This window comes from Ptychodera flava (assembly GCF_041260155.1).
Source record: "Ptychodera flava strain L36383 chromosome 3 unlocalized genomic scaffold, AS_Pfla_20210202 Scaffold_25__1_contigs__length_14229661_pilon, whole genome shotgun sequence".
Lineage (NCBI taxonomy): Eukaryota > Metazoa > Hemichordata > Enteropneusta > Ptychoderidae > Ptychodera > Ptychodera flava.
The window spans coordinates 6808728-6880816 of NW_027248279.1; the positions used below are offsets into that span (position 1 = coordinate 6808728).

Genomic DNA, 72089 nt, shown 5'->3' on the forward strand with positions numbered 1-72089 from the left:
CATGCTATTACTGTTCTAAAATTATCTCCCTTACACAACTAATCAACTTTCCAGAACATTCCAAACATGACTATTGAATTCAAGGTTGTGAGGTCATCAAGGGCAGTGACCTTGAGAATGTTCTAGACTAATTGAACTCAGGTCATGATGAGTGTGGGGGGAATGACCTACATAACATCAGTCTTGTTTTAAAGTACTCCAATCAATCAATCAGTCCATCTACCAATACTTACAAATATATTCATACATACATACATACATACATACATACATACATACATACGTACGTACGTACATACATACATACATACATACATACACATATACATACATACATACATACATGCATACATACATACATACATACATACATACATACATGCATACATACATACATACATATATACAAATATTGACCAGCTTTTGTCGACGCTGTTGAACGTTTCACAATGCAGCTAAAATATCATTTTATGATCTTGACATTGCGTGCTTCAAACCGTCATCTCTGTATCTTCCTCGCCATCCTTATGTCTCCTCCTCTCTCACTAATGTAGTATTTCATATCTTGTGTCTCTCTGTCTGTCTATATCTGGTTCTCTCGGACAACCATGCATCAAATCTTTATTGCATACAACAAGGAGTTTCCTCGGTTATAGGAAAATTTTGGTTTCGCAGGCCACATCTTTAGTCAAGGATACACAGAAAACTTTGTAGTTCTTTATAAGTTTTTTATTGCAGGAAAAAATAATTTTTAAAGAGTTCAAAGGTTATAAGAGTCAATACAGTAAACATTAAATTTTAAAATTGTGTACTCTGTCCTCAAAAAACACAGACACACAATACGTAGCAGACCGCTGGGGAAATATCTATACTTTCTTTTAAAAAAAGAACAACAAAAAATTTCTTCTCCGATTTCATTTACATAGATAATTATAAACCAAAAGTCAGCAGACTTTCAGTCATAGAACTACTGATTTACAATACGAGCTCAGCTCGATCTCGCGATATCTCGCGATGGTTCATAGCTTAAAAATAACGATAATAGATTTTTTTTCAAAAAATGGATCATTAAATAGATGATTTTTGCAAGAATAGTCAATGAAGTGGCAAAACGTATGCGTTAAGATACAGCCAGGTTTTTGCAGCAACTGAAACAGTTTTCCTGGCAAAGCAATCCTTCATCCGGGCACTTCGTTTCGATTGTAATATCACATATTGGAATCTACATGCTAAGTTCACTATTATGGAATGATTAATTCATTTACATTCTTTGAAGAGACCCGATGAAGAAAGGAACGCGGTGAACAAGGCACTTCATATGCAATGGAATCTTGCTGGCAGACAAGTCGACACTGAAGGCCTACTGATAATAACGAAAAAGCTACAATTTTCAAAAACACTTAAAATTCTATTCTGCCCACGTAGAAAAATAAAATTAAACATTTAATTGGCAACCAACGAAATAAAACTTAATCTATAAATATTGCTTGACCTTTGTGATGACGTTCTCACTTACGTCACTAACAATGGTGGACCCGATGTCATGTTTGGCATTGATACTTAATTACACGTTACGTTTTATTAGGTTTAAAACTGTCCACAATTTATAGCATTCTTCACATACAGACGGTCACTCGAGATCCCTGGGCTGGGGAGCCGGGCTTAGCATTCGAGCGCTCGCGCACACGTGGAATTACGAGAAGCAAAACCCTGAATAATAAAGAGTTCAAAGGTCGGAGCTGAAAAGTCAACTGTAATATGATCCCAGGTGGCTGCCAGCATGTGGTACATGTCCAGTTTGGTAGATGCTTGCTGTTCCAGTCGGTGACCAGTATGACGTCGGAGATGGGAAAAGACCAGTTGAAGTAGCGGGCATGCGTGGTCCAACGAAGTTGAGCTTATGAGCATGCGCGTAGCCCGGAAGATATGACAGATCTGATTGGTATTTGTAGGCTGTGGGATCTGACTGCATCTGGCACTGCTGCGCAAGTCCTCCGAAATCAAACTTATAGGCGTATCGTTTTCCGTGTACTTTGGTCATAATGTTCTTGTCGTAGTAATATCGCAGAGCGCGGCTGAGTTTGTCGTAATTCATGTTTGGTTTGCTTTTGCGTTCTCCCCATCTCCTAGCAACTTCATCCGGGTCAGTCAACTTGAATTCTCCGTTGGTGCCCTCCCACGTGATGCAGTGAGCGTTACTGCTGTCCGACAGCAACTCCAGCAGAAATTGCCACAACTGAATCTGTCCACTACCTGTGTAGAACAAAAGAAATAATAATAGATAATTGCATTTGTCCCAACCAGGGGATCTCATTTTTCGTCGTATTCGCATTTGATGAGTAGGTTTCAACTTATCGCCCTATTGACATTTGTGTCGTTTAAATATATCACCAAAGCAACTCCATTTTATTAACAAATACAAAATCGTTAAGCTATCAATTAAAGTTGGCGTGTGTCCATCACTAATCGTGCTGTCTATCCCTGCTTTTCGATAAGCAGAGTCTACTTCCTCATTTAGATGGGGCTTCACGGACCAAACGCGCATGTTTTGTCCGACTCGACTTCATAATGGATTGAAAACCTGAAGTGACGACAAAAAGGGGGTAATGAGCGGACCTATAAATCAATATTGAACATAGTGCTCTTATTTGAGCTGTAATTCTGTCCTGTTGTGAGCCAAGTGGGTTGAATCCATCTCTCCTTCAATGGAAACATCAATTTCTGACTGCTATAGTAATTAAAAGATCGTATTTATCAAAACCCGTGCATTGCGACCCCCTCGATGCCTTAATGGAGCCTATAGGTGCGGACACGGCAATGCTGTATCAGGACGCCAAACCCCATGGCTAGAATCACAGGTCAAACTGTAATCTAACTTAATTCGTTGAAAATATTTTACTGACTGTAAATCGTCTAGACATAAAAGACATTTCTAGCGAATCATCACAGTGCGTCTACAATCTAATGAAGTGCTACATTTTCAGTGAGGTCATATTTTCTGTTTTTAATTTTTATTGTATAAATCGTAGGCTCTCAACCCCTATCAAGGTCACGTCTTCAATCAAATTTTCACGTGTCAAACAACAATTTTTGCAAATATTGGAATCTCTAGCTGCTCAAATTTTAGCACTCATTCTAAACAAGTCGCAAGAAATTCGCGTCGCATTTTCTCATTTTATTGTCAGATTGAAATAAAAGGGTCTGTTTTTTTGAGGTTCTGGTCAATTTTAGCTTGAGTAATCCCGCGAGTGGTTTGCTACAGCAGCGTCGCTGGCACCGTCGGAGAGGTAATTGGAATATTGCCCCCGGGCACCGCTCGGAAAAGACTGCACAACACGGGATGTTAGCACAGTAATTACCGCGTTCTATTGCCAACAAAAAACTACCTACGGAAACTCGTTTTGATTTTAAAGACCAAACCGAATCCACAGCATCGGTTTTCAAAGGCGTTGTATTTGTTTTGATTAGGAGGACGGACCGCTATATCTCTCAAATTTCGCCATAACACGTGACTTTCAGGACATTTACATAGGTGAAGCAGTTACTGAATTCTAAGTCTGACCGTTGAAACGCTGTAATTATTAAACAGCGAAGACCACTTCAATAACTCTATATATTTGGTTTTAAAAGTGTTCCGAACAAAACTACTCCGTTTTCTCCCCTTGCGTAACTTTAGTTTCCATGGAGCAGCGGCGATAAAATGAAAACTTCAGAGCGCAGCTTATAATTTAAAAAAAAATCTGGAGGTGACAAACTTGGGGAAATGCGTAGCATTCTGTCCGGTTGCCAAGCGACCAGAGAAATGGTAATAAGGCCGTCGGTGGGTTATGAGAAAAACAAACGTCGATTGGTTGAAGATAGGTTGCTTTATGGGAGTATCGACAGCCAACCGTCCGTCGCTCATCCCCTCTTGGCGGAAAACACTTGTTGAGCGCGCGCGTCCAGTCGCCTTGACATCGACAACACAAATAGAAATAATAGACTGGGAACAATAGAGGAGGCCATACACTGATCTAACGACCGAATACAGTTGATGGCTTCAATGCAAAATTATGAAAGTGAAAAAAGGCGGGAAAGATACGTCCGCAGCTCTGTCAAACGACCAATAATGGTTGACGTGGATGATTTGACAAACGGATGGTAGGGTTACTGTGGATGCGTTTTAACAGTAACCTTGTGCGAACGTCTCTAACGAACGTTACGCGCGTCAGATAAAAAGTCAGAGTTGTGATCGGCAATTATAATTATTATCATCGTGCACTCCCATTCCCGTGGCAATCTCCACAATTCTCACGTCGCACAGGTCCAGAAAGTCTGCACGTTTCTCGTGAAAACATTCAATGATTTTATCACCTACGATTTTTGTGAATATCTTGCAGTACAAATGGTGTGTCACTCAATTTCTACATCGACAACTCTATCGTTGCAATTCCTATGTTGACGAAATGTTGATCAGTCAGTGTTCATCTTTTTTACTATGGAACTTTTTCGTAAAACATAAAACATGAAACATGAAAACATGAAAAATCCGTGACCAAGAAAGGTGTTCGCTTGAAAATCATCGAGTTGGTAAGAACGCGTAAAATAAGTGATAAAATTTCTCTTCAAACGCAGTCCCTAATTTTCGGCGTAAGCATCGTAATGCAAAGCGGAACAGTAATTCATGCCCCTAAAATCATCGCTGAAGCCGAGGCGCCCGCCGGCAAGTTCGTTTTGTCAGTTATGAATATTTTCTCATAAAAATTTATCACCTTAAAGAGCTCGTGACAAAATTCGTTTTTTGGTTTCTATATACTACTAGTGATGCGTAAACTCCCTTTAAAGACCAAACGGAAACCCCTTTCCCCGACATCCATGAGAACACTTAGCGCGACGAAACTGCGCATGTGCTGATCGATTGGAAACTTGTCTACGCATGCGCCGATCAATAGGCAGTATTTAAACGCTAATAAAAATGAACAGACTCAAAAGAATTAAAATGAAACGTTAAAATCGATAATATCTTGGTAAGTCAATCAGTTATTCGCAAATTTACGTCCTAGATGCACTCAGCGCCGATTCGTTTGCCATCACACCGCCGTGGACGGGCAAACAGTGCCCAGGCTACACAAACAAAAGACCGGTCTCTGTCAAAATTATCGTTAAAGAACGCACAAGGGGGTAGTCATTAGCGAGAACTGGATTGGGAAAACAATAATATTAATGTAATATTAATATTTGGGACCAACTATTGATCGACGGAAATTGAGAATCTGAGCAGAGTATACACACTCGATTTGTGAAGAGAGCTCGATTCAACAAGTCTTGCGCTTTCTCAATTTTGGCGGTCAACAAAGAAAAGCTGCTGACCGATTTGCAGATTTTGTAGTGCATCATTCTATTCAACTTGGTCCGTTACAAGTTTCATTTTTCGAAACGTCGCCTTTTTTTCACTTCGCTTTTTCGACCTTGAATGCATTTCTTTTCGTTTTAATTCTGATACATCTAGCCATTTGATTTGGATTTGATTTGACTTTTTAGGCATGTTTCTGGCCCGGGAATGACGTCATTCTTGCGATAAAGAAAGAAATAAAAAGCGCGCTAACACTTTTTTGCATTTCGACTGTTGGGTGTAGAACGTTGGTCGAAATCTGCAACGTTGTGCGGGGGAGTGAACCTCCGATCAGATATTTTTGACAGACAATGCATTTTCTGTGTCCAACTTCTGTCCCACGGTACAGAATAAAGGGGAACCCTCCTGAAAATTAGCCCTATTGTTATTCGGCGCTATTGAACAAAGGCGGGTTTAATAAACACGACACGAGAACGTAAGTCAAGTTTATCCAGGCGTACACAGCTCACAATGAGGTCATTTAAATGTATGATTGTAACGTTAACGTCGAAATTAAGGGACAGTCCATGAAACTCAATCAAACCAACCATGTCATTTATACCGCTAATATCAAATTTTGCTCTTATGTAAATCCGTCGAAATTTAGGGCATGGTGTAACTTTTATGAGAATTCTCACAAAAAATGAGAATATCGGAGGAAAGTTCTACGCGTCAAACAGCACTCTTGTCACTCTGGAAACTGCGCCGGGTTGCGTTTGTATACAGCAAAATTTCGTCTGAATATTTATTGAATCGTGACGTATATAAATGTCCGGGGACAGCTCAGTCGAAGTAAAGCTTTCGCTTCGGGATTTGAACAGTCCTCGGTAGGAGGTGCAAAAGTTTAGTTGTAGCTTCTCTCTGCGGAAGCAATAACGGCTCCCAATCAAAATTATCATCTTAAATACAGCAAGAAACTTTGAATGGGCTGCATTGTTGCCGCGGTGTCATCGACGTACTTTTTGTAAAGTTGGCCTGCGGGCAGGGAGAACAGCTTTGGTCCACCTATGGTTCTGTTAAGGTGGCCATTGTGTGGACGCCAATTATACGCTCGGCCTGCTCACCTATCATTACGCGGGGCTTTCAGTAACGATTCCCGCCTGCGGGGACTTCAGATTGACGATCCCTACCGCGGTTGTCGTTTCCCCCTCCTATATACGAGGTCTAAACCCGGTGGGAAATGCTTGCTCGTGCGTCAAGGAGCGTTCGCTTTCAACCGACGTTCGAAACAATGCACCGCTCTGGGAAAGTGTCCCGGCGTTCCCTGAATTCGCTCACGTCAGTCCTGTGTCAGCGGGGAAAAAAACTCTTTTTGTTTTTTCTTCAAGTCGTCTTCATGAGCCCTTTCTCGTTACAAGTAATGACAGTTTCTCATATACACTGATGCCCATGACTTTCAGATGAAAACAAATTAAGCAATATTTTTCTTGACCTGTGGTTGTTTTTTGGCTTCTGTTTAAAGAAGAAACGGATAATGGAAGAAACTGCATACTTTTTAGTGTCATGGCAACGACTTCACGGTGTTATGTGTGACTGTCAAATTCGGCCTATACAAAGGAACGGTTGTGACGAGTTTTGACGGCAGTCGATAAAAATCTATATGACGCGGTAATATTGATGGCAATATAAGTATTAATAGGTGCCAACGATACATCAACACTGTACTCGGAGAATAAAAAGTTTTTTCCGATGTAGGGTGGGGCTTTGTATGAAGTCAATTAAGTATTTTATATGCACTGATAAAATGATGGACAGATTAAAATTACGCTAAACTATGGTCTTCGGAGATTCGGAGAGTTTTTTTCTGAGTGTTCTTTTTATACCACAAAAAGTCAAAGGGCTTGAAAGCTTTGAATGACACCGTTAGTCGGCCTAAATTTTTGTTCGTAATGTCGGCTGAGCAAACGTGAAATCGGAGGATGCTTTCATCAGTGCTGTACACTAAGGTGACTCTCCAGAATCCTGAGTGCTGCATTGTGCCAGGGTCGCTGCACAAAACAATGACTCACCTGCGTTGGCTAATCGACTGCTGGCTGGCCCAAATATCTGGTAGGGTCTGTAAAACACGAGAAAAGAAGTAACGAAAGATCAGAACAAACATACCAACCTTTGAGAAAGATTTTAGGCACTTGCTAAGTCCCACAGTAAAGCGTCGGCTATACAAGATACAATAATCTGACTTCAAGTTGTCACACATTTTCGAATATATTCATTGAGGCGGGAGGTTATTTGATCTGAGAAATAATGTGAGCGCATATAAAATATCAACTGGGCAAAAACCGTATCAGTTACGCCGTTATTTCAAAACATTAATAAGATCATTATGTTGAGTTAATTACACAAAGCTATTGTTATCAGTTGAGCAGTTTGACCCATTCTGAATTGTCGTTTCAACTTTCAATCATCATATCGATTTTTTCTGTCAAATCAGCTACCATGATTGATGGACTGTAATCTTTTATGCGTTTGATATTGTGTTTCTTCATTTTTATTAAAACAAGGAAATTCCTCGTAACTTTTTGCAAGTACCGGTGAAAAGGATGAAGAAAAACCTAGCTCATAATAAAGATCAGATGGGGATTTTTATGATAGTTTGCGCGCAAGTATTCGCGAGAAATCGTGCGAACACACCGAAGACATTTGGCGGGGAAAAGTCGCAGGCGACAGGAAAGGAGAAATAGCGCGCTTACCGGGTTTGATGTGAGTATGGGCATCCACCGCCGGTCTTGGAACTGCCGGGAATGATGGCGAGTAACCTGTAGTATTGAGAGAAAAAAAGGATATTAATTCATCTGGCCTGTTCATTTTGCTTTTGAATTGACACTGACAGTGTTAAGGATCAATCTTCTTTTTATTTCAACAAAAGGCACGAGGCTTGCCGACTAGATAAATGATTTAATTCGCAGGGCTGAAGTTCAGTGCGTATACAAAAAGCGGATCATGACTGCTTGCGATCATGCTGCTTGTCGTCTGCGTACTGTTGCCGTTTCAATATTCTTCAATATTTTGCCGCTCTTTCAGCGCCTAAGTTGTTGATAATTAGGGGACTCAAACCAAAGTACGGATTTTCAGAGTCTTCTCGCTGTCAAGATCATACTTAATAGATTAATCTTTGCCCTCCAGATTATACAGTTAACACAGAGTTGACCATGACAACAGGACTAGACAGGTTTAATTTTCTGGTAACGTGTTTCTCCATTATTCCGTCGCGTAAACGCGGCACCAAGCCGTGAGCGGATTTTTACTTCCCGCTGAATGTTCCTTGGAAACAACCAATCCTTCCTACTCCTCCCTAACCCTGCGGAGACAAAGCCTGACGCTTTCTTTTCCATGGAAACTTAAAAGTAGTATCCTACACGTCTGCTGCCGGCAAAACATGCTGTATTCTGACAGATAAAGTTTATGAGTAACAGAGTTCATCCATGTAAGCGTCGAGAATTCGCTCATACCCTACTACCGACCGACCGGACTCGGTTCAAAGACTTCGCTTTTCAACATATCTACAATTGCAAAAAACCCCAAGATTTTGGAAAATTCCCGGGAGAAAGATGTGATGCCGACTTCCCCAGTGTCACGTAGGGTCTTAAAACAAACAGGGTTTTAATATCCGCACCTTAATCCGAATAAACTACAAAACCTATTTTTCTCTATCCCAAATGTGATCTTCATTTTGCTATTAATAAAATGAATCGTTCACAAAAGAGTGGGGCCTATACATCTGTTTTTCAGTAAATCTAATTTGATTCTCCTTATCAATGAAAGAATATATCTAATCTCTCTGATATTTTGGGATCCGAATACTGGAAAAACCAGATTGCTAAGAATTAGAATGCAAAGCCGTCTCCCGAGATAGCTAATTACCGTGTTGTGAAAACACATGTGATGTCAATGCCGGGGCGACCGAATCGTACCGAATCTGAAATTAATAATTCCCGACACCAGGTTTTTTTCCTTTTTGATACCCAGCTTCCTTTATGTTCCTTGAGAACCGTTTTATGTCATCGCATGAAATCCCTAAATCTTCTTTTAAGGGCTGTTTTTCCGTTTGCAGTGATGTCTTTGTGAGGAACGCCAATTTGTGACGACGCTATTGTACAGCAAATCTGTCTGCGTGTCTGTGCGATTCGCCACTCTGCCCATATCAAAGATGTCGCCTATAAAAGGACGACTTTCCGCCGCACCCAATCAGCCTCCAATAGCCCCTTTATCCTCACCGAAAATTATTGTTGATTTCCAGCGATACACATGTGAACCGTCACCATGAATGCAAGCCGATTTCTTTAAACGCAGGAGATCCTAGCCGAACGCATCTGTGTGTTGTGCGCGGCGAATCAGAAGTCTAACTCCCGACTGAAAAATATCGGCGCTTTTTCACCAAATAAAGTCGACTGCTTAGCAACGCAAAAATCGATGGACGTCGGCGTGGTCCGGACGGATCACAGATACGATTTCTGGTCGATACAGGTGTTTTGACACGCTGATAGTAAAACTAGAGTGACTAACAAAAAAACCCTCTATCGCTAATGAGATGTCGATGGGACACGATAGATTCAATTTAGCGCCATCATATCGAAACATCTGTGTCCAGCTCATCGCTTGCAACACAAGTCATTGTTAAGCCGGACCTCTTTACAAAACAAGCATATGCTTTTGATGGGATCTTTCGCCTCGAATTTTGAAACCTTTTTTCTGTTGAAAAAGAAACAATTTGACTGATGGACGGATAGTCATTTCGGCGATACACTAATACACATTCACAACAGCACACTTTGGAGTGCACTGATTGTACAATTTTTCACTGTTCTGGGTAAATGAGGAACGGGGATTGTTACAAAAGTCTCTGTTAATTCAAATTATCGAATATTAGTTCTGTTATAATTGACGTGATAAGTGATGCAGCTTAACGCGTAAATTCCTCTCTTAGCAACGCTGTGGTCCGAGACGAAATGTTGTACTTGCAGAAGAGCCCCCCCCCCCCCAACACCTCTCTCTCTCTCTCTCTCCTCTCTCTCTCTCTCTCTCTCTCTCTCTCTCTCTCTCTCTCTCTCTCTCTCTCTCTCTCTCTCTCTCTCTCTCTCTCTCTCTCTCTCTCTCTCTCTCTCTCTCTCTCATAGCCACTTCTTACCTTTATTTTGAGAAGCTTGTGCCGTGCTCCATGCATTTTGTCTGTCTCGCATGATGGCGTCGTATGACGGTTCTGCAAATGAAGAAAAAACGACAAGTTTGAAATTGCGATCTTGTGTCAAGTGCGTTTCAAACTGGCAAACTGCATCATCTGATGTCGATTTCTGATCGATCTCAATGCGTTAGAGTTAAAGTCGATTTTATTTATCGTGATTGTGAGAAAAGGACAAAAAAATCACCAAGTACGCCTAGATGGTCAATCGAAAGGGCTTCATTAAGTGTTGTTAATCATGGATGACCATGTCGTGGATTTTTTTTGAAAACCTCACGGCGTGTACACACAGTATGAACGCGCCACTACGCATCTGTGATATTGGTGTTCTATATTGAAATTAGCCACATGTCGACCAGATTCATTCACCCCGATGACAACGGCAAATTTGTCGCTATTACGGAGTCAAATTATGTCGACGCCCCGTCACAATGCCCGTCAAGTCCAACTGTCCTCAATCGACGACGAGCGGTTTGGTTGCCAGTCACTAAGAAAGAGATTATAAACAAGCGACTGGATATTAAAACTGCGCTTAGTGACAGAAAACAGACAGATGAAAACTTACGACCTATTCTATGCACTCAGCCAATCGAATTAAACACCATTCATCGCCTTAGTCAAGTTACGAAATCAGATTTTAGAAGCACATATGCTACCGTCTAAACCCTCTTCATCCCTTTCCTGGATATCCTAAAGGATCCAAGCCATGGAATGGTGAGAACATTCTGCAGTCGAAGATGTCCGTTGCACAGGTAACCAGATAATTACACTAGCTTTGACTTCAAGATATTTTTGCACCGATATTCGTTGCAAACCCTTCGACGTAACAGACGGCAATGAGCGGAACAAGACGACTGGCGAACAAGACTACCTGGGTTTACAAACGTCCGCTCATCATTGTATTCCTTGGCATTTTTAATACGGTTCTCAAAATGAAGGCGCACGTAGTGAGCTTTATGTGGTGGAAAATTTAATTAACTAATTGATAATAAGTTCCACTTTGTACGTAGAAATGAGACGCAGTTTTTTAATATGTGATTTTTAATAAATGACAGATACAATTTTAAAATTAATTATATCGACGCATTTAAATATGATTTGTATACACACAGGCGTACGGTATCAAAAGCTGGGACTCGCTGTGGTGGCAACGGCAATGCTGATAGGAATGCTTGTTGCATCGGTAAGAAAATTTCGGGGAGGGGGTGATTCAAACTGTGTATCTACTGGAAACGTTACAGCTTTTGATACTGGGAATGGTGTAGGAGAAGCTGTGCCATTTCTATCAAACACAGGCACAGAATTAAGAGAAGAAACACGTAAAGTTTAAACTCACAGCAATCAAGAACAAACGAAAAGTTGGCGATTTAAATTTGTCTAAATTTCACAAGACTGAAAGATATCAAAATATTGGGTCAGTTTTATTTTTGTACAGCGCGAATTGATATTCTCTGAGATTGCAAAGCCAGTGTGCTCTAAAGCATCGTCAACAGTAAAGTACATTGTTCGGGCATGTGCCGATTGTGACCGAGTGAATGAACTGACAGGGACTTATTACGCAGGCCTGAGACAAATAAGGGAGTTGTACATGGGCGGATTAACAGTGCTATGCCGATATTCACGACTTCTCATTGTTGTCCCGTGACCATATCAGAATGGTCATACTACAGGAGTGGTCATGACTCCAGGGTCGGATTATAGGGCGCGTGGCCCTACTGTTACGACACGCTCCAGGAATTACACTCGGGACGGCGACAAGAACGAAAGATGATCATGATGTACACCGTGTCTGTGCCTGACCAGTTTTTTTAACTCGTGTTGTCTTCGTCGCGTTTAAGACTCTCACACCGCGTTCGATTTTTTTATATGCTCTGCTGCCTTGATAGCGCTTCCTCGGCACGGCTCTACCCAACATACCGGCAATGTGGACCTCTGTGACGGGAAATGCGACATCTTGGCGGCGGAAAGAGCCAATTGGTGACAAAAATTTCCACGGTCGGAAGTTCCTTAAGTAAATGCGGAGCGCAAAAAGCTTTGCAAGATTGTGTGAAAATGCCGCAAACCTGAATTGTATCACGCAAAAACTCCAGAAAAGTAATTTCAAAACAGGTGACAGTAATATTTGGTGACAAGAATAATTATTTAAAGTACAATGTGCATTTCAATAACAATTTCGGTGAAATTTGATGACGATTCATAACTTTTTTTTCAAAGTTCATGTTGGTTCAACATAATTACTTATACTTATTAATATCATTTCTACAGTTTACACTAGAAAATTAACATAAATATGACGCGTACCGGTCGCTGCCAGAAACATTGAACAAGAATGTTTGCAGTCGGTCGGGCTGGCTGAAGATGGATGCGCAATGCGGTGCATTTTTTGAAGAGCTGTGATGTCCGCTGTGATGTTTGCCAGGATGCTCAGCTAAAACAGAAATCCTTTTTTTCTGAAAGAAGCTTCCGATTTGGTGTCGCTCTGTTCCGAGATCGATGCCGATCGTCAACAAGAGTCCTGGAAATATATCACTGCTTCCGTCAGGAGGTGACGACGATGAAGGGGATTTTCCCGCTCGTTGAAGAAACGTCAATTTGTCTTCCTATTCGGTATGACTTGGGAATAGGACAACCTGACTGTTCAATCCGCAATGACTCTTCGGGCTCCCCTTCAAGTAATTATGTATCGTACGTAAAACCGGAACTCGCCTTTTCAACCCGCTACCTTTGTGTTGCTGATGTGGGCGTGGACTTGACTCAAGGGGGATCGAAGCCGTGGACCAATCGAATCCCGTGGCACTTGCCCCAACCGATGTAAGCACTGCGCTCATTGGACGTCGCTCGGAGGACGCGTGCGATTCGCGTGTCCTCGTTGAATTTCGTTGGCCAAACTTTAACGGGAAAAAACAAACTAACGACCGGAAGATCTATCGAGAAAATCCCCTTTCAAGATGAAACCTTCCACTTATCTTCATGATCAAATTCCCTGTACATGATCTAGGCCTAAGGTTCGCTTCAGAGGAGCAAGCAAAAAGAATAGTGGGGCTTTTGCAAAACTACAAGGTAGCCCAAGAAAAAGTTATAAAATTGTCAAAGTATCAATTTTTGAGTATTTGACAATAGAGCAAGCAACGAACAAGCTAAAACATTCAAACATATGTTTCCTCTTCTCTTTACAGGCTGACAACTTTAGAGACTGTTTACACGGTTTTGGTTTACACGGTTTTGGTTACCAGGCGACACTCAACGCGCGGAGGTCGAGCCAACACTTGTAGATTCAAGCTCCTTGACTGCGACCAACACTTGAAACAAATTTGCAGCTCTAACGCAGACGACAGGCACACACTGAACGCGGCAAAAACCAACGCAAGAACATGTATTCGAAATATGACGATTTGTGAAAATATCAGTGATTCGCTTGTTTATTCCTTGTTTGATTTGAGCAATCCAATAAGAGTAGATTTAATATGTGAATCAAAAGTCGCCGTGTTTGCACCATTTGGACATGTCGAAAAGCTGAATAAGAACGGAATTTCAAAGGGACGGTCAAGAAATCATTGACAGACTACGAAGAGCATAAGGTGTCGCAACTCTCACACTTCGCAGCGACATTACATTTGGCATATTTCCGCTACAGTGTTTGTTAGGGTGTATGTCTACGTGTGTGTCTCTATGAACATAACATTTGCAGCAAAACCTCCAAGACTTTACAACTGCTGGTATTTATAGAGCGGTACAACTTTCATGAAAACCAGGTGATGTACATCAGGCATTCTAAAAGTGCCCATGAAAAAATGTCCTTTGTTTGAATCTTCGGAAGATCCGGATACTTCAGTATTAGCAGAGCGGTTAGAAAACTAATTAAGTTGGAGCAGGACATTAAACTATTCCCGTACCCTTGTCGAGGAACGCTTTCTTGTTGATTTGGTTTCAATATGTTCATTTTTTGGGGGATTTTAAAATTAACAAACGGTATACCTTCTGCCGAACTCTTCCTATCCATCAATGGTGTACCATTCCCCTCGTCGCTGATCCAGGATAAAAGCGTGCGTTTCATTTGAAATGAGATAAATTTATGCATTACCTCAGCGGAAGTTGTTTCTCATGATTTTTGACAGAAATCGTCTGGTTGGGAAAGCGTTAAGTATATGCCTGAACGTAACTTGAACTCCTGGAGTGATATGCTTTAATTCATTCGTGACCGCAGGGTATTTTTTCAGGCGCGCTGGCAAACGCGGTGCTCCAGGGGATAGTATCTCTTAAAAAGTATAACGTGACGTGAAATGAACTCAAAGGTTATTGCAGTTCCACTGCAAGTGTGTCGAATCAAGGGCTGAATTTTTCAGAGGAGAATGACAAATGATCGATACGACCTCAAATCAACGGCGGACGCACGCGCTAACCCCGCATCAACACCGGCAACGACGCGAAGTGGCTTCGGTCAAATGCAGTGTAAAAAGGCGAGTCGTCAAGATGCGTGAAAGTCGATAGCACTTTCCGAACTCCATTTTAAAAAAAAACCTCGCTTTCGAAATCATTCTGCGTCCTTTTATTTTTCTTTCAAAAAGCAAATTCCCTAGCAACCATTACTTTATTAATTTCGATATCTGCTGTTTAAAGTTTTTAGAAGCTTGCTAATATCCATCCAACAAATCAAAGTATCCCCTTTTTGCAGGGATTAAGCATCCTATTAAACTAATTTCAATGAACTCATTACAATGGGAAGGGTCAAGATTAGAGTCAGGAAATGAAGTTTAATTTGGTTCAAAGTTTGAAAAGGATAATATACGTCCACTATTTGTAAGGCTTAATACCACACTTTCCTCTCTGAAGATAAACGAACACATTATCTGCCGTTTGGCGCGAACACCGGTCGGTTTAAAAGTTAACGTCTGTGTCACCGAACAAAACAACATTACCACTTTGAAACGATCTCTTTCTTCACAGTTTTGGCGGCAAAATGTTTCTTCGGTTCATATTGGTTGCTCGCATCCATTGGGTACTCGGGGAAAAACTAAGATAACGTGCTATGTTCTGGTACAAATCTTTCAATTGTCTTTTGCTTTCAATGTGTACGCCGTTGACGGCCAGCATTCCGAGTCTGCTATGGTTCTGCATCGTACACTGGATTACAAACTACAAAAAATGTATGGGTTGCAAAATTTGCTGATGTCACTTCTGTAATACTTTTCTTGTTTCTGATATTTTTGTGTCCGGGGAGGTTGTCAGTAAAGTTAAAAGTTGGATCAGAATTGATGAAGGCAATGTGAGAATGACCTTCGCCATTGGTTGTAAAGTCTTTCTGGATTTTATTTTTCTGTGTATTTTTCAAATCATGTCATTTTTTTATTTGATCGGAAATTTCAGCATCTATGATTGTCATGTGGCCATGACATCTAGTTTGATGACGTCATCATAGGAGTGCCTATGATTTTCTTTCAGCGCGCGTTTTACCAGGGGATATTACACCCACAGCGTTAGCGACCAATTTTCCCTGACAGAATGTATAACATTGGTGGCTAAGAATAGGGAATCGTTGACTTTTATGAATGAATTTGTTCAGAAACATTGGCACCCTCGGAGAATCTCAGAACTGTAGCTATTTCACGGAGGGTTACTACACCGGGAGTCACAAGTTTGATTTTTCGTCCGCACAACAACTTGACGGATTGGCGACATTCTAACACGCTTTCTGTAAACACCAAATCATTAAATTACAGAGAGGGCACACCGTATTGTCCATTAGGCAAATAAATCATCTCTGAGTTTTTCGAAAATTGGAGTGAAGCGTGAAATGATACGACCTAGGGGGTCCTAAACGTCACGCGCGATACTCTCTCACTATATTTAATTGTTATTGTAATCACCGCTATGTATTTGCCTCCATTCATAATAGAGATAACGGTAAACAGGGCTGTGAAATAGCCAATCAACGCCACTTTTATTATCAACTGTTCCTTGGTCATAAACATTGTTACACTGCATTAAAAGAATACTTATTTAAAGATTAAAAGGAGAAGGCTGTACACATTTAACCCCTTTACTACTATAAATCACAATTGACGTCGACTTTCATGAGTACATTTTAAATATTCATACCCTGTGTCTGTTTTATGATTGTGATTCGTGGGTGGATGCGTAAAGCTACAATACTGACAACATTTTTCCTTACGAGCTTACGATCTGTCCGAAAACGAAAAAGAAAAGTCATAGTTTTGTATCCGATGGAAATCGTGACCCTGTGAAAGTCATAGTTTTGTATCCCATGGAAATCGTGACCCTGTCATTGCATGGTGACATAGTCACCAACAGCGCCGCTCGAGAGGAATTGTCATACAGTGCAAGATGGTAGGTACGTGATTATTCCACATTGAGAAGGAATCCTTACGATAGAATTTTAAACACAATACAATACCCACCTTGCACTATGCTAAGAGGGAATCCGGTGCAGTGTCACCAGTGATGTTTACGGAAACAGGAGCGGTTGCCGGTCTGGCTTTTTAAACACGTGTTTCTTTTAGGAATACGATCCTTCGACTTATGTCAAACCAGGAAGTATTTAGACAAATGTAGTAATCACTATTGGAAAATAGCCCTCTTGTAAACATGTTGACGTCATCTAAGAACATATATGGGATGTAAATACGTCTTTTACTACAGCTCCATTAAATGTTGACGCATTTTCCAATATTTTCGATCTATCTGCAAAATAGTTTATTTGTTTACACCGAAAACCATGTGGACTTAATACAGCCTCTATGCCCGTAATCATTATCAGTAGATCAGTATCTACCTTAAATTCCTTCATAAACGGCCATATTGCATAGTTAACGAAAAGCATTCTGTCACGTATATTGACAAAACTGTCTTTCAGCATTCTTGCGGGACAAAAACAGGCTTCACTATTGGAGATTATGAAAATATCATAGGCTACTAGCTTAAAAAATATCCCGCCAATCCTGATTGCTCTTTCCGCCAGTGATTACACAAATAACGTACTGTGACAGGAAACCGATGGTACATCTAGCTGATCGCACAGCGGTTCTTGTGAAAGAATCATATAGCTGTTATTTTGGGGACATTTTTTCCAGGGATTTTATTCCGATTGAAAAATACTTGTTCTTATCCTTCATTTCATGTTAAAATACACAGTATTCGACTCTACACAGCCTGTATATGTGTTATGCCAAATGCTACTGTTGACAACAAGATGACAATTCTAGGAAAAAAATATACGAATTCAAATTGTTGTAATGGCAAGGCTGACAGTTTGTTCTTCAGCATGAACAATGTGATTTTCTTCAAGACTTAGGTACGATGGACAAACTGTATGTAAGCTGTCAATGTTACACCTAGACGAATTTCTAAATGCGCGCAGTCTTTGAGAGCCGTCAACAAACAAAACCTAGTAGTATACTGACTAGCTGTAAGAGTGAATTCAAACATAAATTTTCTTGAGAGATAAATATCACTACATCTGCCAACATAATTCTGTGATGTCTTTAGATGACTATTCTTGGAAACCCTTGTACTGAGTTACATAAGATGAGACAACCTCTAGCAAGCCGCATGCTAGACTTAGTCTTTTGTTGGCCAAGCAAATCACACTCTTGCTTGTAAAGTACGGAAGTAATGCATCCGGTGTTGCTATTCGAGGTGGACATCCGGGGCTTCATTTGAGTCGGCACGGTTTGACAACAATAGAACGACAAAGGAAAATCGTCTGTTGATGTTTTGTGGACCTGTTGAACAATGACTATTTTAGAAAAAAAAGGCGTCACAAACAGAATGTGTTCGAATGAAATCAAAATAAACTCTCGTAACAACAACGCAAATCGACAATTCTGCTGTAATGAACCCTTGGTTCTGCCTCTTCCTAATTCCCGCCAAATAGATTTTTAATCCAAACTATCGTCACCAGGTATCTCTGGACGAGATACCTACAATTCAAACTGTAACTTTGTTGCAATAGCGATCATCTCCAAATGTTGCCAAATTGTGGCAAGCATGCAAGTCCCTCGCCTGATCTGTGTTTGACCGCTTTAGAAACAGTTTCTTTCCAGGAACCGATCCTTCAATGATTTCCTTGGGAATTGCTATCTTCAGTCCAAACGATTTGTTGTGGGAAATACAATCAGCCTAAAGGCACATTATTGTTTAATCAAAGTTGCTTTGTTCACCTCTCTTAGCTAAGGTTGCGTCATCCAAAATATCCAAATAATTTGAAGAGAGAACACGCGCTGAACATCGATACCTCAGTCATAGTGCAATTTCCTTCCATTTCCTAAAGTTCTAAATCTATCTTTCTTTTCTTGTAACTTCATCTTTCTAAGATAATGACTGCCACGCTGTCTCTAGCCACGCAGTGGGAGAGTGGATTAGTGACACTACACACGCACAGAGACGGCGCGTGACCGGTGATTCCAAAACCACGCATTGTAACAATTAGTCTTTTGTCTGTCTGTTGTAACTTGTACCGTGTTCTAGTGTGGCTTTGTCGAGGAAAACAATGACGGCGATGAAGAACTAATACCAATTAGACACTGTTGAAATGGACGAAGTAATTAATTGATTTATTTGTGATTGACAGCTATGATAGATTGACATTTCCATCGCTAATTAACATAATAGATCAAAAATCCTTCAAGATTTCAAGCTCGAGGAACACATACATACATACATACATACATACATACATACATACATACATAAATCCTTCCTTCAGACACATACAATGTTTAATGTGTTTCTTTTCCCCTGGGTACGAAGTTTCACATGCTACTGTACATATTTCAGTAGACTAACATGGCGTTGTACGCAACTTGCGACACTGTCAACATCTCACTACAAAGATTACTCAATATCAAGAGGATTCAATTGCTCTATTTTCAGGCCACTTGAGGAGTCCTGGTGAGGATCATCAAATGAGTGTTCAAGTAGCTAAAATGGAGTTCTTATCTTCGTGTTCGTAGATTTTCCGCTCTATCCGGTTTTCTTCCGATTACGCTATAGCAGTGCCGACAACTAGCTATGCTGCGTCCGTGGCCCATATTATAAAATCATTGTTTATGTATAGTGTCGGACAGCAATACAAATATCACTGAATACCACTGAGTCTGGAGAAACTTTCAAAACAACAAAGGGCTCCTAAATTGAAATTGTCGTTCCATGAGCGAAAGATCATTGGCGGCAAAACGGAGAAATTGCATTTTACGGAGAACTAAAACTACCAATAGCACACTGTTTAACGCGCTAAGACTAAAGCACAGGTCGAGCGAAGATTACTGCTCTCTAATATTGGCGGACATCATTGCGTTGAAAGGTTGTCCGTGAAAACGCCACTTTTGCTAAGCTGCAGACGACAGGCACAAATTTACGTTCACATTTGGCAACCGAAAATATGTTTCGTGAGAGTGCGTTTTTTGTTCGAATTTGTGCAAAGAAATCGAATGTTACATTTCTTTCATTTTAGTTTCGAATGAAAATAGAACAGTTGTATGCTGTACATGAAATTTTAAAGACGGCGCAAAAGTTCAAGGGAGCTGTCGTAATTGGCGCGTATTGTTTTGTCAATTTACTTGTTTGTTTTCCCACGGAAGATTTTACGCTGTTTTGGCCAAAGCAAAGATATACGGACTGTGAATAATGTGTTGTTCAGTGTTAAAACACGTTGTGAGGTTTCCATCAGATAGATCATTTGACGATTCTACAAGTGTTGGCAATCCAACCAGGACAGTGGAGCAAAAAAAATGCGCGATTTTTATCGAAGAAACGAAGAAACGAATCGAAGGGATGGAAGGCAGATTGGAGAGTCCGTTGCGCTGCAGTTCAGTTTTCCCTTCCGTTGACGGCCGACTGCACTAATCTGCTCTAAACTATTAGGGTAAAAATAGATCTTCCGAGAACAGTGGGGGAACGCCTTCAGCATTTACTCGATCGGCGGCAAAATCGATAGCGTATAGTTTGCAAAACCAAATTAATTTGCTTTTCACATGGACTGAAAAAACGACCTTTCTTAAATTGTAATCATAATTAGCATAATGGTGACACAGAAGCGAAGGTACACGGTATGGGCAGTCAGCGGGGAGCACTGCCAGATACCAAGCCCACTGTTTGGAACCCCTGCAAGCCACACAAAGCACAATCCGATTTGCAGTCTTCAAATCACAAAGTTTATCACACACTTCAGTTTACTGTCAAATAAACATCATCGGTGATTGAAATCAGAAAAAACTAAGATAAAAGCGAGTGTCAAAATGTTGACAAACCAATACTCGTCTGCTATGAAAAAGACATGCATGTATATTCAAGTTAGTGAGGCCAAGGAATAAGAAAGTTAGACTTAACAAGTCATGCAAAATTGTGACTTTTTTGATACTTTTGAACAGCTTCGGAAGCGGTTGATTTCACACAGATATTTATGTCCACGCTTGTTTCATAAAGAGGGGCAGTTCCCTCGTGCGTTTTTTTTTCCAATTCATAATCGGACGAGAATGCCGCAAAGTAACCAAGAAATGTGAAATCGCTGAGTTCGTAAATTTGTGTACAGATACCAAACCACTGTGACTTTTGAAATGGTTTATTTTCCATCAGTCCAGACAGCATTTCGGTCTTTACCGTTTTGGTAGCCAGAATGCGCATCTGTGTCTCAAACTACCTGGGCAAATTCTTGTAATAAAATTTGTGATCTTTTGTATGGACGAGTCTACTGACTGACACACGTTGTATGTGTGGTTTCATACATCGTTCAACAATGTAACGTTTCGATATACTTCCATTTTCAGAGTTGGATATTTTAATTTCTGGAACTGATAAATTAAATCTTGGAGTTTGAATCTATTTGATTGGTTCCCAAAGGTAACCAAACCTCGTGTGAAGTATAGACTCCTTCGAGAAGCGATGCTCTGTACGCTGTGAAAAGTTTGAAACTCTCGAAACACTAGACACTGCACCTTGTAAAACTTACGACGTTTTGCTGTTTGCTTGATCAGGTGAACCACAAATCAACAGGATTAGCAGGATAATGCGATTACAAATCCGCTTTGTCTTTGAGATAACTTTTTTCAGGGATTCCCCATTCGATATGATTTGTGGCATCAGTTTTGAAGATCTCATGCGAGAAGATAAGTTCCTTTCGTGTGAAAGTTGGCAAAGAATTATCGACCTTGTCATTTGAAAACGTAAGCCGCGGCAAAGACCTCGGGAAATTGTGACTGAGATTGGTGAAGTAGCCGCAAAGGGAGTGATCCCAGGGCACAAACGATCCGTCGATCGTCGCAATATTGTCCTTTTACTTTTGAAGATAAAAGGTATTGCACGTCTCGCGTTCACGTGCATACAGCGATGCTTTCTTACTGGCGGACGTGACGAAAATGGTCCATGCTATCTGGATTTTCTCGGCGCCCGTCGCTGACGGACATCGTGGGAAATCAAGGGAAATGAATTTGATTGTGTTCATTTTCCGACATCCAAACAAGGAGGTCAAGGCAAGAGTAGAAGCACTGAACAGATTAGACTTTTTCCGAAGAGCAAAAGTTTTTCCAAAAAATTGAAACAAACGAATGTGTGCTTATACACAGCCGTAAGCAATAAAGCCAACATAACAACAAAAGTGACAGAGATTAAAGAATTCACAAAAGCCAGTTGTCCAAATCTATGCGATGACGTACAGACATGGAATGTTCTAATAAATTGACATGTGCCTGTTGTATTACCTGGCATATGCAAGTGTGTGTGTTTTTTTATTTCTTTATGTTAGTCGAAATATTGGCGAGAGAAAAGAATTTCTACACGGAACTAGAGAGAAAACGAAGACTTAATGATTTTGGTTGACACATCATCGTCTCTGTTGAAGATTTTACAAGGCCATCAATTACACAATACTGACAAAAGTTTCGTTTTCTGTGCGATTTTTGAATTGCAGCGACCTCCGTTCCCCTGGCAACGTCCTTAGAGACATTGATGACGCAGCCATGGGCAGCGGGGTCGCATGCACATATCTACATAAAAACAGGATTCTCGCTTTTCACTTTCCACCCAAATTTGATTTTTTTCCCCTCTTTGCTCCTTGAGATCTGCTGTTCAGCGTTCATAGAAAATAACTTAATTAGTGCACGTCGAGAGAGTCGCGCAGTGTGACGTCACTGCGGGGGGAATGACTACGAAGCTAAGTGCCTTTGTGATCGAGTCAATACACCATTAGCAATAACGACAACATCTCCAAATCAACGATCAGCGCTGACAGTAGTAGGCTAACAAAAAGCCAAAATGTAACCCAACATGGAAACTGGCGGAGTTCTATGGCCATGATAAGGACAATAATTATCACTTCCCTAATAACAGTCAAACTATTTTCTGGCTGTGATTATAACGAATCAAATATCAAACTAGGTTTGAAATTCATTTTGGTTTGTTTCGATCCATGGTATCTTACCCCATAGAACGCGACACCACATTATCGTAGAATATGTGATTGCTGCCATCATATTACAGATTTGGCAAGGAAGGCAGTTTTAGGCTAGCACTGAGTTAAGAATCAAAAACCTGGACATTTACGTCAAAGATTAGGAAACTCGATAGACTCCAACACAATCTTAAATAACACTACCTTCTACAAGTTTTTCATCGCCATTACTTTTTTTATTAAGAGTAATGGTAGATTCTTTGCCAGGATAATCCTAACTATGCGGTGTATTCGAATCAGTGTTCGAGTCGCTACGTTGCCACAACACCGTGACACAATCGATGTTTACGTTGCCTAGACTAACTCCAGAATAAAGCGATCTAATTAGAGAACCCGTTCTTTTATCACCATTTACTCGCATTTTAACGCAAATAAGTAACTAAGTGGCCTAAACACAAAAATGTCAACACGTGTTTTTAAGAAACCATATCATATTCTTTGGATTTTACATACTCTCCTGGTGAAGTTATTCTGCGTTTCTGTTACTGATCGTGACATAGCATAGAAGCATACCTGTGCAATTCTTGTTTTTTGCAATTTTGTGCCGATGACCAACGTTGATGAAATAAATAAATACAAGGCGAGAAGACAAAAGCTTTTACTAGAAAACTACCTAACAACTTCTCGATCAGCCACGATGCCGGAAGATAAAACTAAAACGATGAACAAGAAATCATCGGCATGGCTAGGGAGTAGAAATGCATGGTCTGAATTCAAGGGCTGTCCCGCAACAAATGATAGAATTAAGGCAATACACGCCTGGAAATTGAGAGACTTAAAACTTTGCTCAAACTTTCCTCAAAGAAACTTTGAACCATTCTCCGAACATAGCAAGAATTTCTAGGGTTCATGGTGCAAATTGTGGCGCCAAATAATATAGCTAACATTTACTTGAAATTCAAAATGGCCGCCATCCCCGTGTTAAATCTACAGGAAAAAAATAAAATTAGTTTTGTGTTTCACTAAGACGTTGAAAACTTTACTTACTTCATGAGCTTAAAAATTGAGCCTTCACATATGGTAGACTAGAAAAGACTTATAAACATTTGACAATCCGAATGCCTGTCCCCGAGGCGAATTCTGCCTTTAATCAGCGATATTTTCAGAGTCAGAAGAAAAGAAACACGAACAAACTAAATAAACGTTTTCGGAAAATGCGTTTGAGCTAGGCAGAATAAAGTGAATAGGATGCTAGTTAGAGCACTGTCGTATGGGCGCCTTGCTGTTCGCGCCAAATTACTTTGCAAAAGACCCCCTCGACAGTCGCTATATGTGAATAGACTCAGGATAAGAGCTGGAGTGTCTGAATTATGCTTTGAGCGCAACATCGATTAGTTGACCAAAACACTGCAGAAACGAAGTAAAGCCAGGGCCGTCAAAAGTCTGTAATCTTGTCGAAATTTGCATATTTCGTAGTTCTGATGACGTTCCTTTTTGGGCATTTGTTCAAAGAATCGAATGTTAATATAGAATGTACAAACAAGTAGCTGTCGTTTAAACATACTTACCCGACGCTACAATATTAATTAAACCGTACTCCCTTTTTACAATCATTTACAACAAAGCCCGCTATATAAATCAACATATTGTCAGTATCAATCAGACAACTGCTAACGGCCCAACCATGACGTTAATTAACGACGCTGACACCAAGCAATATAACGCTACCATGGCAACGCGAACCAGCGAAAATAGCTACAGCGTCCATGAATGGTAACGAGAGACGGGCAACAGAATTGATGCGGTGTGTGCAGCGACGACTACCGTTTGTGAGTAGTATGGGCGCACTTGATGTGGCCGGGTGTCTTACCCAATGGTATTTCAACCGATGATACGAATTCTTTTCCTAAAACGTTATCGATAGCTTATTTGTGATTTGATATTTTCATTTATCTTCGAATGACCACAGATATTAGTGGTCGTCCTTGTTACAACGACACTTGGGTCATAATTGATTTCCAATGCTGATATGTCCAACATTATTGATCAAACTATCGTTGTCCAAATATCAGAGTTCGTGAGAAGTGTAAACAGCGCCAAATTAACAATAAATATGAGAAAAATTTACCTTCACCGTTGAATAGCTTTCAGCATAAATTTCAGAGCAATGAGCGGACAAGTCTTCGGTATTTGCGCACTACAATCTCTTGGCGCCAAATTTTGAGTGTGCGTGTCAATTTATTTTCTGTCAATATTTCGACAATATTGACGGAATCCCTGTAAATATTATTTAAAGTGAACGATGAATTCCAGGTCAAGGGTTGGTTACGCTAGCAAAGTGCGCACCAACCGTGGGAATACGGTTCGTCCAAAATTTACAGTAGGCGAGCAAAACTGTGGCGCGTTCACGAAGAATTGAACACAAAAACGTGAAAACAATACACCCAGCACCAAATTTTATGGTTGGCTAGACTCTGTTCACAAATTTGCTATATGAATAATACTCTGACACATATATGGCGTATCTGGTTTTCGTCTCAAATTACAAGCAAAACTAACCGCAATATAGAATCGGATATTCTTTCAAATGGCCGTATTATCTTGATGGACAGTTAGCCAAGCATGCCACCAGGTGTGTCCCGCCAAATTTGTGGATGAACTACGAAAGAAAATGTCTACCCTTTGAATATTTCAGGAACCAAACACGAATTGCTGTATTTTCTAAAAAAAATGTTGGTACTTGATTCCCAAACTCTGGCGATTTTTTTTAATTTGGCAAAAATAAAAAGCTGTGATCCGTCGAAGTTGATAAGCGTTGTGTTTCCATAGTATGTCACTCGCCATCTAGTTGACTTTTATTAGGTCTGTAAGGAGGACGTGTAATTCTTTGCCGGTAGAATTCAATGCAATGAAGTCAGGGAAGCTACAATAAAACTGCCAATATGAAAAAGGAAACACACACTTCGTGCTTTCCAGCACACTTCGTTTATTTAGAACGAAGCGTAACTGCTTAAGTGAATTCCAGCGACCATATATTCGTTTCCCCCTGTAAAAGTTCGGAGGCGAGCTAGGGAGTACGACGGAAGTTGAACGGCGGGGTGTCTCCTCGCTTGCAGGCAGGCCTTTCAATCGCTGCTTTTCGGTCATAATGAAGAATTATTACATCAGAGTTGAATATTTGATGACGTAGGGTATTGTGATAAGGCAGGCAGTGTGCAGCCAAGCGTTGTCAACAGAAGGAGAAATACAGACGGAAGGCCATTGTACCCTTCTTCTTTTCTTACCTCACGATCACAGTCTAAGTAAACTGTTGTAACATTTTTAACTAATATGGACAATTACCCGTGACATTTTGTCAACTCTAAATTCACCTTCCCTCATGGGGAAGTTAGCAATCTCGCTGATTTCCGAGCCGGTAGATTCGGCTAGCACAGGCAACGTCGATTACCCCGACCGACTTCCGAAAACAAGCGCTGTACTGGGAGTGTCCCTGAATAACCCGGAAATCTACGGAAGGGGCTGTCGGAAAGTTCGCTAAAACACAATCCCCGGTCCTCTTTCAACGGAATATTCACTGTTCTGCAATGAGGAGCGCACTCCTATCCTGTTGAGTTGTAGGATTCACAGATACGCGACAACAAAACGCGAAGTATGATGTTTTCAATTTTCCTTCCAACGGACAATTCAAGAGACATCAAGACGATGTCAAGGAAGAACGCCGATTCCGATGATCATCAATCACCGATCGAACTTACTTACCTACAGATGCGAACCAAACGCTCATAAGTAAACAGTTTGTTTTTGCTTATAAATTTACAGCCAATGTCACGTGATTTCAAACCTAATAGTATGATATACGTTATCCATGTTCTCTCTACCCAGCAGCTGGTCTGAAATACTATCGATGGTAAATCGAAATGAAAAAGAAATTATATCTTGTTCTCTTTAAAAACCCTCGTTTTTCCACGATGAGTGCATCTCTAATCCAATCATGTGCTTTCAAACAGAAAACGTGAAACCAATTTCATACTAGGATTAAGTTATAAGTTGGTATTTTCGTTGCTTTTCGGACGCAGCCATGACGAATGACTGCAATGACCTATCTATCGCCAGTCGCTTGGCTCATTCCTTCAGAACAAGATGCCCATTCAGAAACGCAGAAAATTGAACGTGATGGTGGTGATGATGATGATGATGATGATGATGATGATGATGATAATGATGATGATGATGATGATGATGATGATGGTGATGGTGGTGGTGGTAGTGGTCTAACTAATCACGTCGATCAGCAAATCGTCATCATTATCATCTTTGTCACCATCAAAAACGACAATATTACCATCATCATCATCATCATCATCATCATCATCATCATCATCATCACCATCATCACCATCGTCTTCATTATTCTCTTCCTCTCATAATCATCATTATCTTCACCTTCCTCTTCTTCTTCCTCCTCCTCCTACTAATCATCATCATCATCATCATCATCATCATCATCATCATTATCCTAATCTCAATCGTCATCATCATCATCATCATCAGTCGATGTAGTGAATATTACAATGTTTCTGCCTGTGCCTGTGCAACCGAATTAGCAATCCCTCCTACGAGTCTTTACCCCCAAGCAAGGTCATGGGTCAATTTTGCACAATCGTCGACACAGTACAAGAAAGTACATTTCCATTTTTAAAGAAAATCAAACGGCGTTATGTGCATACAATATCTCGCCTGGGCGCACATTTCTCTAGGCATGTCGTTTCCGTTAATTTTGATCACATTTTTGCCGTTGCTGAACAGCGACAAAGGCATTTGTATTGTGTGACTGGCTGATTTTTTTGTTCACGGCTAAACTTTGCAATAAATCCGATGGCAAATTCAGCGCCAAGCGAGACTCACAGCAAAGGGAAACATAATGATCCAAGTAATTACGGCCAGAATAAGTATTCAGTTCGACTTATGAAAAGACCCTCTCCAATAATTACGTTAATAAGGCTGTTCATGGCTTTACAAATATTGTACATTTCATACTGAATGAGAGTATGGTAACCAATCGGCGACCGCCTCAACATCAAGTCAAAAAGCCGAAAACGACTACGAGCGGTAATTACCTATATTCCAGCTTTCGCTCGAGTGGTCGTTTCTGACTTAATACCAGTTATTAAGGGGGCATTCACTACGAGGTAGTCAGCACATTATTAAGAAATATCGCACAATTTCCCCGTCAGTGCAATTACAGGGACTGTGTACGACGCAGGGCTTTTAATAAAACGTGTTGTTTCTGACTGGGAGATGGGTTACAATCACGCAGTTAGCCATGTAGCGGGCTTTTACGCTGTCCCTGACACATCCGCTATGAGGAAACAGTCTCAACACAAACAGATCTAGGACGTTACAATACCAATATTGAAGGAACGATTAGGCTTTGTCAATGTTCTGTACCAACTATTTGGGAACAACACGGCGTGTAGCCTAAACATGGTTGCAAAATATTATCCGCGCCCTACAGTGGGGTTGATATTTAATATGACATTTAACGTATGTAATAGTGTGTGACCGTATCTCATTGCTGCCAAATGGCCAGCGTCAGTCATCGAATTCGATTTGGAACAAGGTTATATGTAAACTAACTAAAGATATCACAATGTTAGGAATACAAAAACCATTGAAAATTGCCAATTAAAATGTTATAAGATTGAAATGATAATTACATTGCGGAATAAAAGTTACTGATTTCATAAACAATGCAATTCCGATGGCTAATGTAATTAAAATATATTAAATTTCACAACAGCTTTTTCACACGTAAAACATGTTCTCAGCACTCTTTCCTGATTCTTGTATCTTGGTGGTTTGATTCTTAATTATTAATCATGGGAAGACAGGGATTGACGTTGTCTTTCTCTGCAAGTGAACTGTGCATGCACCAATGTTTTCGACGCACTGGACAATTCTACCACCAATGGGTACTAACACATGAATGGAGCGGTGTAAAGCTTGCCCGCATACACCCTAAAAGATGTACACATTTCACATACTATGAATAATTCGGCCTTGCTTGTTAAATTCAATTTTCATTTAGATACTAAGGGATAGTGAACTTTTAACAAGGACAATGCCCTTGACCAATATATATATATATATATATATATATATATATATATATATATATATATATATATATATATGTATATATATATGTATATATATATGTAATATATATATACATATATATATATATATATATATATATATATATATATATACTTTCTTTATCATTGAGATAAGCCGTTCATTGTTTTATATATTCTGATTATTTGTCTTTGTTTTTTTGCTATTTTATTTTCACAATATAAGTGTTGTCGTTTGTAAATAATGAGTTTAACGTAATGTAAGCTAAGATTTATTTCCAGCAAAACGCGTAGATTATTGTTTTGTTTTGTGTTAGCTACAGCTCTACATGATAATGCTATTCCTAGAATGTTATCTATCAACATACAGCTAGTTCAACTTTAGTGCCTCCTGCTTGAAATTGCGAACATGTTCTGAGTGCGTGTTGTCACCATGGATACCGTCTCAGCATCGCTATATTTTGTTTCCATAATTTAGGGGAGGGGAGGTCGATAGAGACTTTCTATTCCAGGTCAAAGATGTTTGGCTCGAAATACAGCGGTGGTTCGTTTCTTAACGTTGCCTTATAATCGCTGTCTTCCTCGTACTCAGTGTTTGCCTGTACGCTTTCAGAGATTTCTCCCGCCGGGTCTTTCTTCAAGCGCTGCAGCACGAGTTAGAAGCCCGGACGATGTACCCCGTGGTGCAATTCAGGAAGGGCCTATGGGGGCCGTGTGACGCGGATGTAATCGGCGTAAAGCCATACATGCAAAGTAGCTCGCTTTACGTTATTACGTGCGCGCTGGTGATATGAGCGAGATATTGACATAAATACAAAAAAGTCCAGGATAATTCCATGGCAGAGTACTCACCGGGACGTTGTACGCGGGAAACCGCCTCCGACTGGGAATTCGACATTGGATAAGGATAAGAACTTGTTCCCGGTGCTATGGAAGTAAGGAAACACAAAACATGAAAACGTCAATATTAGAGGCGGGATAGCGATCTCTTCCACCATGATTTGCCAACATATTTATTTCCATTAAGAATAACAATAAGATAATTGTTATAGAGGGTAGATATGGGGAGCTATTGTGGCGTGCAGACTCCCGTGTAGCTCGTTAGCTTGCCCGCGTCTTCTCTCCTCTCGCAGACGGGGAGCTTGCTAACAAGAGAACGGTTATCTGCCTCCTGGCTAAGCTTGCGATTTAGAAAGTAGTGCAATCTTTATTTAAACTTCAAAATTCAAAATGTGGCTGGGTTTCTATTGGCGATTGAATGGCATTTTTGATGACGAACTGAGAGTCGCATTACTAAATAATTAACCGCCTCCGACAGGACTCATATCTTTTGTTCCCTTTTCTTGTGGTCGCCATGGCGATGCGCGCGGTATTGCATGAGGCGGAGAAACGGCATTGTGGCCTTTGAAGGTGTTGGTGATTTAACGCACAACGTGTTTACGGATGCGGAGCTGTCACTAACTTTGATGTCAAGCAGTGTTTTGAAACCATTAAATGTAGCACACCTTTGAGATGACTTTTGTTCTTGCTATTGTCAGTGACCAATCATCGATGATTGCAAACACTGTCTTCAGCGCAGATTTACGTCGTGAGTTGAATTAACTGTTGACACGTTGACCGGATATTTTTCACGTTTCTATTTATCATACATGATATCGGTTATTGACATCCGAGGAACACGGCACACGGATCGTGAAAATATTGGCATTTACTCCCAACTCGTCATACACAGTACACTTGAACGACATATCTGCCAATTGATTGCCAATTTTCATAGTTGCTGTACTATTTGAATATAGGATATATTGCTACTTACATCATGATTAGTGGTCGTTTTCAAGTGTTCTCTCTCTCTCTCTCTCTCTCTCTCTCTCTCTCTCTCTCTCTCTCTCTCTCTCTCTCTCTCTCTCTCTCTCTCGTTTCTTTATTCATACTCAGATTCGTAGACACGATGCGTCTCATTGTCTTATTTGGATTTCCGCGAACAAAACATCGTTTCAGGAAATAGTTGAACTTCAAAAACATCATCGAAAACTGCGTGAAACTGGTTCAAAGCAAAGTTTACACAGGGGGATGCGCGAGGATTAATATTACCGGCTGCAAGGTGGCGCTGCGGCTCACAAGATGTCTTACTCACCATGAGGCGTTGGGGGCAGTATCCGAGGATTCGGTTGAAGAGCTTTGTCTACATCATCTGATGTCAAATTTGGCAGTGGAGCTGCGAACAAAAAAGAACGGTCTGCTTATACTACTGACCATACCTTCCCTTTCGATTTCTTTATTTTTTAATTCACGTATCTATTTACTGACTTGCTGACACTTCGCCTAAACGATTACCAGCCATTAAAGTCCTCCGCAATAATTTTTCCTGAAGCGTTAATCCATGATACTTTTACAACTTTTACTAACACTGTAATTTGTTTTGATCGCCTTTTTGAGGAAAGTTTTTGAAGAGAGAGGGCTTCTCTTTTCTGAATCTACGGAGATAACTAGCTCCTTCCGTCCTCGATGGATATGAATCGAAGTGGGCCGGGCTTCAAAAGATTCAAGGTGAACGTTGGGGGCGTCCTGATACTCACACTGTCGGAGGAACAAGAGGTGAGCCAGAAGGACATCGGCGTTGTAAGGATTGGTCAGTCGGCAGAAGTCGTCCCTTGTCATCTTGCACAATTCCTTACCGTCCATGGTGAACAGATTAGTGTCAACGTCTTGAAGATTATATTCTTTGACAGCCCAGACCAGCCACTGAACCACGTGATCTCGTGACCACATGTTCGGATCTGTGAGAACGAAGGAGATAGGAAATCGAAATCGCTACAACAGTTTTTGAAATTCAAATTACTTCATAAAAAAGGAAATTTTTTTTTCAATTTATTTTACATTTATTGCCTTTATGATATTGCCAAAGAGCTAGACACTGAAAGGGACAAGGGCAATGTCTGTTTCTCTGTCTGGAAATGAAATATACATGTAGTATCAGGTCAATACATCATATAGTATGGTATGATGACCATATAACCTGACTGTAATTCAGGCTGAGGTTTAATTTTATCAGATCACCCATTCAGATCAATAGCTTTACCATTGGTAGACAAATGTAATGACGTCATCGGTTTCTATATCTATTCAGACAGCAAGTGACGATGATCGAAGTTTACCGAAAATAAAAAAGTGCCTTTTTTGTATGTTTGTGGTTTCTCTCGGCTTTAAGGTATGCAAAATGTTAAACCAATAAAAGTGAAATACATGCGACCAATCTGTCTTCTTTTACTGAAAGGATACAAAGGAAACTCATTTTTGCTTACATCCTAAATATCGAATATTGCATGATTGACTATTCATTCTTTTACTTGTTAATTTTTCAAGGAGGATAAGTCGGGATTTTTGTTATGTTTGTTTCTCTTTTAGTTACATATCAAAGTGTCAGTAACACGAACACGAGGCAAATATCTCCTAGAGAGTAGAGAGAATACAGATATGTCAGGTAGACTATGTTTATGCTTCAGCATCGACTCACTATTCAATTTTCATCTTTGCCCATTTGTCAAAGTCGACTATTAAGAACACACGGGGTTTAATGAAATACATTTGCTGACCGACAGCGCATGTGCATGAATATAAAACAGAACACACTAAACAGTCAATCTTATTAATATGTATTTCACAGACGCTACAAACAGTCCAAACGACTATGACAGATTTCTCTTCCGGTTTCACATCCTCCGTACATTAATTTCCCAGTTTTATTGAATGTTAGGCTGACATTGTAATGTCGTAATGTCTTTCGTTTCCGGTACGTCTATCGCTTATTTTTTGCTGTCAGCCAAAGACAGCTGCCGCCGTATCGCTATCGTCACCGACCAGACGTGTTATCGCAGTAACACGTCCCACGATATGCCAGTGCATCAGTGAGCCTATAGAAAGAAACCTGTGAAGTTTTTCGAAATATCCAGTACCAGTGCCCGGGGTTCGTTTTGTCACTGTTGAGGCAACAGCGCCCTCAGTGGTAACGAACCGCATTCTCGTCTGTCAACACTATTAACTCTCTCTCGGCTTCATCGGGTAAAAACAGAGTAAAAGAAAAAAAAGCAGTTCCGTTTCAAATTTCTTTCGTCGTCCCAGCTTCCTCTTCCATCGGCTGATACGCGATAAATAACGGTATTATTTTCCTTCTCAGGCCGGTAGATAAAAGCCCTAGAGGCCTAGACGCGAGCCAAAGCTTACTATATATATATATAAGGAGCAAAATGTCGCGTGCGAACACAAAATCACAGTGGAGGAGCCCTGACATTGTAACTTCCGATCAGTGACATGGATAAGATCACTATCATATTGGTTATTTTAGGTGAACACACCATAGGTAAAGTCAGGCAACGTGCACTATATAACGCTGAAAACAGTGATACATACACTTAGGCTAAATCCAAATTGATTGATCATAGGCAGTAAACATGATCACGTGACATCGTGGTTGAAATGAAGTAATTTGACAAGTTGAAACTACACTGACTTTTTCTTGGTTGATGATTCATTTCTTAGTTTCGTTTGTTTCTTTGTTTCTTTGGTTTTTTTTTGTTTGCCTTGGTTTCAAAGTTTGGATACCTTTGACGATTAACAAGGCCAAATATTGCGTTTGTTCAGTAAACCGAACGACCTCCTCAAAACCTACTGGACCTCAACATTGTCCACATATGTAAGGAAAATCCTATTTAATGAGGAAACTTTGGCCAAACTGAACAAGTTCTGCGTTGACATCTGAAAATGGAAAATATAAAAACCTCAAAAACCGTATCATCGGAAGCCGCGTGGCATGAAATGCTAATAACAACCTTGACGGCAGGATGAATATCGCAAAAAAAGTTTCCCTATCTTACAAAGCAGTTGGAAGCAAGTGACTCTAATAGCGTCTTGACATGAAAGTGGGACGTTTGTCGAAATCGGCTTATTTCTTCTTCAATATTGAAATTTAATCAAAAGTGCATTATGTTTGTTAGCGATATTTCCACAGCGGATGTGCGTAACATTTCCTGCAGAACCGGTCTTCCTGTGTGGTTTGATACGATAAGAAAGATCTCGAAAAATAGACCTGGAAGGTGATCAAGGTATGACATGGCTGCTTCGTACAATTTCAATGTTATAGAGAGACACAGTGGTTCTAAATATTCTGATAAACATTCTCGTGAAGGTTGTATTGGTGAGTGAGACAAATCAGACCATAGTGGCCAAGTGAAAGCGACCGTCCGTAAAGCTTGGTTAATCTCGGACATCCGCCGATACAAAGTATCCACAGTTTATTTTCTTCCTAGATTAGTTTGTTTGTTGTTTGTTGTAACTGTGTTATTCTTTTTGGTTTTCATCGCTACGACATCGTTCACATGGAAATGAAAATTAGAGAGTTTCCATCTTTTCCAGGACTCTCTGGCGTCAACATATACGCACATAGCACAGAGGCAACAGGTTGCGCCCCCATTCGGCCGAGGGTACAATTTACATGGGTGGGCGCTGCTGTTTATTTATAGAGCTTATATTTACACAGACGATATTGTAACTTCAAACCTGAAGTATAAACCTACAAGATAATCGTTGACAGCGTCAACTCGGAAGCGATCGCTGCTTTTCTGTTTTATCATATTTTGCAAATGCAGTCATCCATACAATTGACGGAAGACAATGCAACATAGCAATGTGCCACATAGCTTCGCAAGCTATCCAAGGTCTAGGTCATATTATGGGCAAAGAAATATTTTTTTTTTTTGTTTCTTGTAGTCAATTCATTTAGAAACAAACGACGAGGTGGTGAGATTTTCTTTTGGTTTTCTTCCTATTTTCTTCGCCATTTGGTTGCGAGACTAGCACAACTGTTACTCTATGCAGACTTCATACTTTTCCTTTCTAAACTTCTATGGTTAAAAAATAGAATACAGAGTCAATTGCTTTTTTTATTATGAATCACTTACGGTGGCTTTGCCGTTAGCTTTTGATTTTGGGGGAAATTATGAACACACTAGAGATGTAAAAAAGGAAAGAGGATGCGCTCAGTGACCAGATATAACCATAAATTGTTTGTTTCCTAGCCGCGATCTGTTCTTTCTGTTCAACTGTTACCGTTCCCCTCTCTGTCCTTAGGCTAGGCTAACATGACACGTTACTGTCCCTGAAAATGTTACGTTTTCCTTTCACAGGAAGGTTGACACTAAGATATTCACGGTACCCAATTCCAATGGCCAGTTTCCAAATTCACATTGACCTTTGCAGGTTACATTCAGTTATTGTAGATGCTGTGTGTGTTTTCAAACATATTGTCACTGAAGCTACAGCAAAAAATAAGCACAATTGATGGGAAGATATTTTATTGACATGGCAGACGGAACTCCCATATTCTTATCTGTTATCTCTGAGAAACATATGCGACACTGGACTCGCTTCCGGTTAGACAATCCTTCACTTGTACATGTGTCAACAAAATATCAGTGTGAGTGTCAGCAATATGGGTTAAAAGGAAACTTTTGACGAGTCCGGGCCATGTCAACAATCTGTTACATCTTCAACAAAAGACATCATCGGTGTGCAACTCACTGACCTTGAACAAGAGATGGCCGTCTTCCCTAAATGGTGATTGCGCCGTTCAGAAAGGGAGGCGAAGTCGTGGAAACAAAGTCCATTATTTGCTAGATGGCTCTAGACGATCCAACGGTCATCGTATGCTCTCTCTCTCTCTCTCTCTCTCTCTCTCTCTCTCTCTCTCTCTCTCTCTCTCTCGTGACTCAACTTCTTCACATTTAAGCGACGATCATTGTTTACGTTAACGAATCGCTTTTTTGCAAACACTGTGTTTTTTTCGAGATTAAAAATCTGATATGCTTTAGAGATTTCTAAATTAGAATAATAATATGGTAGTACGTCTACTTCTCTTGGTTTATTCTGAGCAACGGATTCTGTTTTTCTTGTTTACTGCAAAAGTCATGTTGAAACGAACACAACACCAATTTGACATGTTCACCTGCCTGTGTTTTCTGGTTCCATGCTTAATTCGTTAATCGTCTTTTTAACAACACGAGAAAATGACATCTTTCACCTGGTTTTAATCACGAGTTAGATGACATCAAAACAATGAAACGCGCCATTCGTCAACAGACACTGTAATTAAAGTGGTTAGGAATAGCCGTGGATACATTGATATGCACATTTTAAATTAACGCACTAATTAATTAATTAATCAATTAATCAGCACGAAACGCTACTTTCGCCTGTTCTCCCGGGTGATTATGACGAGCTGGCAGACAAATTCAGCGACCCATTTCGTGGTAGAATACAAGGAATTGACGATTATCGTAAACGCTCGTGTCGCTATTTTGTCGCTAAAGATCGTGTTCATCGACTAGCTATTGTGCGCAAAGTGATATGTGGTGTGCCGAACACGGTATTTTACGTCTTTTTTTTCACTCAGCTGCTCTTCGATTTACGGCGACATGACAACTCGAAACTGAAAACGAAGATCTAAATTTCTTCTCAACGATTCTTTTTTATCTTTTATCATCGTTCATGGTGCTTTAAATTACAGACACGGGTTTATTACTGCGGAAGCACCTTCAAGTTATTCAAGACATACAGCACCAAAATCCCACCAAAATTAGTTGATAGCTAGACAAGAACGCTATGTAACGATTGTAATTAGAAGGTGTATTTGACTTGTATCTTAATCTCTGTAAAAATGTACACTGAATTATGGGTAAAGTGGGACTTGGTACTTCAGCCAGTGTGCCCAGCAACTGCTCTACTATTGACAGCGGAAGGTTGTTTATGAGCTAGATCTCAAAACAATTTAATTTGACCAATTAGGAGAACCAGGGATTGAAGACTGATGCTTTAAGCTTTAGATGTGATCGACTTTCATACACGTACAATTTTCTTTGATAAGTCGCGTTAGAGCTCAACGTTGTCTGGAGCTCTAGAAGCGAGACTGAAACGTAACGAACTCTCTTCCATAGTAAACAAGCCGTGCACTTCGGCGTCGAATCAGCCAATGTGGTAACTCAGACAGTTTGACTTCTACAGCCTGGAAGCAGACGTCTAGTGACTTCCAAATCGCCGGTCGCGTGTCGGGCGTCAGTCCGCAAGTATGGCTACCCGAGAAAATTGATGTTCGACACAGTACAGTTTTTGTACAACGGAAGTGTAAACACTGGACGATTTAGACATCAATAGGGTGGTCAAAATCTTTCCGCGGACAGTTCATCATCTACATTGTTTAATTCTAACTGTGTTACTCTACCCTATCTTTCGGATAAATTTGATTTACATTAATAACAAGCTTGTCATTCAAGTTACTTGTTAATAGAATAATGTTATCATAGAAAAAAACAATTGTTTATATGTTACAAGGGAAAGAAGATGGACTGACCTGCAGGGACAATCACTCGGCGTTCATTGGTCGTCATATTTGGAGGCGGCGGCGACGTCGGTCGTTGATCTCTGTGGTGGTGATACGGTGGACAAGCGAATTCGCTGCCGACTGGTGACATGTTCGGGTTACCGGTCACCATGGTGCGTTGTCTCTTGGCTACGCTGCAGTCTAGGGGCGACTCCCCCGCGTGTGAGGTGGTCTCCATGTCACGTTTCATCTTCGTTTCCCCGATGCAGTTCCAGTGATGATGTTGATGTTGTTGCGACTCGTGTTGATGCTGCAGTTTTGCCGGGTTGCTGTGCGACGGCGTCGCGGCGCCGGACGGTGAAATGGCAACACTCCGCGGTGGACTGTGTTGGTACTGACTGTCGAATAGCGATTGGTCGTCGGAAACAACTGATAAGGCCTCCTACAAATGAGAAAATAAGATGACGTGCGTTCTGTGTTACACTGCCTCTTCGTATCATAATGGCCGTCAGACATTGAATTAAGCACTGTGTAGGAAAGTTTGTCCCAACAAGCAGAGAGCTTAAAACAGCTAATGTGTTTTTGCATAAAGTTCATCAACAACTTTCAACATACACATGCATGATGATGCAAATGTCCCAACCCATCCTCTCGTCTTCACCCGCTGATGACGTCACAACACTGGTCACCACTAGGAATAACACCGTCGCGTTGTCGACCTAAAATGTCACCGACCAAATTTATACAATCGGGTTTTAACCGCCTACTCTCGCTCATCAGCGAAAGGTTAGCACATAATTGATAGGGATTGCGGTGATAAAATTTGACAAAAAATAAACAACGGCAATATTTATGTAATTTAGTGAGCTGCAGTGGTTATTCAAGTACACTGCGTCTACTTCAAAAACGTTTGAATAACTGCCTCTTTCAGCGACGGACGGAAAAAGGAAGGGGCAGTCCTAATTAACGCAGTGTCCCATCACTATCTTCGTTATGTACACCTCGCGTCCTTGTTTTCAACTCTTCTGGTTTGTTTTTCAACAAGTCAAGCCGACTCCCGTTAATCGCCAGGACGGTTTCGAAAGCAAGGAACAAACAGTTAGAGAGTGCTTTAGAGGAAACACTCCGTTTGAAATAGATCGTTTGGACAGAAAATAACTCAACTTGTCGCTGAAATGTTCGACGCGATAATCTCCGTCATTATTTTTATTACCAAGCTGAACGAGTTGATATATTACAAATCAGCAGAAAACAATTTAAATCCTGATGTTTTCAAGTATCACAACATTTCATTGAAAATAAAGAGCTCCAAGTCAATGCTCTGTCTTTTTCTCCAGTGCATACATGACAAGCAGTGTTAAAATACGTAGATTTTCACTAAACTTTACAATCTCTTATTTTTGTGTTCCGCTAAAACAGTCAGAAACGTTTAAGGAAATGAATTGAGGAGCAGTGCAAGTCTTTGGACAGAAGTCGTCCAAGAGAGATAAAATGTTTCAAAACTCGCTGAATTTTGTTTGTTAGGCATTTTTTTTTTTAAATTACTGTTGGTTTGGTAAATTTCATCAACATACGTATCTTTACATTGCTCGAATAGATAATAGCTATGCAGTAATTATTGCGATATCATTGCTTTTCCACAAAGTATTGTGTTCACGTCTGAAAATCTAATCGATCTCAAATTTATCGCTGCGAAACAGAAAAAAAGCTAAAAAAAGTCACTGGCAGGTTTGCCCACATTCCAGTGTATATCACATGTTACCATTGATACATTAAAACTGTTTATGTATTTTTTCATCATTCCATAACCAGGTCGATAAACATACCACAATAAATTTGGTTTTTTGACGGAAAGGGGCGATAAAAAACCTAGACGCGCAGTTTAAATCGGTCTTATGGCTGTACACGCCTCAAAACAAGTACAAAATGACTTCAGATATGGACTGCTGCAGACGTTAAATTATTGTAGGAAACAGCGTGAATTTGGCGGGAAGCGAGGAGGAAGCAATTTCAACGGAATGTTGGCAACGTTTCTATTTCTTCCTTCTGTTGACAAATCGAAAAGGAAACAACTAAAGTCTGAAAATGAGAACCAAATTTTACGTTTTCTGCCCGCTCACTGACGGAAACTGCCAGGAGTCCGTGTTTCCTCCAGATATGATGCAAAATTTGTCTGAAGGTGAACGTCTAAAAGAAACGACAAAAAGGGAGGGAAAAGGTAGTTTTGCAGTGCGTGACATTGGAATCACTGTTCCTGCAGGTGACAGATTCGAACTCAGGACAAGACGTCATAGAGAGAGAGAGAGCGGGAAAAAGCGATTTAACTTACGTGATATTGCACAGTATCCATGACAACAACTTTGAAACAGTAAGAGAAGTTACGACTTTTCGGCAACAAAACTTGTATTTTTCACGGCAATCCCTACGGTGTTGAGCAGTGGGCGGAGGAGAGATATATACGTCGGTTTTTATCTGAGATTTAACTTCCCATCAAGCGTCTTGCCAAACTGGGACTGTGTATGGGAAATTTTACAGGTAACGGAAACACTATTCCTGGGGATGTACAGGAACAGCGGAAGGGGGACTTCCCTAAAGAACTTATTTATATATCCTGTTCGTTAAAATTATTAATTAAATTGGGGAAAAACTTATTTAGTCGAAGAGAAACCAGAACGACTTTGATGTTTAAATTCTAATCTACTGTTTTTAATTGTGTTGTCGGTGTCATGAAAAATGGACGCGATATACGAAGTCACTAACACGAGGATGTATTTAAACCACCCCTTCAACAGAATGCTGCGGCCCAAATGAAAATGCATTGTCGTTTAGGGACCGTGATAATCGTTGGAGCATGCATAATTTATCAGTGCAGTTTGTACAACAGTGTTCAAAACGTACACTAACGATGCTATGACATGTGGTTCTTGTGAGGCGTGACAAAATTTAATGAAACTCTTCGATTCGGCAGAAATAAATCACTTTAGCCAGCTAATCAAATTGCTTATCAATAATTGATACCCCCATTGCCTACGTCGGTCGTAACAAGTGCCTTGCGCAGTTTTTCCTCCGTTCTCACATCGGCAAGGTTCATTCGTTTATCGGCGCGGCGTACGCTAGTTGTGTGCTCGCAGTGTCCGTATTCAGAAGATATTACAGATAAAATATCAATACATTTAAAGTAAAAATTCTCAGCTTCCCATAATTCAGAAGGGAATGACTTTTAATAGAACTTCTTTGGCTTGCGGTGCTTAGCAACGTCATTTTACAGTGTTCATAGAAAACAAGGAGAAAATAAAACAGGGAACATTAATCTTGTGACGGTTAAGTTTGGTTTTTGTAAAAAAGTCACGAAACGAGATAATCTGTGAGAATGAACAAAGACTAAAGTAAACATTAAAAACAAACAAACGAATCATACTTTATATATATATACATATATATATATATATATATATATATATATATATATATATATATATATATATATATATTGTACGAAGATTTGTAAAATATATATATATATTGTAAGAAGATTTGTAAAACTCAACTAGGATACATGATGACAGTTATTCTTCAAATTTATGTGAGCATATTAAACCATTTTGTTGTTTACAAAGCCCGTGGTTTATTCTGCTTTGGAGCAAGCACGTTAGGTGGAGGGAAGCAGGCACGTTAGGAGGGGAGGGGATATTGTTCGTATTATCCCCAGCATCCAAATACCGAAAGTGAACGAATTCCGAGGAAAGCTGGCAAAGGCCGCTGATTGCGTAGGATAGAATACAATAACCACACTCAATAGTCTTTTGGATCCAAATTCGAATAAAAGCGAAGACAATAAAAAAATCTTCCTCCAAAGCTACACTGAATAATGAAAGGGAAACGTGTGCCTCACATTCACAACGCGTTGGTTTTTTTACTCGTTGAGATGCCAATGGCGTCTGGCGCACGTTGTCTTGTATAGGAACCCACAAACCGTGCAACGTCCAACGTGCAGGTGTTTCGATAGCCTGTCGTATAATGTCCGCCGATAATGATTTTATTGATGTATTTACGTTTGCGCTCCGATATTAATTTTCTCACAGAGTACTCTCCTCTCTTGAGTGTTGCTTCACATTCATTTGAACCGATTTCGCCTCGAAATTATTTTGTTAACATTACGGGGAGCAAATCGAAATATACTCGCCACACCAGCAGGCTTACAGTATTTCACTCGTAGAATGAGAAAAAGGATAAGACTAGCATTGGATAAATTATTCTGGCATTACCAGCGATTCAGAAACTAAATCGTGGAAGATAATTAAATAAACACCGCCGCCAGGCAGCGCGATGAAGCACTGAATATTAGCCAAGAGGAAGCCGGGTCTGTTTCTTCCACGTCCCGGCATGGCCGACTGTCTCCGACTTTAATTGACATGCATGGGGGCTTTCTTTTCACTCAGGATTTGCGGTAAGCACGATTGAAGGGACAATGTACACAATAATAATCGATGATAGCCCAGGGTCGGACAAAGAAGATGCACAATGTTACGTATTTGTAATTCTGTAACTTTTAACTAGCATTAATACTTATTTTGTCAGACATGAACTTTTGAAAAGATTAGAAAAGATTAAAATTCATGTCGCCGGAAAGTAAAACCTCTAAGTGTGGTGGTCTGACATAACCATAGAGAGAATCCAATGCTGAGTCGATAAATAATCACATCTACATTGGGCTAACCGATTGCTCTACTTCAGTTTGATTTGGAACCAAATACTTTTGAGCTATATTTTGGACGAAATATCATTTTCTTTTCAAAAAAAACACGAAGATTACAGATACTAATGTTTCCCTAAGCAATGGATCTTTCTACAATCAGAGGACACAGTTTTCATCGCTCACACATCCGGCCTTTGGCATGCTTTATCCCGACGCGTAAAACATTACTTTCTTAGAAGCAACACGTACGTTGGCCACACATACGGTATTCATTCTTCACTTGTGAGGTTGGAAAAAACTACCAAAAAACGAAGAATTGTGTCAAGCTGCCAATGCTGTCTAAAATGGCGGGAAAATAATAGCGAGTTAAAACGATTCGGCGCGAATGCTTTTACATTGATGCAGACTTGTCGGTTAGTTTGCCAGCAAATATTGAAAACTCTCTCCGGTGAGTTTAAAGTTCACCACAATTTCAATAGCAATGGCAAATCATAGCATATAAAAAGCGGGAAAATAGCAGTTAGCTGATCATTTGTCGACGACCTTCAGAAAACCATAATCACTACAGAGTGACAAATATCTGCTATTGTTTGTGACAGTCGATTGATTGTGCTGCCTATCGTCTGCAGAAAACAAAGGAAATCAAGTGTGAATAAGCTGCGTACACGATGTTTCTTTGTCTCCGAGCGATATTGTATAAGTTCATGCTTCATGCAACTTCTTGGAAGTAATTCATTTGAAACTGTTTCACAAAACTTGTAAACGTCTTCCAAGATGATAACCTAGAAATGTTGTCATTGCTTTCACATTCAATGTCAATTCTTTCGTCAAATAAAACGTACAAAACGAAACAGTACACACCTGGTACTAGCAGTTTAGAGGCACCGAGGAGAATAACTTGGAGAGATAACCCTGAAAATGTGCTGCAAAATCTCATTCTACTCAAATTGACTACAAAATATGATCAAGTCACATTTACTTTGTGAAAATGCAAGAATGGTGTAAAAAGTGACAATAAAGATGGCGGGAAATGGGTGGCTTGTCAGATCTCTTGTGATAAGAAACATTTGACAATCAACACCACATCAAATGCAGATTTCAATCTACCTAGGTATTTATAAAACTATATTTTATCTTGATTTTAGATTTCTAATTTACCCTTTGACCTCGAGCTGGCGTGCATTCCTCACTGCAAATGAAAGTTAAAACAAATTCATATCCTGAGCGGTGTTGAACTTGATATAGCCTAGATTCCTTTTCCGTCCGCTTGCCTCCGTACCTCCGTCCCCACTACTTGGGGAGGTACGGAGGCAAGCGGACGGAAAAGGAATCTAGGCTAAACTTGATACGGACTGGTAAATGCAGTGCAATCTCTCATCAACAATATCCGCATATCAACCACGTACTGCAGAGGGACTCAGGCAATAAGTTGTACAAAAGACAGGTTTTGTCCTTTCCTAGCACGACAATGCCCAAAGTCACGTTTGCCCCATTAGGGCAGATCTGAACATTTTCAGAGTGTTTACGATAGCAATCGCCACTTGAAAGATTTGAACTGATTTGGTCCGAATGGAAAACAAGCAATCAAAAGTTGTCCAATCCCATTATTCGTCTGAAATTCAGAGACTTAGGAAAACTGTTTGCATGAGGATACATCAAATATTTGCTTCACATTATAATCCAGACCGATACTATATAGTTATTCGAACAGAACTCTGATAGAATTTGATGCTAGCTCTAGAACGACTCTTGTCGACTTAATATAATACAGGTTTTTGCATTCACTTTCATGTAAGACGATATCGTCGAAATCGTTATCAGCTTGAACATAATGTTTGTTTTGACATACTGCGCTGTATGCCATATGAACACAACTTATGTATATATATATATATATATATATATATATATATATATATATATATATATATATATATATATATATATGATGGCGAATAATTAGGTTTACACAAACTAAGCTTGGGCAATGTCAAGCAGTAATTTGTACGTCTACTTAGAATGAACCACAAGCATTTTGATATAATGCACATTCCCTGATGTTGAAGGAAATTTCGCCATGAATAAATAGAATGTACAAATGTGAAATGATAAGCAACGCAAAACTCTTGGCTCGATTTGTGCCTCGTCTTCTCACCCATGTTATAAATATGCAACATTTTAGTTCGTCTTCATGTCATAGCAAGTCACATCTCTTACACAACCTAACGATTACAACTCTGTCGAAAATCACTAAGAATATGGTTTCGACCTAATTTGGCGGGAAATGGTCTGTAGAATCGGTTGTTTTTATTTCTCACTTACTTACGAATGTCGACCAAACAGCGACAAAGACAACGGGACACCTTTAATACGCGCACTGCCTGCACCTGCTCGACAGATAATTAAAGTAGTTTTCACGGTGACGCAATGCGGCGCTTCAAATGTACAACAGTGCCATAAAAATCTGATTGCTTCCCTAATTAAGCGCCATTGGTATAATTAATTAAACCAACAGATCTATTAAGCCCGATTCAATCCTAATATCTTTGATTTAATTAATGTTGAGTGTAGAATGTCGCACCCATTCTACACAATGTTCGTCTAAGCGCCGTGTCTCGAGATTTCTCGACTGTTTGCCATGTCTCTCTTAAACCTGTTAGTTTTTTCTCTCCTCGATTTCATTGTTTTGGTTTACGCATCGGCCGAGTCGTTGCTGGCAAACTTTACTGCTGAGAGACATTGAAACATTCGTAAGATTTGCCTGTTTTGCGCGCATTTGTCTGTGTGTCGCTGTCGTCCGACTTCAAATCGTTCGCACCGCTCGCTCACATCTACTTCTCGTTCACGGCTGCGCAATAGATCATCTACAATGACTGCTTTTCGCATCTACTTGAACTATTGGGGCCATTAAAGTGAAGCGGGTCTCTCTTCCACAATTAGAAAATGATTGCAAATATCTATTAAAGAACAGAGGGGGTACATCGGATTGACTTTTGGCGCATTTTCGTTGAGAGATTGGTTTGTCCTTTGGCTTGTAGCTTAATGGTGCTCCATTAGGAGCGATCACGGTAACACGTGTCTCTACGTGGTAAAAACTCAATGCTGGCCCTAATAGGTCACACATGGCTACACGATTTAATATAAATAACCCAGACACGCTCCCATTCCGGTGAAACAGCGCACCTCGCTCTCCCCAACGTGGTAATCACTTTTTGACGCTGAGATAAATAAAGTAAAAAAAAACCATTAATGTCATGAAATGTTAGGAAGTGAAAAGAAACTACAGACTCACACGATACTGTGAGGGAAACTAAAGCGACAGACCATAGAAAGGAATAGAAAGTGGCGGGTAAATCTGAAACCGTACCTGTAAGACCGGCTACAAGTAGCTGACTATATTTATTCATGACTGGTCAATCTAATTTTGTAACATCGTGTCAGCTATCGAAAAACTCCATGTATGCCAAAGTTGATGGTTGCTTAATACGGAGGGGTATAAAATCTTGTTTGCGAATTTTTGATCGACATTTACAAAGGCCTTGACCTTTGTGAGCTGTGTTTATTTTTAAAGAGTGTAAACTCGGGTAGAAATGGTGTAAAAATGTTACAGATTCGATTATTTCTTTGGTGTGCCTATGATCTAATCAGATCAAACAACAAACGAAGGGCAGTGGTGACATCATATTACGAATCTCTAAGTATACAATGAAAATAATGTTTCTCGTTGTTTCACTAACCCATCACTCAAACCTCTTATTTTTACAACTTTCTCATTTTCTTCTGTCACACTACAGCTATTAAAATTAGGACGGCTTCATATATTGTGTCTATATTACAAGTGATGTGCGCTTTCTTTCACTGTACTGTACATGCATTCTGCGTCGTGCAGACACGGCTCCAGCAGCGCGCTTGCTCAGTTGCCATGTCACCTGGGACGTCATCACTTGGTAGGCGACACGGTAGTAAACCCATGATGTAAGATTTCTGCATGTGTGAACACATCAAGGAAATGAGCGCGATGCTAAGTTTTTTATTTTATATATCATTGGTCATCGCTGCCGAAGTTACCACGAATGCGGCACCGCCAACGAATCGCCGGAAATTTCTTTCGGCTGACTTCCGGCAGACATTACGATTACCACGTTGAGATATTGGTTCTCGGCTTCTCATGTAACCAGTTGGAAATATGACGTGCATAATACCTGTTTTAATAATCAACGCCACCGCGGAATTTCGTTTATCTGCCACAAAAGTTGCCAAGCTCAACTTGATCGTATCCATTGGCAATAACAAAAACATCGTCAACATCCGACGAGGATACACGTTCAAGTCCATAACCTTTGATAATCAGCTTGTTTGATTTATAATAATTTACTTGTTTGTTTGTTTGTTTATTCTATATTCGGATTTTTATTTATTTAGTTATTTGTTTTCCTATTTACTCATTTCAATCCAACGTGACCAAATTCTCTTTTGGTAAAACCATTTATCCCGGAAATAACGGAAGTGCGCTGGGAAATAAGTTGGCAAGCTGGTTAGTTGAGATAAGATAAGCGAAGTTCTTCTGCGACAATATCGTCCCTTGTACCGTATTCTAAAGCAATGATAGTGGAATACTGCAGTATTCAGATTTGTCCTCCTATCCGGGCTAACTGTCTCCGATACATCGTCAGTGTGTCTCACTGATAACCATAATTCAAACAGAAAGTTCATTTTTTATGTCGAAGTGGACCCACAAAAGATGCGACGAAACGACCCCGCTTCGACTTCCGGCTGAGCGTCCGCTCTGCTGGGCTGCATCTGCCGTTTTTCTTTTCATGTCGATTTCCTTGGCATTGAGTACGTTGCATACTTAATAACTAATCAACGACTCTGTCAACTCGAAATGAAATAGACACGACGCCGAATCTCAACAATAAACTCAAGCCTCGGGTTGTCTCTGTGAACCAGTAACTTCACAGAACAAGAGAGAGACAAAGCCCGTTAGCTCTTCCATCCGTTTTCAGTCTGCCATCATGAATATAACGAGATTTTCATTAAGAGCTACTAACATCGCGATGGAGAGATCTTTTAAAGAATTCATTTGAACGGAAGATATATTCATTCAAAGCTTGACTCATATTTCACCTCAACTCGAAGACTTTATATTCGAATTTTACAATTTAGAAATATTTCAGAGTGCGTGTTGATCCACGTGAAAAATCGTTTTCTAATAATTCTATAAAATTATACCTTAGTATGTCAATTGGATATGGGCCAATGTTTTTTGATCCATCGAATACTCACTCTCGTAACTTAGTTTTCGGCCGAAAGACAATCTCAGCCTTCAACACAGGGACGCATTACCGTCTCTGTTCATTGTCGGTTGACACTTCCGTCTGACGATAAACTAGTAATGTCGTAGGTACAAACCCATGATTATTAATCCTTAGTAAAGGCTGATTAAAGGGTAAAGCCATGCATGGGTGTGGCAAATATACATACTCGCATCCGGTGTGCTAATTTCGCATAACTGATAAAAGTTTTGTCAGAAGATCGACCTCTTTTGCCAATTTAAAATCATTGCTTACATGAACGACGGGTAATGACAGCGCATTGAATTGACATTTGTAACGCTAAAGCTTCTTTACAAAATAACTAGGCTAAGCCATTTATGATATTTAAAAATTTTTATACGCCGCAATATATGTTTGTTGCTGATTAAAAGGGGATATGATACCATGCATGGCAACATTAATTGACGGAATTTTTTAATCCAAAAGACTAGCTACTGGGTAATATACAGGACTCGAATTCCCTGCGTCATTACTTTTCTTAGGAAATTATTGTAAAATGCCGATATCGCTTTGTAATCACAGCAATTTCAAAGGATTCATCAGTTGGAATAGCTTTGTATCTCTCTGGTAGCTGCACACACCATCTGCTCAAGTAGAAACCATTCGGTGGTCAAAGATACATGACAGCGCCACCTATCGCTGCTCTTGACCTTCAGTCCGGCATACTGATCCGCGTCTTCACAGCTGACGTCACGTCCTACACTGACTGGGCATCGATTGCATTTCATTGCTTTGGTTTTACTGTACATACTCTCACCATTTCAATTCTTTGTGTCTCTTAACACTTCGTAAATTGGAGCGTTATTTATATTGACTATTGAGACAGCCTTGCTCAACCTAATGTTCCAACTGTTTATGAAAAAACAACCAAGATTATAGAACGCAAAATTAACTTACTTGTCTCATGATTTGGTACATGGGTTTCTTATGCACTAGATACAGATTAAAGTCTTGATCCAAATTTTACGGATGGCAACAAGTCATACAATACACTTGGCCTTGAGCCTGAGAGATCGTTTCTTTTACCGCTGAGATGTGACGCGAAGAGATGTGACACGATGCGTTGTGTGATCCGCATTGAGGGACAGGTACTGATGGTTCTCCCAAACACCGGTAAAAGTTGTGCCTTAAATTTTCATGCGAACACTGACTCAATTTTCAACAATGATTCTGTTTGGGGTCAACGACCGCCGCTTTTGTATCATTTCGTCGTCTTGCCAAGGTGAGGGCTAGCGTGGGGGTTTCATTTTTAATAGGCACTTCCCGGCGTATCTTTGGTCATGCTGTGTCTAATACGATACGAATAATGTCACGGCGACTTGGTCAAGTTTAAATTCGGACCAGGCGCCCTCATATACAGAATTTGAAGTATCGCCTGGTCACAAGGAAACCGCTGAGCGGTAGGTCAACGCTGTTCTTGTTATTTATGGCGAAGAACAGGGTGGTTGGGATATAATTTGAAAAATGGAATGACATATAATAGAGGCATAGGAAGGTATTCTTCGCTGAAGACAAGAATAACTTCACTGTCACCATGAAAACAGCACCGAGCTATGCCACGTAAAATGGGCGGAAGGCGACAAACCTGCCCGGCTTTCAAAAGTTTAATGACCTGCGCAAAAGAAAAATAATTGCGAAAAACTTTTTACGACGGCAGTTCAACGAAAGAATGACTGTGCGCCACATGGCGGGAACACACCGTACGATCTACTGACGATCTTTTCACACCTGAGGTGACACGACGTTGATCAGTGACACTTGTTTTTTTCTCAATTTCGTAGGACGTGACAAACACGTCGGTTCGACATTCTATTGACATATGGAAGTGCTTGACCTAAACACGATAAAAAGAGACAATGGTGCCATGTCAAAGGTCACATACATTGAGTTCATTCCCCTGGACCTGCCCATTTTGTGCATGACGAACACAAACAGTGTTGGTCATCGGCGACCTCATCTGTCCATAAATCTATTAAAAGTTTACTATTCAAACTTTACGAATGATACGAAAATTTATTTTACAATTCTACGGGGCATGTTACACGCCTTTGAGAGCACATATGTCGGCTCATACTAGCATCACAGACAATTTTTCGTCTTGTCTCTGCTCGTATGAAGTGTACACAAATTTTTCTGTGTCTGTGCTTCCTTTGCTTTATTCAGTTTTCTTGTTCAAAGAATAAACCAAATATCAAAACTGAACTGAAAGTTGGTGCAATCAACATGTGTAATTTATTGTCGACATGAGATATTTCCTTATATACAACTTTCTCGTCGAAAAAACGAAAGACTATGTTATACGATACATGCTAAGACCAAACGAAAGAAATGTTCGCTGCAAATTTCGTTCATGTACAACTCTGTGACATTCCTGTCCAAACGATGGGGCAAGAAAATCAGATTTGGAAAGCACAACTGGTGGACACGACGCAAAATAGTACAGCTATGTATTAAACCATCTAAAACACCCTCCTCGCTGACTTGGGCCAAAAGATTCGGTGAAAAGGTAAAGATTCGTTGGCCTGCAAATAGAGCAAAAAATCCAATATGGCGACTCCTGTGTGCTGAACCGATGACGCACGATTGACCACGGCGACTGATCGACTTGCTGATTCAAGTGTGACTCGAACGAATTTTTTGAAATCCAGTGACAGCATGCCGAACTCATTCAACGGTATGTAAACTCAGATAAGGGATAAAGACAATTTTGATATTTCAATAAGCGATATGTTTTCAAAATTACAAGAAAAGCTTTCAATCAAAGTTTTAGTGGTCGTACGCACAGTATACTACAGTGTATCTGGACAGTCCGGCTACTAAAAAGTGATATGGCTGCCAGTGCTAAATTTATAGGCGAGGTTAGTCAGTTCTGAGCTGGACTCTTCGTATTGAAACTTTCCGGGGGTCTCAATTATTCCGGATTTACACGACAGCACGGACAAGTCACTGTAGTTTCAAAGACCTGCCTGGTTTCGTCAATCAATTCTAACGTCTGATCATCGAGTCAATGACCCTGAGGAGGCGAAGCGACAAACAGTCGTATTTCACGCGGGAACATAGTACAATGACGGTTCTCGTACAAGAATTCGCCTTGTCAATGTCTTTAAAATACTTTCGGCCTAGTTCGATATTTCATACAGGACGCAAGAAGTTGCATTATGCACAAATTATCGTCTTAGAATTCGTTATTTCGTTTTTAGTACGATTCATATGAACGTATCTGCATGGAAGTAGGCTGGTTCACAGTCACGCTACAAAATAAGCCTACACGGCTGGCACTTTTTGGTGTTTTACACATTTCTTCGGTCAAAAAAATGATGACAACAACCCCGTGAACAGAGATATGACCAGTTAATATAACCTGTGTATGGCACATTTAAAATTTTATAAATATTCAACCCTTGCGTGTCGGAATTTTTATGTCTTTGTTGTCTCATCGTAGTCCCCATGAAATGCCCGCATTTGACCCCGTCCAGTCTTTTGTTCGAGAAGCGAGGCATTTATGACAACGTGTCGCCATCTGTGCACGGAAAACCGCAACGTTTAGAGTTATTTCAACAGTTTTCCTGACAAAAGTTTAAGATTTGTTCGAGTTTCCCAAACTGACTTGGTTCACGTTGAAGGTGACCTTTTCCAACTGTTTTTCCTACTACGGTTCGGCTAGACGAGCAAAACCAAGGCTACAACCGAAAAATTTACCTCAGAGGACAACCACAATCGCCGTCTGAGAATGCCAGCACGGTTCCAGGAACCATGATGTCGGCCAGAAAAGGGACCGAGTCTTCAGCGGCCTCTCGCTAGCCGGATTTTTCGCGTGACTCGATCAGTGTGACTCCAATAAACTAATTTGTCCATGAATATTTGAAAAGCGATATTAGACTCAGCGCCAAGCCAGTCGTTAAAATTGTTTGTCATAACTGCACGAGACTGTGAAGACAGCTGATACATATTAAATCATGGCGACTTGTGTTCTCAAAAGAAGCCACCGGTCTTTCCGTGCTTTGCTAAAGATCACTTGGCTTTCGTATTTAATGCTTTGTAAAGACTGTATAAAAGCTTCCCTGACATCGGCAATGACGTTTGCGTTGCCGGCCAAGGAGACGTTGAATGGGAATTGTCCGCGTGTTTTACAATTACAGTTGATCAACAAAATGTACTCTCACAGCCAGTTCAGATCGGAACATCGTGCTACACATGTGAATGGGTGTTACAGATATGCAATGTCCGGACGGAAATTAGTCGAAATTTTACAGTCTCTGTTACAAATAACCAAAAGACGACTTTCACCATTGTCGTGATGGCGCTGAGTGCAGACCTGAATCTGAAATCACATGGCGTCGCTTTCCATTTTAATGAACGCATTCATAGCGTATCAATATTTTAACCGAATTATGCCGCGAATTGCCCTGCGTAATGGATAGGCTGAGGTATTCTGTGTTTACAACAATCAAGAAAAACACCTGCCCGGTAAATTTATGATTCATTAAATTAATGGACACATTGCGATATTGCAGCAGCAGTAGCGCTTAATTTGACCAGCTTTTCCCGCCAATTTTGGTTTTGTGAAATTATAGTCTGCCGGAATATTCCGTGCTTCGCTCGATATTCACCGCCAGGAGAATGCATAAAGGTAAACAGAGTTTAAGGATGAACATATTTGTCATTTTTGCCAGAAAGTGGCTTCGAAAATATCACTCCAAATCATCGAAGTATGATTTGTAGATTTTATTCAAATCTTTAGGCCTACGCTATCGAACAAAAATGCAAAATGATAAACAAAGGCCTATTTTTCGGGCAAGGAATACTATAAATCTATTTTTTATTGTTGAGTTCGGAGAGTTGGCTTAAACTCTCAATTCCTGATAATTATAGAACATTGTGTTCAACTAAGTGAACGGCTGAACAACGCGTGATAACAATATCAAGAAATTCCCTAAACTCACCGAGATGGTACTGAAGAAGGTAAACTAAAATTTTATCTCGTTTTCCTGACTCGGAAAGGAACGGAAACACACTTCCCTCCGGACAAAATTTCATAGATTGGTCTAAAAATAGACGAGGAATACATGGCTTTTGATTACCTATCAACATTGGCAGGTTTTTGTATTGTCTTCTGATCAAGACATGTGTATGTTGATAAGATTGAAACTTTGTAAAGCTGCACGAATGATAACGTTTCCTGGCAAAACCCGGAGATCTTGATTAGCAGATTCATGTCGCGATCATCGTGACCTGGAAAGATATTTTTAGCTTTTATTTTTATTTTTAAAACGCTGAAAGAATCCGTGCACGATAGAGGAAAACAGATTTGTCTTTGTTAAACTTTAATATCAACGAATTTAACGTTTTGTCTTGTGATACCAAGCGTTTGTGTACACGATAAACAATTTCGAACCTTATCGCCTAAGAAGAGAAATAAGGTATTCTAAAAACTCAATTTTCAAACCATGGTGTTTTCAGACAGCGTGATCGGCTAACTCTTTCTATTATGACTGTCACTGAAGCTAATGATCTGTCTTTTTTCTTGTTGACGCGGTTTTATTTTCTCGCTATCTGAAAAGACATCATGGAACAACAGTGTAGCCTATTTTTTGAAAAAATAGTTCATGTTCTTTCAGGTTATGAAAGTAACAACATTATCTGTGTGGGACAACAAATAAATTTCCACTGTGCTTAACTCAGAATAGATAGTAAGTTGAAAGGAAAGGTCGTACAAGCGAATGCTGCCGGGTCACAGATAAGATTGAAAACTGGCCAGTACATAGCTTATGAAGTGATAACATCTGTAAATTTTAATGATATTTTAATTATTTTTTGGGAGAAAATTAACTTATGTCCTCAAATGGCCTTCTTTCTAAAGTTGAATTACAGAAATAGAAGCCTTCAAAACGCGACACACTGTCCACAGTATGCTGAGTTACTGTTGACAAATGGATAGGATATTAGAAGTCTTAGTCAGTTAAAAGCCAGTAATGCTAGCTTTGGATGATTTTTTGACTATTTTTGTTTTCAATTCCATTCATAATTTCTTCTGCTACTCCCCAAAAAGCATGTCGATATACACAGTGTTTAGATTGTCAACACAGCCTGTACATGTGTTAACTGTGATGTAATTGTTGACAAGTGAATTCTGGTCTAGACTAGAATTCAAATGTAAACAATAACAATGCATTTCACACATATAGACGTTGACAAGCTAAATAATGGGTGTTTCAACATTCTTTTTGGAGTAGAATTAGCACTTGCAATTGACATACAAAACAAAAATAATGTAAATATTACCAAACTTTAGAATTACTTTCTCCTTAACAGTTTAGCAGAACATTACACCAATGCAGGATGTGTTGATAAATCGATCACTGTGTGATGTGACATGATTTGGGAAGTAAAACGGAACACGAACCGAATGAGAGAAAATAATGACTCCGAAGTAAAAGCTGATTGAGTTGAACATTGACTGAGTTGTTTTTGCTGAGCTCAAGAATGAAAGCGAGCAAGTGAAACTTTCATCTGTGTTTCAACACCCCTGCAATCAGATTTTGTTCACCGTGTCTGACGTCATGTTCAAGTTTAATAGCAGTATTATATAGCTCCTGGGCCGTTCTAGCACCATTAAGACTTGCTTTGTGGATCACTACACGGAAATTCCTGTGAGCGAAACGAGAACGGAAGTTTCAGCGGTTCTATCGTCACCATAACTTGTCCTTCGTTCAACAGATGTATCTGTCGCCACTTTCTCAGTCACAGTGCATAACGAACCAACATACTGACGTTTTTGTCGTTTGGGAACATATTTGTCACCCCTACTTGAAAACCACATGACCGTTTGGCAAAATCGAAAATCAGTCTGAGAAGAATCCGGTAGTTGTGTTCCCGGCGATATGCGTTCGTTGCAAAATACCGGCACATGCATGATATTTTCCCGTTCCGCAACATATAGAGTTCCCGATTTGCCGACGGGAGTGTAGGTCGGCGAATTGTTTCACACGATGAGAAACGCGGCAAGTTCCGGAATATGTCGAGCTTGGTTCGGAAAAGATTTCGACAAAAAACAACGTTAACGGGACTTAGGGATAGTTTTAGAAGAACGTGGTTTGAAAATTCCTTGCAGTCGACGCGTACTGCGGGCGGCGCAATTTGCTCGTCTCGAATGTTCTACGTTCAGCCTAATTCAGAAACAGCGAACTTAAAGTTTCAATGTTATCGGTCTCCTTTCTATTCTCTCCCTGACAAACGTGAAGAGACGAACACCACTACGTAAGAAGTTTTAGAGTTTATTATTGATTTAAATACATGGGTGATTTTAGTACAACCAATCTTTACCCAAAACATTGATCCCATTTAAACTGAAGTCTGAAGACGCAAGACACTAACCACGGTAAAAGCTCTCTCAGTGTGCATTGCCTCGGTCACGATGCCTCGCTGTTTGATAAAGATACATTTAAAAGCCTTAATAATGATGAGATTGTTCTAAAACGGGTTACCTTGACAGATTTCGTACAACACAATGGTTGGCGACTTTGGTGGACGGCATGCCAGAAGGGAAAGAGTATTTTTCAAAATGGAGACGGTGAATCGCTGTCATCGGACAGGAAATGTTTAGAAACTACAACAAAACACACTGTCAGTCGACGCGATCTGTCGACCAGAACAGATTGTACATTTCATAAATTAAAGCCGTCGTTTTGGGACGATCTCCCACGTCGATGGCTAAAAAGTTGCCAAGAAATGGCAAATTTATAGCGGGGAGCGTATTATTTGGATTTTAATGCTTGTTACCTCTTTAAAAGCGGGAAACATTACATGTAACAGCACACTGAACAAAAACAATGAAGTCTTAAGGTAGCCCGGAACAATGACCGCTTTCTTCGTTAGCTGCCTCCCGGAGTTGTCTTCTATTTGGTGAGGGCCCTCGATCTTGCCAGGATAGTCAATAGGTATATGTGATAGAGAGGCCTGGATATATAAAATTATACGCTCAACGATTCTCTGCTCGTCTTGATGTACAGACGGTGAGAAAGGCAATACACTTTCACGCCATGTAGAAAGGGAGTGTCATTTGCAGTTTAAAGCAACGGCCAATAAAACCTATGTTCATATTAAGTAAGGACACCGATGTTTTCCAATCATGGTCAATCGAGGACAGGCAAACGTTCGATACTTACCTGTTCAGACATGGCCATGCTGCAACAAGAGGAGGTCAAAGACGCACCATCAGAAAATAACAAATTCAAAAATCACGCCCGAAAGTTTTGCGCAGAGGCGATTTCCAGCTGAAAGCCATATCTCAGTGAGAAAATTCTACTATACAAAATGATGAAACATTGTGTACGATGCGTGTGATTAAACTAGCAAGTAGGAGTATGTGTTTAGTAGATAACGCTCTCCAACAAACGGTTTAACTACCACAGTTTTTATATCAGTATTTTAATTGTCCTGGGGAGTTATAAAGCAGCCAGTAATATACCTGGTCGTTTCAACGGTATATTGATTTTTCTATTTCAAAAGCATTTAAAACACTATCTTGAACACTACGCAAACAAATACAAGAGTTTCGGAAGTATCGTTACTCATATTAATCAAAGTGGACACGACTCAGGATACTAGCTGCGCCAAATCTATTGCGGGGATTTTTTTTTACTAAATTAAATAACTTTATAAAATTTCGAAATATTTTAGTTGCACATAAAAATAAAAACGCATTGTGTTTTTCATCGACTTGAGTTGACCGTACCTGAACATGCGCACACCTATCGCTATCCCTACATAGTGGCAAGGGGAATGATAGATGATTTGCATAAAAATGGGTTATTTGCATAAAAAATTATTGTCTGGACCAGTCAAAAGCTTTTGACAAGTAACATGGCGGAGTTACAACAGAACTTGACAGTGGTCGGTCAAACCAACTTCTAGTCTCTTCTTGACGGGACTAGTATAGTGAGTCACATAGAGCTGTACCGTACACTATGCAATCGAGCGTGTACGTCCGAATCCAATTAAATTACAACAACAGTATCTTTTAATAATTAACAATCAGAAGACGTTACGGACCTGTACGATGTGATTAGGATGCCCTTCAAAGCAGGAAAAGCCTATCGTAGTATTTCTAATCCAGAAAAACATGGCGTAGAAGACCCAGTAGTGCATGGAAGAGACTTAGCCTGGTTTGAAGGCTTTCATGTAAATAGATCACTGACGTAAAATATCAGCCCTTGTGATTCCTGACCAGAATTGGAGGCCATCCCCGTCTATTTTTATAATTATTTGTACCGCAAATAAAGAAAACAGAACATCTCCTTGTGAGGCAAGAGTATTCATAAAGTGACTTATAAGTCTAAGTGTTCACCAAATTTTGACTTATGGTAGGAAATGAGTTAACTAGATGTAAACGAAACTGACAAGAGGAGAGGTTTCACAATGTTTGTGAACATTACAGACATGTATCCACCTTCAAGAATGAAGAGCCCTATCTTTATATTGACGGACAACTTTGACAGGGTCTACTTTCAGTGAGATTAGAAAATCTTGAACGAACAATCAACTGGGACGTAATATCTTGTATAATACAGACACTTTGAAGACGGCAGACAGATAGACGGTTGTGAAGGGTTATTTTCTGGCCCATGTACATTTCAAGTACGGCGGTCAATATCCCATTCACATGCACACGCGCACGCTGCAAGGAACCATATTTGCTACTATTCATGGAACATGTTACGCTCTGCAAATATATACATCTCTGCAATCAGAGAAACAAAATAGTTTGAGGCTTGCGTTGTAATGGCTCGTTTTGCGATAAAAGACAGGAAACGGTGAGGACAAAGTGTGAGAAAAAAACTTATTTTGTGAATACGCTTTACGAAAAAAAAAACTCACATAGTTAGGTGGACTGGTACTCACAGAGAAACTGTCTTCCATGGCGTAATGTTTCAAATGGGGGATAATTGTTTGTGTAAATTCCAGTAGCCAGTAGAGTTAGTAAGGGTTCCAAGCGACTCAAATCCCGTTCGGAGGCAGTAAAATTGTTATTCTTTCCCTGCGGGGTCAAGTGCAGCGTGACTGGGTTATGTGTACAAGATAGATGTGCTAAGTGTCCTCACAGGATGTGTAGTAAACGGGTAAAACTGATTGCATTGGACGATATGTGTGCTGGAGGAAAGGGGTTTGAGTATCATCTGACCAATGACTCTGGCTACAAGTTGTGGTTCCATTTTGCATACACTGTAGACTACATAGCGTGGGTGGCGATTTCAGACATCCACAGTCGTCTATAAAAACACCAAAGCCTAGCTTGATTGCAGCCGATAAAAGAAGGGAGATTGTTCGTTAATTTGAGTCACCCTCTTTGCCTTCTCACGAAACATCGTTTGAACACAGTCAAAGCCTGTTGTCACGGTATGACCGGCGACCTGTCAACGGGTTAAGCAAGCCAGATCCGTCGCACGGTCACGGTGGATGGCGTTGGTGCACGGTCCTTGACGATGGTGTGACAGCGCTCAACTAACGCAACGGTTATTTCCAGCCCCTTCAAATACGTAACTACCCACACCCTGACACACATCCGCCCAAAAAGATATACAATTTATTTCTTCGGTTTGCGATTAAGAGAAGTGTTACACATAAATCCACATAAATGTATTTAAACTGGCCGGAGAAACCGATTTCCACACGACCACGCAGTGTTTGGAACCCTTACCAAACAGAGTCGCTAGGTGGCGCCCGTCGGATTCACGTCTGGCTGATACCTCCACGTGCTTGTTAGGAAATCACAGTAATGTCTTCGGACTAAAATATATCTGGGTTGATAACAGATAATTATGACGGGCTTGAAAATGGGAAACAATTTCAAAAATTGGAGGAACGTGGTAGAAATAGAAATGTGCAAGAGGAAATTAAGAGAGCATATAAAACACTCCTCGATTCAATTCCAGATTCCTGGAAACAAATCATCAGTTCAGATATTAAAATGATGAAAACTATGACAATCTAGACTAAGAGAACTATGGTTTGACAAAGAGTGATGTCAAAACCAAGTCACTTTATCGGAAATTGTGATAAGAAATGGCATGAAGTCAAAGGTCAAATTGGTCAAAAAGGGTTGAGAATCTTACTCTCACCAACAGTTACGTTACAAAATTTCTCTGTAATAAATTGAAAGCAATTATTTAAATTGGAAGATATTTTACAGAGACCTAATCACAGGAAGCACGGTCATTGGCCAAAACATTTAATTTAAGTTAAAGTTGATGATTTTATGACCAAATTTTAAGGCCTTGTTAGACTTGAAGGTGCAGAATGCGTCTTGAAAGCATTCTAATAGTGAATTTGATATGTTCCTTCTCTTCTTTCAGTCTATTTTTACCCATAATACTTTGTACTTTCATTGGTTTACTATATAAATTGTCACTGTTTTGTAGATTATACTTTATTTGCCATTAATATTGGAACAAATTTATGTTTTAAAAAAGAGATCTCCACACACTGTTTGTCACCACTGGGCATGACACGTCTCACCTGTTACAGCTAAAAACCAACAAGACTTGCTGACCATTTGACTATGTACAGTCTCAATGTTATGGTATTCTAATTTTCCGATCGTCAAGGGGAAAGGCGCACTCTCTTCAACATTTTAGCAGTGACCGAGAAATAAAGAAATTTGACTTATTTAGTGGCACTTATTTGCTTTTTTTTATGCAACCAAAAAGTCTTCTATAAAAATTGTATAAAGTTTTTATCTCCCTTTTTGAGCACGATCTCGTAACATAGTATCGGCGCTAACTGTTACACTTTGTCTTGTTTACATGCAAAACGCAGTTAATCGGCGAGCAATAGGACTTCTTTAAGCACTAGCAGCAGTAAACATATCCACTATTCTCACTGATTTTTTTTTGCGCAACTCTTCACAACATGTAGCAGTCAAAAGTGAATGCTTGTCTGGGAGTTAGTCGGGGAGACTCTGTTTGTATCGCGGATAATGCCGTCTTTGATAGACCATCAGAGAAGCCCTCAAACAGATCAAGGCTATTAATTGCTAAATTGATGGCGTTCAAACGATATATACACAGACAAACCGCCAAATCGTAGCATGACTATTGACGATCGTCGTTTACTGAAACGGGCTTGAACAAAAGCGGCTTTTTTCTAGGGAGTGTTCTATTAGGGTAATTAATGAGTTCAATTACTGCAATAAAAGCTACCACAACGTACGTCTTCCATATTTCACGTCTCAACGGCGGTGGTCCTCGGTTGAAACGGGAGAGTGTTTGTAGAGATGCACGCCCTACAACTGTTTAATGATACCGTTGTATGCGTTCATGTTAAAATGACGCAAGGTCTAGGCCCTTTACCGATAACCATAGACCCTCCAAAAAACGGGTGGTTTTTGGAGGGTCTGTGCCGATAACCTATCCATCGCCTGGCTATGGTGATCTGTTATTACAATTATGCCACTGTGGTCCACGACTTGCACCACTGTTACTGTAAAAGCTATGCCGAGATGAAATGCCACTACACAACAATAAGTCCCATCGTCAACACATACTTACAACATTCAACGCAAGGCAATATTCAAGCATGATCTCAGTGCGTATTCGATAAAACGAGGACAAAAGACTTTTGCTATAGCAACGTTGGCGACTGTGACATTCTCACATGCCCTTGACAATCGGTCATTGGCGTGGCTGTGACTAGTGCTTTCAACCAGTGCCTCTTGTTTTCCCACTGAACACACCATGGGTAACAAACAAAAGTCCAATGCTGCACCTACTTGCTACGAAACCAAATCAGATAATAGCAACGAAACTATCGCATGGCGTTGTTTTTATGATGCGAAGACAAATTGTAAATATTATTGAAGGGGGCGACTAGATGACTGTCAGTTAGGCCTGTGTACACTATCGTATTTTCAATTTCAATTTTTTCACAATATTCCTGTTGGCATATATATTGCAGGTAAAGCTTGCATGATTTCAAAATTATGGTTGAAAAGCCATAAAAATACGATGTGTATAAATGGGTGTACACACGTGTTCTACGTTCATTGGTGGTTTAGATCACTGCAAATCTGGAGTACCGGGGCACCTTTTTTTGGAATTTAACGAAGTTCAGATCCAGCTACTATCTCGTAGTCATGGGAGATCGCGATGACAGCTTTCTTTGACAACCCAGGTTACCATGGAAATTACGTAAAACATTTAACAAGTGGTGGATGGAAATTGCTACGTTTCTTCATCAATACAAGTTGTGGTTCAATACTCTTCACATATCCCACGGTTTTGGTTAATGGCTTCATCAAGTGAGTCGAATTACTTCGGGACGATTGAAAATATCCATTGTACTCACATCATTTCTTACGGCCCGTATAAATTTCATGGGCAGCAAAACTTCCATGTATAACGTGTCTGAAGCTATTCACAACGCGCTAAATTTGACAATCATAAAACTTGCCGATCTCATTTTGAGGGCTGCAAAAGAGTCTCACAGATTTGATCAAAGCGTCATCAGCACGCCGAGGATGTGTATCATGGGTCGGTAAGAGATACAGATAAGGTTTAGAAAGTTATTCTCTAAAGGTGACACAGTTTCGCTGCAAATGTTCAAGTAATAGCATGTGTAAACAATTATAGTTTGATGAAGGCTTAATCTTCGGCGGCAGCCACTGCAGACTGAAGTCTTGACACAACAAGAGACTGCGCCAGCGTGACGGTAGCAGCTAACATATGCCAGCCAACGGTTACCAGCTTGGCTATGCGCAACAATCCTTGACACGCTACAAGATCACATCTGCTCCAAGATGCACGTCTGATAACGAAAATCATGAATCGAGTTTATTTCGTCAGCGGGACTCGTTTGGCGTGAACCGTGGCATGGGGCTTTGCTTGTTTCGGCAACAGCTGGGCTAACGGATGAGTTCTTCCACTTTCCCTGCTAGGGTCGCTCCTCGCACGCGATGGCCAACTTCTGTTGCACTTGTTGCAGTAAAAAGGGTCTTTAAAATTAATAGTTTTGAGTTATTATTGAAGACAGGGGCTTTGTAATACTTGCCCTGTTTTTTATTTTTATTGAGAGAAGACGAACGGGACATGTGGGTAAAATATTTTCGCTTTGTTGAAGTATCGATAGGCGAAAACTTGCATGTGTCGATTATACATACTGATGTACAGGAAACATCTCTCTCTCTCTCTCTCTCTCTCTCTCTCTCTCTCTCTCTCTCTCTCTCTCTCTCTCTCTCTCTCTCTTACCTTGACGTATACGTTGTGGTCTGGTACAGTCTGAGCGAATGCGTAGTTGAGGGGAGAATTCATCTCTCTTCAATGTACTCTCCTGAAAGGCGTCAAATCGTTTTGATGTTTCGGAATACGGAGACGAGTCTCGCCTTACAAAGAACACGCGCCGCTCTCTCCCTTTGTGTCAGCGTATCTGCCGGTGACGTAATGAGAGATATGACATAATTGTTACAGCCCGGCGACAATAGCGGCGCGACTGCGCGGCACGTGCCGCCAATCAAATACGATTGTCAGCCGCTCGCCAACTTTGAACCATCTCTGACAATGTTAGCAAATGTATAAGCGCAACTGTTCACGCGCTGGGTCATGTTTTGGTAATTCGATAGTGAAAACACTACTACGCCTGTAAAAAGCTCGGTAAGTTTCAAAAGAGAAAATATCTTAAGATAGCTTTACAATACAAAATATGCAACATTTGCCTGGCCATTACATGTTTTTGGACAAGAATCGCTTTGCCTGTTAAAACAACGTCTCCTGCTATCATATAGACTATGGTCGTCTTTTCTACGACAAGACAGTGCTGCAAGACACCAACAACAGTTCACAGTATTCCGGCGCGGGGCCTGTCACGGTACAACGGAAGCAGAGCATAATCGTTAGGGAATTAACTTGTTGGTTTTGGAAGATCAACAAAGTGTACGCTCTTTCTGTAAGGGATCTACAGTCCCTACAAAATTAACTTTTGTAAACATAGTCAAGAATAACGGCCGAGATAAGGATAATTCCATCTGTTATGAAGTGAATATAAATAATGGCAGATCCGAAACGAAAACCGAAATAAAATTGAAAATAGTGATAGCAAAAAAGTCAGCCTGCACTGATTTATCAACATTCATGCTTAAGAAGCGAAACTTGTATGTGAAACAAGCTCTTTAACCGGTGGGCATAGATAGTAAAATGTTTGTGGGGAAATGTGTAGAATTGTCTGATGTCGATACAGTACCTTGTTGAAGTGCTGCAAGTATAAACCGTTGCAAATTTCGTTCTAGATCTTTTGCTACCGGAAGATTACGATGACCACTATAGTTACGGCGCGCTTCCTTTGCCCTCTGACCAGTCAAGCTATGAATGAACTGTGATGTATGCTCGGGCAAGTATATTGAAAATCTGAAGACCAAAAACCAAGTTGAGAAGCGCTTTACGTTTTCGTCGTCACCCCCGTCGGGTGATGTGTTACTTTGAGTTTCCTTTGTGTCACCAGGCTTATTTCTCCCGGCGGGAGGGAAGCACTCGGCGGAACGGTCAAAACTCCGGATGTCGAGTGGACCGTAGTGGAAGTGATACACGATAAAAAGTTGACGCGGATCGGTCATACCATTCACGTACGGAGGGGGTTCAAGTGTTGATAATTTTAGTTTCCATGCAATTTCTTCAGTAGTAGGAAACTCTTTACCAAGCACTTCTGGTGATTTCATTGTATTGAGTATATATCGGTATCAACAACATTCGAAGACACAGTAATTCGCGCCGACGAACACAATCTGTTACGATCTTCACAGCCCTTAAAAAGTCGTACTGACCTAGGGACTGTGTTGGCAGGTCTAGTCACTGATGAGTGTCACACAAGGAAACTGCCCAAGAGAACCTCCCCCCCCCTAAAAACCCAACACTCTTGGGAGAGAAAATTGCAACTGCAGAAGATTTGGTGATACTTTTCGGTGGTGCCTGAATGCCCCAAGCCAAACTATTAGCCTAGTCAATGAAATTAACAACAGTTCATCATTTATCGACCGACAGGTCTTTACCGCCGCGCATAAATAGAGCTAATTGTTGGGAGTGTGCAAACTTCGAAATTTATGCGTCGATACAAACTGGTATAGACTTTCAGTTGGGTCACAAATGAACAAGTCTTCGTTTGAAACGCCGCTCATAAATAAACAGTCAGTATACCGAAAAGAAAGGCTAAAATTAGCAATCACGACGGCTTCACAGGAACCGACGGAGCGCCGAGATTAATAAACCCCTCGAAACGACATGATTTATGAGACAGTCTCGATAGAGGGCGTGAGATCCAGCCGATACTGTTCACCCCGGCTTTAATCCCGTTAATCCTATTTAATCCCAAGTCAACATGATCACATAATACCGGTTCTGTGAAATAGCTGCCTAACTAACTGTAACGGAACTCCATCCCAGACTCCTCCGAATCGTCGGCGCCTGCGACGTCTTTGAACTGGACCGCCAATACCGATTTGTCAGACAAACTACCTCATGACGATGGACTGAACACGGTACAATGGAGGTGTCCTATCGACCTCATTCACAGATCGTACGATAGCACTGTTGATACACTTGTCAAATTAAAAGACTATTTTCTAAACCCCATCTCGTTCACCTACCCCACCCTCATAAGCCTGAAAGAAGATTTCGCCTTGAGTGGAACGGCTTACGCTATTCTGTACCCCCAGCAACAATCGCCGTTTGGGATTTACTATACAACCAACCACTCCATCAATGTGAATTGTTTGCTAACATTGCTAATTCACGCTTTAGTCCAGAATTAAACAGTTAATCGTTTTTCTGTGACCCCAGACACTTGAGCGCTATAGCCCAAGTCAGCTTTACAAATCGCTTCACTTCAACTGTACCCCGCCCTTCTGATCTCCGCATCTTGAAGCTCAACCCCACCCGATAAATCTATCTGAAGGCACATGAATGGAGCTCACCGCGGCCTGCCACAGCGCAATACTCGTTGCGTGTGTTTTTGAATTACTGTGAAATCTGGTGATTGTCCGATAACTCGACCCAAAAATTGCCGTCTGGCGCCCTAGGTCACCAACCTGTTATCGATGGAGATTAATTACCGTACAAAATGCCCCTCAATTCACACCAATGCTATCAAATTGCCCTCAAACATTGTTTGTAACTGCCAACTGTGCAAATCACTTGAATCTGGACAGATAGTTGTACAGTGACGATATCTTTGGATAGTTTATAAAGAATTTTGTTTTGTCAAGCAAGTCCATGATCTGCCAACGGAAGAATGTCAAATTCTACAGCATTAAAACCTCTCAACGCTGCAATGTGTGTATCTTTCTCGTTCCCTCGTTCCCCTCAAGGACTTGCTGTGAGTTACCATGCTGAATTTCGTCGAAAGTTGTTAAATTTTCGAGTAACTGCACAAGCTTTCTTGTCTAAATTCCAGTCGACTTAATACCTGTTGACTCAACAGCAAAATCTATCAGCAGTTTGAATTTGGCAGCCATGTTGAATTTGAATTCCTCACATACTGTATGGTACAGTAGCCAGAAGAGGGACTTTGTAGTTTGAGATGTCGTAGCAGCATACATCGTAAGAGACGTTCACACACTTCAACACAATACATGAAAGAATCAATTATAGCAGATATTAAGGTGACCCTTACCTGTGAATTACAAAAACACATCAGCGTTCTTGCATTGGCCATCCATAAACCGCAAACACAATTAAGAAATTACCAGCTAAATGGTTTTTCACACTCATTAGAACTTGGATTTGAGTTTATGACACGCTAGACTCAAGTAAAATATCGACATTTGTGGTCATCGTCTTTCTAAATTTGTCAAAAGCCCGCCTTGATTCTGTCGTCAAATCTACAGCGTTCCAGACTCTACCAAATACTACTGTCTTCAGCGTAATATTTTTTTCAGTGACTTTTTGCCATCAAACTAATATATTCTTTGCATAATGATCGCTCAGGTGTTAAACTTAAATTGTTTCAATGTAACGATTACAAGTATGCGAAAACTAAAATCTCTGCAAACACAAATCAAAGTGCTTGTAGCTGTAACTTGGAATATTTCTTTCGCATTTGATTCAAGTATTAACGAGTTCTTTTTTGTTCTAACTCCCTGAAGCATGTAGAGATACATGTAGAGATACACACTTAAGAATGTCAGCTCGGAACGTACATTTACAGATGGCATTGTTATTGTTGACAGCTGAATTTAGGTCCGGATTCGAATTCAAATGTAAACAATAAAAGTGAGCTGTAAGTGTATGGTTGCTGTGGTGACAAGCTAAATTTTTGGTACTTCAATATGTTTTTAGGAGTACAACAACAAACTGCTGTTGACATTAAAAACAAAATTAGTACGTGCCAATATCATTAAAACTCATAATGATTGCTATCGTCCTTTTAACAAACTCCAAGACAGCAATTTTGAAATGTGATATTATCACGTGAGTTCAAAACTAACATGTCTTTTAACGAAGCTGATAAGAATTAAAATTAGCACCATACAATAGCTATTGTACAGTAAGTTCAACGGTGAGAACGCTGTTTGTTTGACGATCGATTTCAAGGCTTTACAAAGTACAAGAGTAATCTGATCAGAGCAAATCACATTATTTTTGAAGTATGGCTCATCCCTTGTTGAAGGGCATTGCTTAGTTGATACATTTGTTCAAGTTGAGATTATTTCAAAAAAATCTCTAGCTAGAATTCAAATCTCCCCCCAACGTTTAACAATCTCATCCACTGAAAAATAGAAAAAATCGCCCATTTTTATCCAATTCATTTTGATTACATGATACGGTGAATCAAAAAGTGATTTTTAAACTTTGGTCAATCTGGTATGTAATACAGATATCTTGACATTGGGCAAGTATTGTCGCTTGTCTTCTTGTTTCAATGCAGACAATTGAACATTCGTCGATAAGTATTTCGGATCTTTTTAACAATCATCGCCTTCAACCGATGCGGACCACGCCTATTATTTATGCACTAAAAAGAATTTAAAACCTCGAAGCTAGTTTGAACAGCTGATGAGTGTCAACAATTATTGCATATATTACATTCAGTATTCTCCGCTTAAGGTAAAATGCGTCTAAGGGGCAGATATTCGGACTCGCAATTTTCTACAGTGCTCTTCCAATCTACCACTTGTGGCAACTCATTTTAAAGCTTTTGGAGTAAGAATAATTTTGGGTTTTTCGAAAATCAATATTTTATGCTCATGGGGTTAAACCAGGGATGACGGCCATTTTGAATTTCAAATATCGATAAATGTTAGGTAATTTGTTTCTCTTGTACTAAAATTGCGCCGTTACCTCTGATTTTTATTCTCGATTTGATAAGAGAATAATTGAAATTTTCATTTAGGACAGTCTGAGCAAAAGTTTAAGACTTTTACTTTCGAGGTACATATTACCTTAAAGCTCTGGCAACTACTACTTTATTGTTTTTCACTATTTTCACTCTGCTTGTAAGATAAAGTTTCCAATTCACCGTCCCAAATCAAGTCGAAACGCCCGTGTTCAATTTATGAACCAAACCTGCGCGTGTGTAATCATCAACTCAGTGAATTTTACAACGCTCTGCATCTCATTTGTTGGCGATGACGTTGCAAATTTTGCACCGTACGTTACATTGGCAAGGTTTTTACTTGACGTGCATGCAATCACGTGATTTGTATCATGAAATAGATAGTAGTCTTGTTATCTTGAACATAAATACCAAAAGCGTTATCAAAAGTTTCGGCATTTATCCCTCTGAAGGAACATTCGAACTACCTTAACCCTTTGAATGCTGAAATTTTTCCCATCAAAATTTTAGTGCAACATTTTCCTAATTTTTATGGATTTTTCTGTTTTCTGTAATTCTTTTGAAAATTTTGGACCAAATGGACAGCACTTTTCATAGACTCCAGTTTTTGGTCAAAAATTTAGGTAAAATCTGACAAAAAATGTTTGGACCTGAAAAATAAAAGGTGACAAACTTGACTTTGGCGCTCAAAGGGTTAAAGTCAGCTTTTACGGATTGCATACATTAACTGAACGCACGGAAAATATCGTATTTTTACACTCTCTGGTACGTCATGTGCAAACATGTCTAATATTTGTAACTGTAAGTTTTTCTGACAACGAACCTTATTGTCAAGTTGGATTGTATTTTCTCGCCAGCGTAATTTGAAAATTGCTACTAATCTGAAAAGCGGTTCTCTCGAATGATTTTTATTTCAATAGTTTGGAATTTAGCGATCTCTAAGTGGCTACGTTTCTCAGGTAAAGGTGTTCAAAGTTTCATAATTCAAGAACACAATAAAACAGGGAGGAGGGACTGTCCATTTCGAGGGACGTGAAGCAGTGACGCAACATTATTCGCCAGCTGGAATGGCGATGCGTCGAGTCCTCCCCATCTTTTGTAATTTCAGATATGCTTTCTCATCAGCTTTATCATCATTCTCACACTAAAATGATTTTGAGCGTAAACATTCCCTGGAATAATCAGAACCGCTGGTAGATAGTAAAGCTAAACACGTTGCTCCTTTACCGTGCATGCAGAGTTGGTGGACGGTTCTTTCAAAGCGATTGGAATTATGTGGATCTTACTCGACGTTGAATTGTCAACAAACATTCCTCCAAAGGATCATCAGGGTTTAGACTTCAAAATTGTAACAATATCTTCACGCATAACTGTGCTTCTAAAATACAGAGGGGGCAGACACGCCCTTCTAAACCCCCAACACAGACTTACAGACAAGCGATTACGAAATTGCCCGATGGCTTTACAACAGGTATCGAAATCATTGTTCCAAAACGCCACAGTTTTAAGGGTAGGTTTCTAAAGCATTGTGAAAGAGACCGTCTCGGTCAGAAGTAATCGCGGCCCGAGGCGACACAGTTCAAGACACACAGTCCTTATAGACCCTACCTAGCTCTGGCAGCATTCCAGCGAACTCTGTCGGTAGCCCTGTATCATCTCAGCAACTGCGATAGTTTCTCAAGATTACGGGTCTATCTCCCAATGCAAACTCTGAGAGAAATACCGCACCAAGCAACAATGTCAGAGCCCATCACGTGACGAGACATGTAACTTGGCAGTCAAATTGCAAAACAACTATTCCGTCTGATAGCGAATTTCGTTCAAAGTACGTCCCGCAGACAACTAGCAAGGGCTTCTGGAATTCGTCGTTACCAAATTCATTTCCGTACAATGCCACATGTCAACGATGCAAATATTATTGCACCTTAAATAAGATTTATCGCTGCATTGAAAATTCATACGTCCATTTGCACATGAAGTATTGTGACGAATCAGGGACAATTTTGTGAAAAGACTCCCTTGCTCCAAAGTGGTTCGGACAGTACATTGTAGCATGTCCAATGCCGAATGTGTCTCTTGAAACTCTATGTACTGGAACTTTGCTGCGCTCTCCGTTACTTTTCAGTCAATTTTAAAAATACATTTTCTTGATCTACTCCTAAAATCGTGTTAAGATTCCGTATGTCCAACTCTTCAATAAAGTATGTATACGTAACTGGTGTATAAGATGTATGCACCTCGAAAGTTAAATACTTAAATCTTTAATAAACTTTCCCGAAAAAACTTTCAGCCATTCTCTTACCAAATCAACATAAAAATCGGGGGTCACCGTGCAAAGGTTGGAACAAACGAAAGAAGTTGCCGAACGTTTTGTGATATTTGAAATTCAAAATGGCCGCCATCCTTGTGTTAACTCTATGGGGAAAATTAAATTTTAGATTTTCGAAAAACTAAGGCGGTGAAAAGTTTTTCCTACTCAAAATGCCACAAGTGGTAGATTAGAAATAATTGTAGAAATTTGATAGTCCGAACATCTATCCCCGAGGAGTGTTCTACATTTCAGTGAAATTTGGTCCAGACACAAATCCCCACGTCAACTTTGAACCGCATATTAATAAAACCCATTCGTGGCTAACACTTTGGTTGTATTCTGCTACAAAAATCATTAAAAATCCTAAAGAGTTACATGTAATGTCTCTGTCCCATTACCTTTAAGGTTTAAGTGACAGGAAGACGTGTTGATCTAAGTAGATAGTCACTGGGCTTTAGATAGCACACTGAGATCAACTATAGTTGGATTTAGCATGAGCTTTTGAGGACAACAGGTGGAATGAAAAAGAAATCAGAAAAAAACCAAGAATAGTCATGTGAAGATATGCCAGACAGAATGTGTGAAAACGAAACAAAAGTTAAGAAGTATACAAGCTTAACTCTAAGACAGTAGAGTATATTGGTACATGGTAGGCGGATAATGATATGGTTGGCCGTGTTCGTTCGTTTGCATACTACGGTCACAGTGTCATGAATTTGCAAATTGTTGCAAATCAACACAGATCTAGCTTAATTGTTAACTCCAATAAATTAGATGATGAGAAGTAATGGGTTCGTCTTGAAAACGTTAGTCAGTGGGTACAATGTGAACTTTTTAAACAATTTATCACTTCAGAGTTACACTCCGTGAACACGTGCCTCAAGAGGTGTACTCCCCGTGTGGCTGATCTCACTCACATACACATCGCAGTCATCTAGATGCGTAGCAATGGCTATGAACATGCTGTACTCTAAATCACAACTACATACACAACATGTTTCGTCATCCCTTGCATAGTATAGTAGGATGAAAACATTTCAGAGCATTGGGAAAAAAAATCATCGACAAATTTCTTTAGGAGCATCAAGATAAATACTTACACTTTTACAGATTAACCGACGTAACATCTCCATTTCCATTGGTTTAACACACATGCCAGTCAAACTCGATTGTGTCGGTGTTAGAGTCTCGACAGGCTAGTTCCACTGGAGCTGCGAGTATCTGTGCTTAACTGTAACTAAATGGTGAACCATCACTTTGAAGCGATCTGAGTTCATTCAGCAACAAAGCCTGGACGCTGACTACAAATCTTGCGCAATACGAATGGCTACCCTTGATACGTGAATTTCAGTCTGGACGTAAATTCTTTCTTTTCGATGATCCAGGAAGGGCTCCAGGATGCCTATGTCATTCATACGAGTTATACTCCCGTTTGCTTGTGTGCAAGACGCGTGTATGTCTATCTGTGCAAAGTACGTTTGATTGAGTCTTAAAATTTCCTATACAGATATGTAACAATTTACAATCTTTGTTGGGTTTTCTTATGCACGCTATCGAGCACTGAGCTTGTACGTTTGTTAGAAAGCGTCCTTGTCCTCAAAAAACCATGCTATACTGTAATAAAAATAATAATAACCAAAATCAGTCGAAATCTATGACAGCAAAACTTTAGAAAACAAAGGCGGTTCTTTATGAAGAATATGTCCTGAATAAACGCCTTGCACTCAGGCTAATACGAGAGACTCGAACAGATATACGAGAGAGAAAAAATTACGTCTTCCATTTTCACTGTGTTTGTCATAATGTGTAATAGCTTTTATGGAGCTACATTGACCGTCTGAAAGAAAGATTTTATGATCTTGTTTCGCTGAAGACAAAACTTTATTTCCAATAGCAGAAAAAAGGATCCATAATATTTTGATTTTTAAAGATCATAACGATTTTAATGATTTCATTTCGCTAATACAGAGTTGTGAGCGGTCTACTGCCCCCATGCCCATCTCTCAAAGGTCTATGTGGATTTGGAAAAAAAGTGCAGAATGTATTTTCCACAACAACTTGCGAATTAACAAGGTTAAAACCTTTTTTCATTTTAGAATAGCGTATTTTTCAATGTGACTGACGTTTGTTGCGATTTCTAACATAACTTTTTAAAATTATTGTTTTTTCAAATATACAGTTTAAATTCCACGCTAATCCGGGTTTGATGTCGACCAGATTAGCCCGTCTCTCCGTCTATCTGTCTGTCTGTCTGTCTGTCTGTCTGTGTTTTGTCAATCTGTATATTATCTCACTGTTTGTTGTCATGTATAAATGCTATCTACCCGGTATATATATATATATATATATATATATATATATATATATATATATATATATATATATATATATATATATATAATTTGCGAGAAGCAACATGAAAATCGTTGACTGAACATGTTGAAGCATCAGTATGAACCACAAACTAGATCTGTCATCGGAAGGCTGGCTAACAAATCTCAGTGGACACATCGAGTTGTTCTGTACGTGCCCTGTACGCCTAACCTGAGACTATAATAACCACACAGTGTTACTTTTAATGTAAGCCATTGACAAGAAATAGACGTTTCTTTATTTAAATTGTTCGGTTGTTGACCCAGATGTACACATACAGTACCGCTCATCAATGAACCGTGGCCTCAAATAAACCGAGTGTATTTTCTCAATAGCCCATTCAGTGCAAGGACTGTGTCTCAACATCGGCGCCAAATAAAGTGAGCGTAGCCGTTGTTTATTAAACGTAAAGTTTATTGCCTCCTATATTGATGACGTCACAGGCTGTGCGACCTGTGGAGGACTTGATCTCTGGGCAGGGAGTGTAGCAATTGTTGGCACCGGGGTCAGGTCAACTTAGCTGACTCAGCCTCTGTAAACTAACACCAAGGACGAAAAGGGCCCACGGCTCAATGAAATGGACATTTTGGGTCGCGTATAATGAAAC

General features: G+C 40.1%; 1 protein-coding gene across 1 annotated transcript; it reads right to left on the reverse strand.

The window, feature by feature from the left end:
- Nucleotides 1–726: 726 nt before the first annotated feature.
- LOC139125222 (transcriptional regulator Erg-like) lies at nucleotides 727–39945 on the reverse strand. The gene is made up of 9 exons (XM_070691320.1): nucleotides 39785–39945; nucleotides 37486–37897; nucleotides 31664–31864; nucleotides 31222–31302; nucleotides 29937–30011; nucleotides 10497–10568; nucleotides 8058–8127; nucleotides 7381–7427; nucleotides 727–2253 (listed from the first exon to the last, which is right to left on the reverse strand). The coding sequence occupies exons 1-9, from the start codon at nucleotides 39803–39805 to the stop codon at nucleotides 1748–1750; spliced, it is 1485 nt and encodes a 494-aa protein (XP_070547421.1). The 5' UTR covers nucleotides 39806–39945; the 3' UTR covers nucleotides 727–1747.
- Nucleotides 39946–72089: the final 32144 nt, after the last annotated feature.

Coding starts and splice junctions, on each gene's coding strand:
- LOC139125222 (XM_070691320.1), bottom strand. CDS start 39,805: ATGGATACTGTGCAATATCAC. Junction 31,303..31,663: donor CCTCTTGTTCCTCCGACAGT/GTGAGTATCAGG, acceptor TTTTGTTCGCAG/CTCCACTGCCAAATTTGACA. Junction 30,012..31,221: donor ACTGCCCCCAACGCCTCATG/GTGAGTAAGACA, acceptor TTACTTCCATAG/CACCGGGAACAAGTTCTTAT.